The 69,595-nt window shown below is 49.4% G+C and overlaps 3 protein-coding genes and 2 long non-coding RNA genes across 6 annotated transcripts in view; 2 read left to right on the forward strand and 3 right to left on the reverse strand.

Annotated features, from left to right (window-relative positions):
- The window catches only part of PDPK1 (3-phosphoinositide dependent protein kinase 1), a 73,615-nt gene extending 69,957 nt beyond the window's left edge, over positions 1 to 3,658 (reverse strand). The window contains exon 1 of one of the 2 annotated variants that reach the window (XM_039885036.1): positions 3,507 to 3,658. In XM_039885036.1, coding sequence (XP_039740970.1) covers positions 3,507 to 3,530 — 24 coding nt within the window. In that variant the 5' untranslated portion in view covers positions 3,531 to 3,658. The remainder of the gene's footprint in view (positions 1 to 3,506) is intronic. The other variant, XM_039885038.1, reaches the window with a different exon arrangement.
- An 18-nt stretch (positions 3,659 to 3,676) lies between these two features.
- On the forward strand, positions 3,677 to 6,944 carry LOC120620279 (uncharacterized). The gene is made up of 2 exons (XR_005657795.1): positions 3,677 to 4,078; positions 6,657 to 6,944. It is a non-coding gene; the product is annotated as an uncharacterized LOC120620279 (long non-coding RNA).
- A 3,603-nt stretch (positions 6,945 to 10,547) lies between these two features.
- On the forward strand, positions 10,548 to 37,811 carry KCTD5 (potassium channel tetramerization domain containing 5). Its single transcript, XM_039885058.1, has 6 exons — positions 10,548 to 10,833; positions 21,552 to 21,660; positions 23,845 to 23,936; positions 26,035 to 26,130; positions 29,189 to 29,314; positions 36,085 to 37,811. The coding sequence occupies exons 1-6, from the start codon at positions 10,582 to 10,584 to the stop codon at positions 36,112 to 36,114; spliced, it is 705 nt and encodes a 234-aa protein (XP_039740992.1). The 5' UTR covers positions 10,548 to 10,581; the 3' UTR covers positions 36,115 to 37,811.
- LOC120620282 (uncharacterized) lies at positions 15,182 to 18,569 on the reverse strand. The gene is made up of 2 exons (XR_005657796.1): positions 18,385 to 18,569; positions 15,182 to 17,075 (listed from the first exon to the last, which is right to left on the reverse strand). It is a non-coding gene; the product is annotated as an uncharacterized LOC120620282 (long non-coding RNA).
- A 4,511-nt stretch (positions 37,812 to 42,322) lies between the features above and the next one.
- Positions 42,323 to 49,267, reverse strand: PRSS27 (serine protease 27). The gene is made up of 6 exons (XM_039885057.1): positions 49,206 to 49,267; positions 45,744 to 45,770; positions 44,912 to 45,074; positions 43,693 to 43,964; positions 43,153 to 43,322; positions 42,323 to 42,720 (listed from the first exon to the last, which is right to left on the reverse strand). Exons 1-6 carry the CDS (start codon positions 49,252 to 49,254, stop codon positions 42,427 to 42,429), a joined length of 975 nt encoding a protein of 324 aa, XP_039740991.1. The 5' UTR covers positions 49,255 to 49,267; the 3' UTR covers positions 42,323 to 42,426.
- Between the last annotated feature and the right edge of the window lie 20,328 nt (positions 49,268 to 69,595).

Genomic DNA, 69,595 nt, shown 5'->3' on the forward strand with positions numbered 1-69,595 from the left:
ACATTTTCTAGACTAAAAGGATGGGGACAGATTTTGTGCAACATCAAGCACTGAAAACAGATTCCAAGAACCATCGTGAACCCAACAGGCCTTTCTCCTCTAAGACATTAGCATCAGAACTCGTTCACCACAAATTTTGGGGAAATGCACTCTGCCTGTTGATTCAGCTAGACAAGATCCATACCAAGTTCTCAATATTCAAATATCTGTTTCAAGGGCCTGGTGTCACACTGAACAAGTAAAAACTGTGATCCAGTTACAGAAGAATGCACTACTGAAAAGGCTTGAGTGATACTTGTCCAAAACTTAGTTTCCACATGGGCACTTCCTCCCCGGTGATCAGCCCTTTGAACTTGCCTTGAAAACAACTGCGCTCTGCTCCGCACCCCTACGGCCAGCTGTCATCACACGGAAGGCAAAAGCTGGCAAAAACCAGCCCTAGTCCTCGCACCTGCCGAGGATTTCATTTCTGCATCAAGCGTCTTCAGCAGCGGCTCTGAGCTCTAATCAAAGTACATTTCCACAGAAGACACCCCTCAAGACGGGACAAAGTAGAGTGCCAGGGAAGGCTCTCCACACGTCATCAACTCGAAAAGGACGAACCTTTCTAGCTCCTCTCATTTTTACAGCACTTCTCAGTTCATCACGCACTTTCCTCACCCACCCAAACCTCTCATCAGGTGGCTCAGGGAATGAGGACACAAAATCAAGGGGACACACTCAAGAGTCGCCTTTTCCTCCACCCCAAGCTGTGCTAAAGGCAGCCTAGAGGCCCAGATCTGCTTTAACAAACTGCCCCAAGCTTCTTTTCAGGCCCCTCATCTCTAAAGGCTGCTGCTGTGACTGATGCCTCTTAGGAAACATATGGCAGAAGAGCAGAACCTACATTCTCATCTCTCATTAGCATGGGGACCTCACCTCCCATCTCTGGACTCAGCTCAGTAACTGCTGTAGGGGCGTCACGGGGGCAGAACTACATCACACTGCAGAAAGCCACATGAAGAGGAGCTACCCAGAAGAAAGAGTGAAAATCAGAACCCACTTCTTTCCACGTTCTCTGCTTTCCTCACTACCTTCACACACAGATGCAGCCACCTCTGCCAACACAGAGCCACCCTAGAGCTGCAGGGAGCCACTCTCCCTCATGACCAATTTTACCTTTAACACAATGATCGCGTAGTTCTCTTTCCCAAAGGGAGGATTCCAAGCCTCATCCGTTCAGAATATCAGCCTTCAAATGAGGATGAACCAGAGCCTCTTTCCAAACAGCTGCTTTCTGACAGCGTGAGCCTGAAACAGGCTCCAAGGGTCACACAGTTCAGCCATCTGCCCAAGGAAATAAATAAGCAGGCTGTCCTTCCATGTGAAGATGTCCCTCCTGCTTCCAGCACAGTCAGGACATTCAGGCGCAACCCCAGGGAAGACATCATGGGCACTGGCACCGAGGACTTCCTTAGACTGAGTCCTGTGCTGACATGCCCAGAAGACCATCCCTCTGGGCACTCCTCATGCGAGGGCAGAGCTGCACCCAGGCCTCTGCCATCACTCGAATGCACTCTATTTACCAGGCAGGTACTTAACCTCTCTGCACCTCAGTTTCTACACCTGTAAAATGGGAACACCTACCTCACACTAAGTTGACAATAGCCAAGCAACAAGTGAGGGCTATCCAGCCAAGCCTCTGCCTGCCTTTTAAAGGAAGTGCCCAATCAATGGTATTACAGCCTGTAGCCTACCTTACTATGAAGCTAGGCTAGCAAATTTTCAGATTTCACAGCTCACACTGCTCCCCCTGTTGGCTGTACACACTTCAAGAAATGGGAAAATTATCACTGGGACAGGGGATTTTCAAAAAGGGCCACCTTAAAATACTAGACTTGAACTGCAAACTCATTCGAACCCCGCAAACCTGTCTTCAGGTGAAAAATCCAACATTAGGGACGCCTCTGCCATTACTGATGGGAAATGTGGCATATTCTCACATATGTAAACGTGGAGGAATCTAGCTCAAGACCCAAAAACCCCATCCTTCTCACTTCATGACGGGACCACTAGCCTTTATCTGTAATTCATTGTTTTTCATTGGAGCCCAACATTTCTACAGTTAAAAGCTGCCTCATGCAAAGTAAACTCCAGATGTCATATGTCCATCCCATGGAACTACCATGATTATGTTTAGAAAATATGCTCTCTTCCTCTTCCAATGGAATCCATCGAAGTACACACCTTACATTGCAACAGCATCACTGTGCAAAAGTTCATTCTACAAACATCCAGGATCATCATGAGTCTCGGCCTCCACTGAGCTCCATCAAGCCTCCTAATTTGTGTTTTTGTGCGTTAGCCCAGGCAACTCCAGGGTAGTCATACATGTTGCAATAGTCAACGACATCCCTTTTGCCTTTCACCATTTTTCTCAATTGAACTGATCCTCCTTCTCCTAGACTTTGGATTATCACCCATCTCTACAAACTGGAGTTCTTAACCTGAAGTTCAGAGTGAGCCGCAGAACATTCAAGAGCTTCCTGAAGTAATTACAAAATTCAGTGTAGCTGTGCCTTTTTTCAGGAGAGGACTCATACCTCCTATCGGATTCTCAAAGGAGCTCACGACCCCCAAAAGAGATTAAGAATAGCTACCCAAAGCTGTATGCTGGAAAATAAGAGATCAAGTACATTTCATGGATCTTCCATCATAGAAGGGATTTATTTACTTTTTGAACCAAACTTCACAAGCTGTCTAGTTAACCTTCCATCACCCACTTCTACCTTTTTACAAGGTAGAAACCCTAAATCATCTTCCCAAGAATCCAGAACATAAAAACACCAGTGATTCTTTTAGCATAATATTTAACCCAACAAGTGCTTTTTCTTTTTCTCTTCCCTTAAAAATCTCTCCTCCTTGTCATACTCCTTTCCCCACTGCGGTGGGTTCCAGCCCAGCCGCCTAGGCGCTTTCTACAGCACCGATACCAGTGCCCGAGTGGAGTCTCTAGGCAGGAAAAGCAACCGCCGATCCGGGAGAGGACTGTCTCAGGATCCATTTAGAAGGCCCGGAGCATCAGGTGCTCTGAGCAAGAGCTCGCACCTCCTGTTTCTGCTGCGGGCGGAGACACCGGGACCCGGTTACAGGTGAAGGCCCTGGCGGTTTTCTGAAAACAGAACCAAAGGTAACCCCGGAGGCTCCAGGCCGCGCCGCGCCGCGCCGACAACAAACTTTCCAAACACTTCCACCGCGACAGGCCGGTGACACCTCCCCGTCTCCCCCACCTCCGCGCGCCTGTCAGCGCCCCCGCCGGGCCCGCACCCTCCGCACCGGGCCCCCGCTCTCTGGAGGCTTAGTGACGTCCCCACGGCGCCCGCGGTCCTCCGCCTGGCCTCCCGGCCCCAGGTGAGGCACCGCCCGGCCCTCAGAACCCCAGGCCGCCCCGCCTTGCCGAGCCCGGGCGGTAGTCGCGCTCGGAGGAGTGACGGGCCGGCGCGTGTGGGAGGCCGCCTCGTACTCACCAGCTGGCTGGTGGTTCTGGCCATGAGCCCCGCGTCGGTCGGGCGCCTATCCCGCAGCGCCGCGCGGTTCCGCGCCTCCTCAACGTCCTCCTCCCCGAGGCTGAGCCCCAGCAATGGCCGCCCTCACCCTGCGCCCGCCCCGCTGTTCTCAGGCCCCGGCGGCGCCCCGCCCCCGCGCGGTGCTGGGCGGGACTTCCGCCACACTGCCGCCTCCGCCCGCGCCCATTGACAGATCCCTCCGTCGCTCCGCCGCAGTCCTCCTCTGCCCCGCCGGCGCCCCCGATCCGCATTTCCGGGTTGGGGCCCGGCAGGCGGGATCCGCCCGGTCCCGCCTCGGGGCGGGGGGACTTGACTCGAGCCAATCCTAGGGTCGCAGGGCGGGATTGGGGAGAGCTGTCACGCGAAGCTCCCAGACGGGGAAACTGAGGCTAGCAGTGGCCGGGCCGGCCAAGGTCACACCTGAAGCTGAGGCGGGGCTGGGCCCTAACCCGCTGCTTGGACTCCGAAGCCGTGCTCTACGTGAACACCGAGAGACCAAATTTTACAAGTTACAAACCTAAGTAGTGTTCACGGTAAGAAATTTAGGCTATCAAGTCATATTCATGAGGCAGAAAATCTTATCTGATCCAGACTAATAGTCCCAGGGACACCTTCAGAATCTTCCTTTGCTTATAATTTTCGTTTTGTACTTGATGATGATGATGACGATGTTCAATTTTTTTGGTAGTTGTCGATGATGATGATGTTAGTAGAGGTTTTTCTTAGTTGTGGGAAAACACATAAGATTTACCAACTTATCCATTTTAGTGTACAGTTCAGTGGCATTAAGTACATTCCCATTATTGTTCTATAATGATATTCTTTAGATAAAACTAGAATCAACTTTGTTACTTGAAGTTTTGCATATTTTTAAATAATCTTTTTTCCATTTTCAAAAGAAATACCAACTTATTTTTTAAATAATAATTTAGACAATAAAGACGTAACAATAAAATAAATGAACCATTCGTTACTCACTGGCCACAATTAATTATTAGATAGCAGAGAGCCCCTCACATTTACTCAGCACTTACTCTAAGAAATTTTCGTGCCTAATCTCATTTACTCTAAACGAACTTCTCAGCTATTGCCCAACTATTCAGATGAGGAAGTTGAGACCTGGTGCAGTTCTGTAACTTGCCCTAAGTGCCATAGTGGCAGAACCAGCTTCTCTGTATCCACATGCCAGAGGCTATTCTTGGACCATTAGGCTATAGAGCCTCTGTTTGAGCGTCTGGCCTTCCAGTCCTCTGCACATTTACTTACTTTAAAAAACAATAAAAAGGCAGGTGTAACCTGTCCCCCAGAATGGCTCACGCTACTTTGATACTCTCTTTATTCACTTAACACTGTATCGTCCCGTATGCTGTACAGCTCTCCTGACATCTGATTGCGGTCATCCTCAGTTGTAAGGGCCTCAGAGGACTCCACTGGAGGAAGCCTATAGCTTATATATCCAAGTATTGGTCAAGCACTCTCTTAACTAACACTGATGTAGTTTCTGGAATTCTTCCCCAGAAGTCCCTGCACTTAAATCCAGGCATATCCTTAGGATAAATTCTTCACAGGTGAAACTACTCGGTCCAAGTGCAAGTGTCCCTCTCAGGACTTCCATGCTGAGTTACATGCTGCCAATCACCTATTACCGACCCTTCTCCAGACACTCTCACTCTCAGTGAACACAAAGACAAGCTCAAGGTAGATGCTGGCTCTTGTCACCACACCAAGCCACATCCAACATTTGGAACTTTGGGAACATTAACCTACATCATAACCCCTACTATCTATAAAGAGTAGGTGCTATGACCATTTCCATTATTTGCATGAGGAGACTGAGGCTTCGGTGACTTGCCCACCCTTGGTCACAGAGTTACTGGGTCCCAGAACACAGAAACGCAAAGCCCTGCTCTTGGCCTCTAGACTCAACTCCCTCCCACCAACCTTTATCTATTTATTGTAATCCTCAGGGAAGGTGAACCACTTTGTATGACTTATCTTACCTCTCATCACAACCCTATAGTATATTCACTATTTATTACCATCTTACATGTGAAGAAATCTGCCAGACTGTACACTAAATGTGAATATAAATATACACATAGCTATAGAGTCTAAAAATATATAGACTCACAAGCACTTTTTCTCAGAAAGTTCCTGAAGGCTGTTCTCCACCAAATGAGGGAGTAAACCAAGAGAGGAGGCATGAGATCCAAGAAACGGGAAGAAACAGAACGCGCAGGAGGTCAATGAAGGGAAGTATCAGGACTTGTCCATTCCACAAATATATATATCGAACCTTCTCAACGTGCCAGGAACTGTGCTAGACATTGGCGATTCCTTTGTGACAAAACACAAAAATCTCTGCCCTCATGGAACTGCAGCAGCACGGGCTTGTGGTTGGGAGCAGGCGGGACAGTAAGCATAATGGATAAGCAAATCTTATGAGATGTTAGAAGGTAAGAAATGCTGCAGGGGAGAAGGAAAATCAGGTAAATGGGGACTCAGGAGTGCCCAGAGAGAAGGTGCAATTTTAAATGGATAATGAGGAGAAACCCCAGGACAAGAACGAGGAGCGCATAGACCCAAAGGGATCCGGCTTCAGATGGCTCCAGAAAAATACTGAAAATGATAGGTTTTCTGGTGAGTTTCACCACATAAAAAATTGAATTAAGAAGCTGACAGAGAGATGAGGAAAACTCCTAAAAAACAGGCATACCAAAGAGGAAGCACACAGTTCACTAGACATCTCACTCTTCTCAGCTGTGAGTGATATTTACAGTCATAACACGGATGCTCAGATTCAACTGGCAATTATCATACTCCACCTTGACAGGACCCAGAGATAGAAGTGATTATGAGAGACCTGAATCCTTCCCTTTTAACAGAAAGGCAATAGATGACTACAAGTGATGAATCGGCATAGAGTACAAAGATTATTTAGAAAGATGGACATAAGTCAAAGGAAGAACACAAACCAGTACAGCGGGGAATGAGTAGGGAAAGATGAGGCAGGGGCTTGTTGTCTTTCATCACAAACCCCTTGGGAACTATTTGACCTCTTCACCATTGATACAAATAAAAGTTAATAACATGGGTATATCTTTTTTGTAGAAATTCAAAGAAGTTCTCTATCATGAATATAAGGCTGTGCAAGGATCGTCGTGACAGCATGACTTGAATGCAACATGAAAGAAAAAAAGAAAACGTAACCCACCAAAATATTTATCAAGAGAATTGTAAATAAATTATGGTTCATTCATGCTGGAGAACTCTCTGCAGCTACTGAAAAGAACAGGTCACAGCTTGGAGAGGAGATTGAAGGCAAAGCAGCAAGTTGCAGAATATGAACTGGGAGCCTTTAACTTTTTTTTTTTTTTAATTAGAATCTATTATACCATAGCATGGCCATGTAGTTCTTGAGTAACTCAAAGAGAATAGGGAGGGGAAAATACTTGAGGAAAAGGAAACTGCTAGAGCCCGCTGGAACAGCAGATGGAGCCCATCAGGGGAAGAGGTGAAGGGAGCCAGGGAGGCCTTAGCTCTGAAGAAGGCAGCTGAGCAGGTAGCAGAGGCAGGGCGGGGAGGGGCAGCTGAAAGAGGAAGGAAGGGCAGATCTCAATTCTCAGAGGAGTCTCAATGACAGCTAGTGTGCGAATGCCAAGCCAGCCCAAGCCAGGCCACTCTTCTTCCCTGGGGAAGAGTGGGTCCGGTCTGGCTGCCCCTCCCAGGACAGTGGGCAGAAGGGGTGATGGACTCACCCAGCCTAGCGCAGTTCATTGGATCCCTGTCTGGAGGAAGGAGTGGGACAGCCCCCAGCTGTTCTCTGTCCCTTTATTCCTGGAGCCTTTGTCCCTGGCAAAAGGGCAACCTCAGGCCAAGAGTGCAGTGGCTTGGCCTGACATTGTGAGGTCAAGTTCCGCCCAGGGAGGGCCAGGAGGATGATCATAACTGTCCTGGGGTGGGGCTGGAAGGGACAGGGTTGGGAGGCTGCCTTATGTACACGGGCAGTATGAGGGGTACTCACTGCCAACCAGGCTCTGAGCCTGCACCTGCCCTATGCTCATTCGTGTATTATTCAGTCACTTCTATAACCCTCATGGCATGGGAGAAAATGGGGTTTGGAGGCTATGGAACCTAATGTCATACAGCTAGTGTATTAGTTATCCAGCACCGTGTAACAAGTTATCACAAAATTTAAAGGCATAAACAATATATCTCATGTTTCCTTTCGGTCACGAATTCAGGAGCAGTTTGGGTAGTTGTGGTTCAGGGTCTCTCATGAGTTTGCGGTTGAGATATTGGCCAGGACTCAGTAATCTAAAGGTTTGACGGGTTGGGAGATCCACTTCCAAGATCACCCATTTACCTAGCTGTTGGTGGAATCCTCGGTTCCCTACCAGGGTGTCCTCTGCACAGGGCTGGCTGGGTGTTGTTACGTCATGGCGGCTGACTTCTCAGCATGAATGTTTCAAGGGAAAGGGAGCACACCCAAGATGGAAGTCACAGTGACTTTTATAACCTAATCTCAAAAATGATACAGCATCACTTCTGCTACGTTCTATGAGTCACACAGAACATTAGAATTTAACATTCCTTTTTCAACTTGGGCACAGCTACCTCTGTGGATCCCAGCTTCCTGTGCTTGGGCTTCTTTTCTCCCTCCTACTCTAAAGATTATGCAAGACCGAGCTGCACACAGGACCTGACCTAGTGCTGAGTGCTTTGAGAGTGGTCACTGAATTCCTGGTGTGATTATTCCTGGGGGAGAGAGAATAGAGTCTACAAGGATAGAGCAGGATTTCTCTACCAGGAATTCTGGACACTAGTGTTTAATCTTCCTTTGTTGTGGGGGCTGTCCTGTTCATTGCAGGATGTTATAGCACCCCTGCTCGTACCCTGTATACGCCAGTAACACACTCTCTCTCCCAGTTATGGCAACTCAAAATGTCTCCAGACATTGCCAAGGGTCCCGTTTGGGGGCAGAATCGCTCCAGTTGAGAGCCACTGGAACATAATATGCATCAGAGCCCAAAACTTCTTAAGACTGGGACCACATGGTGGTGGACTCTTTCCATGAAGATTGCACTTTAGTGTAGCCCTGGCAGTTCCCAGGATGAACCTCATGTTTTGTCAGCCACAGGTCCGAGCCCGTTACATGTTCTAAGGCTCACTGCTCATGGCCTGGACACAGGTGTTCACCTGGGGAAGTACCCTGAGGGTACATCTGGGCCGATCATGTTTTTTAAGGGCTGGGTTGTCATGTGTCATACTTGGAGTCCTCTACATCCAAATGGAGTGGCATATGTGATGTATAAATTCTGCAGAGAGAAGCACAGCTCTGCAGAGTCATTTCTGTGGCTATTGTGTTTAAGTCTAGACTACCCAAATTTGGTTTCATTCATAATTTTTTCACTTTAGTTTGGGGCCCATTTATTCTGACAGGAAAAATGCACAGAAGATTTTTCTAGGTGCTGTGCTATGTGCCACTTGACTCTGCTAGAGATGACAGTTGAAATGTGCAGAATTAGGTCTCTAGCCCTCCTATGACACTCCAAGCGCCCCCTTCCTTGGCCAGTCCAGAGCCTGAGCGTGTTCCATGCCCAGACTGCAGAGGCTGCAGCCACTGGGAGAGTTTGGCAATGATACTATTCTTGGAGATGTTGCCATATACGTTTTTCCATATTGTTTCTTTTTCACATCCAAACCTAATGGGAACTGATGGTGACTCAAGTGGGTGTGGCCCTGGCCTCTGAGGCAGCCTACATGGCAAGTGCTTTCAAATCAGGGCAGGAGTCACTCCCAGAGCCTCTGAGGGGCACAGGCTATTGCCCAAGGTTGCGGGATTGTAAATCAGGCAGCCTGTGGAAGACTGGTCTGGAGAGGAGGTTGTTCTAGCAAAGAGCAGTTTTATCTCCGGCTCAGACAGCCGTGGTGGGCCACTAAACAAGCCTATGTGAATACCTGAATTTTCCCCATAACTCATTTCTTCGATATGAAGAAACACCAAACTTCATGTACAGAGAATTTTTTATGAAAGGCAAACTTTTTTAAACTGTGTGATCCACCGTAGTCTAACCCGTCTAGCTGAATGACTATGAATAAGGGTCATTCTGCTAGTGAAAAGCCTCTATCTCCATCATAAATTTGACTGGATGTTGGCAAATTTAAATTTTGCAGTAATTACAGCTGCTGTATCTGTTTCTTAATACAAAATGGGATGAATCAATAGTAAGTTAGCTGTCTTTCAGGTTGGTGGCAGTCAGAACATGTGTAATATTCTATACCTGGTCTGTAGCTGTAACTGTGGTGTACAGGCAAAGCCAGAATTAAAAAAAAACAAAAACCTTATGAAAACAATGCAATGACATTAGGATATACAATTTTGTATTTTTATTCTTACGTAAAGTTATTTACTGGCTATTGGCCTCTAGTTCAGTCTGTGTTATTTAAAACCTAACACATGAATTATTTGGATTGAATTCATGTTCAAGGACCATGTTGTTTTTGTACAGCTTTGAATGTGAATAATTAATGTAAACTATATTTTACAAGTCTTTTCTAGATTTATCATATAAATTTTGTTTAGCCCATGATTTAATCATTTCATAATTTAACGAATCTATTTCTCTTTTCAAAAGCTTGTGATTTAGATGTAGTTAACGGATGATGAAATTTACATGTATGCGCGGTTGTCTTGTAATTTAAAAAGCATGTAAAGTGCAAACACTCGCTAGCGTAGCTCTTCCTTTGGCGTGGGACTGGGCGTGGTCGCAACTAGGAGCGAGCCCTTCTGGACCCGGCGTTTTCCCCCTCTGCCGCCCTCCCGCGTCAGCGTTCCGGAATCACGCTGCGCACGACTTCGGCCGGAAGGGGGCATGACCGGCCACTTTTCCGCGCCGGAACTTTCGCCTCCCTCGTGACGCCGGTGCGGGCGCTTTACGAGGGCGTACCCGTGGGCGGGACAGAGCTCGGAGGACGCTATTAAAGGCCGGACGCTTCCGGTTGTGGGGAGCTGTGGTGGGGCTTGGTGGGAGTCATGGCGGAGAATCACTGCGAGCTGTTGCAGCCGGCCCCAAGCGGCCACGGGGTGGGGTTGGGGGTTGGCTTGTGCCGCCGCTGCAGCGCAGGACTCGGCGCTCTAGTCCAGCGCCCCGGCAGCGTGTCCAAGTGGGTTCGGCTCAACGTCGGCGGCACCTACTTCCTCACTACCCGGCAGACGCTGTGCCGGGACCCGAAATCTTTCCTGTACCGTTTGTGCCAGGCCGACCCCGACCTGGACTCGGACAAGGTGAGGTCCGCGCGGGCCGGCCAGCCGGGTCCGGGCCGACCTGGCCCGCGCTGAGAAGACACGCCCCGGGCTCTCAGCCCTATGCTCCCCTCGTCACTAGCTCGACCCGAGCCTCCATCTCCCTGTCTGGGGCTCGGGAGAGACAATGGCGCCCTAGCGCCCACCACCCTTGAGGATCCCAGCTACTCCACTTCGGAGCGTGTTTTTCTCGCCCTCACTGCTCTTCCGCGGAGGAGGTTTCCCACAACCCGGACTTTGCTCTGGATCTACTTTCTTTTTCTCCCTAGATCCTTTTGCCGGTGGTGTGTGAATACCTTTTTTTTCTCCGTCCCAGTGTACTAACTGGCTCTGGAATCGGAGAACTCTTGCGTTCTTTTCACCTTTTCACATTCCAGAGGTTTGACTTAAGGGTGACGCGGAGGGGGGTGGTGTGTGTGTGTGTGGGGGTGGACACAGTGGCCTGCCTTTCCCAGTGACTTGCATTTAGAGAGTTGGCGCTCCATCGTTTTCGGCTACAACACGCACCCCATTCAGCATACTAAGAAGGCGCTGTCCATAGAGTGATATTTTAAAAAGAATGTTGCTCATATTAAGGGATGTCTTAGGAGTGTCAAGGAAGGGCCAAGTAGGAAATCATTTTATCTGCTTTCTAATTATACTAATTTTCCTACTGCCCTCGCAAAAGAATAGGAATTTCTAGGTTGGTTTGCCGCTTGTCTTTTATCAAATTTAATGCTCATACTGTTGTCCAGATGTTAATAGAAATTATTTTGTTGATTATCTTTACTTTGAAAGACTTCTGTGGCAGAGGAAGGGTGTCCTGGAAGCTGTACAAACTGTACAGTACTGAAACTCATGAAAGGCTGTTAAAAAAGTAGTTTTTACCTATATTTATCCTAGGGCGTTCACAAGCTTTATTCTTACTTTCCTGAATCTTTCAGTTGGGCCTGCATAATTACACTTGGCTTTGTGTCTTGCCCATCATTTGCCAAAGATAAGGCTTCCCAGAAAGATTCGGATAGTTAAAGTTCGAGAAGCCTGACAGAGACCATCCTCAGAGTGGCATGACCTTATGACCAGAAAATGAGAACTCTTGAGTTACCACAAAACCACCCATCATGGATAGAAATCAGAGTTTGAGATGCTAGCCCTCTGGTCCTCTCCTTCCCCACCCCACACCCTCAGCTATTTTCATTGCTTATTTGACAACTCTCTAAGAGAATTGGTCTCCCAGAAAATGACAGTCATCTCCAGGATAGAAATAGGCTTTTGTTAGCTGTGATTTTCCTTTTATAGCATGGGTGTATGTTTTACTGTTTTGTTTTTCTTTTTAAACAGTGGGTCTTAGTGGTCATTCACTAGCATTTCTACTCAGGCTGTTCTTGTTTTGTATATTGAGTCAGATTTTAAATTGCTCATGTCCATTGGGTTGTTTTGAGGCAATGGCTGTCTATTCAGGCCTGAAATAGTTGATTCAAGGACAACTGACTATAGCTTGCACAGTTAAGTAAATTCATCCCTTTATTTTACTGTTTCGAGACTACTTAAAAAATTATGCTTTACTGTAATAGGAGCCCTTTGGGGGAGGGTACTGTATTAGAATTTATCTACATTGTCATTGCTTTTTTATTTCATCTTCCACTTAACTACATTTGTTATCCAAAATGTAAAACTGAAATTTAGAACAAGAAGATAATGCTGCAGATACAGTTTCTGTCCCAAAAAAGAATTGATAGTAAATAGAGTTTTAGTCACAGATAATGTGAATTTGCCAGAAAGAGTAATGCTAATTCATATTAGTCATAGTAGTAGAGTGTTTTACTTCAAATGAGAAAATGTATAAGACACTTGGTGTCCTCAGTTTTTTCCTCCCTTGGTTCTGATGAAAGAATGTCCCAGAGATTCATTCTTAGATAATTAAACCCTGAGTGAGGAGGAATCTCAGGGCGGGGTGGGGGCAGTGATTGGAAGAGTGGGACACTAGTAATTACACGATGAAAGAAACAGGATGTTGATTGACACTAAAAAATCTCAAGCCCTGACCTCCTAGTTAAGATTAATGAAAGCATACTTGGCAGATAATCGTAGGGCTGAACATAAGCAATGGCCTAGTGGAAGATTTCCTGCTGGGCATTTACTAGTGTTTATTGAGCACCTGGGCTTGCAGAGGCAGCAGCACTAGGGCAGAGGGTTAGGTGGAGAGATTTAAGGAGGAGGAGTTCGAAGAAACAAAAGACCTGGAGCCTCTCAGGAACCTGATGGGTTTGCAGTTCACTGGGAGAGTGCCTGTGGTCTCTTGCTGATAAATGCAGACTGTCTGGTGGGGAGTTCAGTCTCTGAAGCCATGTGGGAGCAGTGCTTTTTAAGATGTGGACAGACAGGTTCTTAGGGAAGCTGGGGAACTGGGCTACGACTGGTCCTTCCCCCTAAGTCTTCACATTCCCTGTGTCAGGACTGAGCCTGGGACCCACTGCTCACCGAGCCCCAAGCCCTCAAACCCTGACCTTTTTGTCTCAAATTCTGACTCTAGGCCCATTGCTGCCATGACGTTCTCTTTATACAGCCCAAGTGTGAATTCTCATTTCCTCCCGGGGCTTCCTTCAGTGGGGCTGTGTCTGCATTATTCGTTTCAACTGTCCTGGGTTATTTTTCTCTTCTGCGTTCCCTTATGGACAGGCTAGATATAATACGCCTTCTCAGAAGTGCTTTGTAAACACCTGAGGTGTGAATCATTTGGGTTATGCCTCTTTGTATTCCATGGTGACTGGCCCATAGGCATTGCTGAACAGGTCAGACTTTGTTTAGAGCTGAATCCGTTGGAGATGCTTTAGGAGTTAAAGGGCAACGGGAAATACAACTGCTGGCGGTGGGACACCAGTCAGATGAAGAGGGGTTTCAGGGGGGTTTGGTCTCCAGCTGAGCCAGGCCTAGAGAAAACTCCGGGTTGTCCTCTGACAGGGCCATTGTCCCGGCTTCGGGGTTGCAGATTCTGTGGTGTCAGATAGGTCCTTGAGGGGCGGGACCATCAGTGTGCTTCTGATGACATGCCCCTTGCAGATCTTTACTTGTGTTCGGTCTGGGCGTACTTGATGTTGGCAAGAGTCTCAGGACTGGTGATAGTGAAAGAACTATTACAGACGGCTAAGTGACAGGGGTGTGGTCGAAAGTCCGATCTTTTCAGCTGCTTGGCAAGAGAAGTGGGGATAACTAGAGTGGAAAGGTCAATTTCTGCTCAGTGTAACTAAGAGGTGAAAGGTTAGCTTGCCAAATTCCTACGAGCATCCTCTGCACTGACGAAAGCAGCACCGGCCTGTCGGAGGCTGTGAGTGGGTGTCCCGAGACACCGGTTCATGTCATTTTACACTTTGCTTGGGGATGTGGCACTAGGCGTGTTCTTACCCTGACCAGGTGCTGTGGTTTGTTCAGGACCTCAGGGAACGGTCTCCTTGCATGCTAGGAGCAGTCCCTCCCCAGTACAGCAGGTGCGGGATCCCAGGGAATGCTGCGGTCACCTCTTCACAAGGTGTCTAACTTAAAGGCCCCTCAGACCTGAGCCTCCCTGGGCCTGCCTGGGTGTCAGTGCTGGAAAGTCCTGAGAAGGAGTGAGAAGAGCTTGCATCAGGGCATCGTCTCCAGGCCATCAGCTGTCCCACCATCAGCTATCTGTGGGTGGCTTGGGAGGAAGTGGTGTCAGCTGCACAGCAGTTCCTCTTTCTGTCAACTGTACATGCAGCCTTCAGTAGCTGTCCTCCAGCAGGACGGTGACTGCGTTTAGAGCAGTGGTCAGAAAATAATGGCCCAGCTGCCTGATTTTGCAAATAGTTTTAGGGGAACACAGAGATGCCCATGCCCACTCGTTGCCGGGTTGTCTGTGGCTGCTTTTACCTGTGAGTGAGAGCTCATTGCTCCTTTGCAGGGATGCTCCAGGTCAGCAGTCACTGGGCCAGCAGTCTTTAATGTCCTTTAAGGAGCTGACTGCTTGGCACCAAGGCAAGGTGGCCAGGATGCCAGCGACACCGCCCCCCCCTGCCCCCAGCACTGGTACTCTCACCAGGCCTTAATTGGGCAGCTCTCCCCAGACTCTGCAGAGCATCCAGCACATTCCATTCTGGAGTTGGTGGGATACGGGTAATGGAGGGTCGGAGCGTTTCCGTGGTGACAGTGAGACTAGGGACTCAGGCCTGACTTTGACTCCACTCACAACTTCGCCTACTGTGTGTGGCTTAGGGTAAGTTATCTCCTCCTCTGTGTCTGGAGGAGTTGTGAGCATTAAGGAAGATGATGAATGGAACACCTGCCCCGCCTGGTGCCTGGTCATTGCAGTCAATAGAGAAGGCTTTTAGCAGTCTTCATTTTACTTTTGTACTTTATTTTTAGGAACAGTGTACCAAGAATGCTTTCATCTCCCCCCTCAGAATGTTTTTTGGCACTGTCTGTCTATCTTATGTACCCGCTCAGACCTCTCAGAGCCAGCAGGGAGCCCCGTGTGTGGGAACCAGTCTTCCTGTCTCCCTTGTTCCCTGTGCTGCCTCTTCATGCTCCACCCAAAGCCCCTGGCCTGTCTTAGGACAGGCGCTGGAATGCGGGGTCCGACTCCAGGCACTGGAGCATGTCCAGGGAGGGGCACAGCTTCCTGGGCAGACACTGACATTTCTTCCGAGAAACTAGATGTCTTTGAGCCTGGAGAACACCGCTCCTGAGTTCACGTGCCATCGTGGTGTGTGTTGCTGGCATGGGCTCTCAGCATCCGGCGGCATCCGAGTCAGGTGCTCCAAGCGTCTCTCCTGGCCTTGTGTTCTGGTGGGTTCTGGCTTCCTAAGCAGTTGAGCTTCCAGGATCTTGGGTTTGCAAGTCAGGCTCGGGTGGGTGAGGATGGTTCTGAGTGGATGAGCTGGTCCAGCCCCTCACTGCTGAGAGGCCGAGGTTGGTTTTTCAGACCTGGAGAAGCAGGCAGTGCTGGGCGCCAGGCAGTCCTCAGGATGGAGCGGGTGAAGGAACAGAGGAGCCTCGGGCCTGCCCTTTGACCTCAGCTCAAAGGAAGGGCGGACTCTGCCCTGGATCCACTAGCAGGACCGAGTGCAGGAGGAGAGCAGAGGCCACCTGGGAGCTGGCAAAGCGGTGGCTGTCGGGACAGCTGGTTGCGGGGGGACTCAGGTGCCTCATGGGAGCAGCGGGCCAGGTGTGAACCCTTGGCTGGTGTCCTGTCTGCAGTGTCTGGCATGTGGGCACTGAGCGCCTGGTGCCCAGGGGACTGGAGACTCTGGCCCTGAGAAGGTTTTGCCCCCAGGCTGCCAGAGCCACCACAGGACATTTACAGCCAGGGACCCCGGGTCTTTCCGACTGGTGCTTCTGCCCCAGGGGTCATGGTGTCTGCCTGTTTTCATCTCTAGTTGATTTCCCAATGCCAGAAATGTGATGACAAACATGGACACTCACACCTCCAAAATAAGTAATGTGGCACCTGTAGGGGATTTATGTGCAGGTGTTCTGTACCTGGAATGTCTCTAGGGAAGGAAGTACCTGAGAAATCCGGGCAGGTGGATGTTTCCTTGCCTTGTGACATACGTGTTCATAGCAGTGTTCCCTAGGGAGGTGGCACTAGGTCGGGCAGGTCAACCATAACGTCCTGCTTACGACTGTCCTTCCTCTTGCAATGGCCTTCTCTAAGTGGGCCCAGTCATGCCAACTTGAACAGGGTTCTGTGAACCATCTCCACTATTCATGAAGGTTGGTGGGACTCCCCCTGCCCCCACACCTCCTCAGTTGAACCTGAGGCGTATTTGTTGCATTGAAGTCTCAGGAGCCTCACGGGTGGGGGCCTTTGCTTCTGATGAGCCTCATTTGAGTCCTGTGTGTCATCCTAAATTCTGTTTTTAAGCACCATTGAAGGGCGGCCCTCAGGCTAAGAAGGCAGCCTGTGGGTCAGGGCCCTGGGGGCTGAGGGGGTTTGTTTCCAGGGGAGGCGGGCAGAGGCAGCACTGAGAGTCAAGGCCTGACATGTCCACCCCCCTCTCCACCCAGAGCCCTCACCTTTCCTTTATTGCCTGTGTGTGCTGGAGGGTTTCAGATTTCTGGGTGCACAGAGGGCATTGTGGGGTCTCGTGTAAAGAAAACTGTCAGAACCAGGTGGTGCATCAGTTTAGTGCTGTTTGAGGTCCAGCCCTGTTCAGTGAGTCTGGTGCCTCCAAGAAGTCCGTTTCCTTGTTTATAATTGATGTCCTCTGGGTCAAGGCTTTGAGAAACTATAAGAAACAAAGCAGAAAAGAATGCAGAAGTGAAGGTTTTATGTGTCAATTTGAAACAGTTAAAATAGTTAACTTCAGAGTAAAATCTAAGTATTTTGAATTAGGTTGATTGCAAATGTTTGTGCACAGAAAATTCTATGCTTTTGCATTTCATTTAGATGGGGGAAATTTGACAGAGAATATATCTCGCATTTAGTTCAGGACACTCGGCCCTCTTAATTTCAGTTCTCCAGCGGCCATTCGTTTTCTGTTGCAACAAAGTAGTGTCTGTGTCCACTTCCTAGTGTGTTTCTGGAAATGCAGATGACTGAAAGGAGCCAAGTGCAGATGCTCTGTAAAGAACTCATGGAGCCGGAGTGAGACATGTCCACAGAATTATTTTCCATTTAGAATCTCACACAAGAGCCTGGCATTCTCGACCCTTGTTCCTAATTGTCGCTTTCAAGGCCACAAGGTTGCATCAAGGGAGTAGTGCCCTTAGGGACAAGGGGCTCCAGTGTACCCGCGCATTCTGCCTTTAACTTGAGGGCTGGGTTTTACTTCTAGGCACAGTGTTGGCTGGGAGACCCTTGGTCTCGGGGGCTGTTTATTGAGTGGCCCGGGTGCCTTACTGGTCATCCCAGAGCACGTGGGCTGAAGATGCTAGGCGGGATTAGAGGAGTGTGGTGTGGGGCCCACTTGGTTGTTCCCAGTCAGGGTTGTCTTCTCTGCCTCCATTTTGGGACCACAGGTCAGGGGTTTCCTAGGAGTTCAAAGGCCCTGCCCTTGCCCACTGGCTCCTCCTGATAGACTGTGGGCATCATGCTCCCCCTGGTTGTGGCCAGGGCATCATCTCTGTGACCTGGCAGCTCCCTCCCCACACCCCACAGCCCTTAGGTCCAGGAACAGGGCTGGATACCAGTGGCTTTGCCTGGGTGTTGTGCCCACTTGGAGTGGGATTCAGCCAGCCTGGGCATCAGTGAGCCTCCCCTCACTCCCAACTCCCCAGTGTGTGGACTGGAGGGAGGGGCGGGTGTGCTCACTCCCATTAAATATTCAAGAGCCACCTCCAGCATTTTCCTTTAGGGTAGCTGTATATTTTTAAAGCCAGCACTTCACAAGTAGGTCAAACGCTAATTCAGTGAGAAGTGGGGAAGGTCAATAGAGGGAAACGGTTAGTCGAGAAAGCAGTCTTAATTCTGGCTGTTTTATAAAACAAGAAACCCAACCTCACCACTCTATAAATGTAGTACACGCTTGTTATATAAGTCGAGACAAGGACAGAGAGAGAGAGAGGAGAAAGAAGAGAGATCATGAGTTTTGCTACCCGGCCGGTGTTAAGTCTTAGTCCGGTTCCTTGCTGCAAGTGTGGCCTCCCCAAGTGTGCATCATCGGGGTCTCCTTCGTTGCTGGTGCCGACCTGTGAAGTGACGTGAAGTGACGTTAGTGCAGCGTGCCGGCAGCTGCGTCTCAGTCACGCCCAGCTGCTAGCGTAGATACCACTGAGAAGGTTCTCTTTTTGCTTATGAGACTAAGACTTCTGAATTTGTTTTATTCTGTATTTTCTGTATCTCTGTTTTGTATTTTTTTAATTTCCTCATTAGCAACACAAGCACATGAGGTGCCAAGGCCTCTGATCCCCTCTCTCTCTAGAGGTGCTCTTGGCCCAAGCTTTCTAACATTTGGTGTGTTTGATCAAGTATCTCGGAGTGGCCTCTGTGAGGTTTTTGGGAAAACATTTTTGTACTAAAAATAGGACAAGGATTCAAGTGTTAAATTCATATGGGCTTTTAAGGTAAGCCATGAACTGTAGGTGCCGGGGAGGAGTCACTCAATCACTGCTTTAACTAACTCAGGCCTGTCGATCCCCAGAGAGGGACATGCAGTGTGTGTCTCGAGAGTGCCTCCCCCTTCCTCCAGTTCTCCAGATCAGCTTCGCATTTTGAGACCCAGCACAGTGCCAGTTCCCCTGTGCCCTGTCCGGGATCTCCATCTATGTTGCCTCTGTGCCCAGTAGCTGTCCCTTCCCCTGACGCCTGGCATGGGTGCCACAGTTCCATCTGGCTTCCCCTCCCTTCCCTCCTCGTCTCATCCCCTCATCCCAGGCTTTGTAGGCTTGGGCCACTTTTGTGTATTTTGTGCTGCTCAGCATTCTGTTGGCACTCAATAAACATCCTTTTCTTCTCCTGCTGAGTCCCAGCTCTGAGTGCAATTCCCAGCTTTTGGGTTGTGTGGCCTTGAGCCTGCCATCTGACCTGAGGCCCCTGGGAGGCGGACATGAGCCCTCTCTCATCTGATCTTTCCTATTTGACCTTCTGCCAGCTGAGTGTGAGGTAACAGTGAGCTGACGAATAATTTCTGAGCTTGGTCATGTGCAAATGTCATGATTTGGCTGTTTTCATACATTTGGGGGGCTAGGGAAAAGCCCCTTGATTCAATGTCATGGAAGCTCCATCTCTTTCTTTCTAGACCTTGGCCTCTTTGTAGGACATGTGGCTGTTTCACCAGTAACTGAAGGAACATTTTTCTGGAAGTTGGTCCATGGAGTCCTTTGGCTTTGCCTGGAGAACAGTAGGGGGCCCGGAGTCAGGGGGTCATGGGACAGTGTCTCACTAATGCTTCCTTAGATGGGGATTGGGTCCCAAGGAAGAATTTGGGAGGTCTTTGCAGTTGGAACAGTGCTCTGGAGAACAGGAATCTCATGGTGGTGGGAGAGGCAGTTCAGGCCCTGATGGGAGACTAGGCTGAGTGCCTGGGCCTACATGAGTGAGGACAGAGGCACTCTGGGCTGAGTGGGGCCTGTACACAGACCACCCAGGCTTCAAGGCCAAGTGCCTCCATGTCCGGAGCCCTAATTGAGATAAGAAGAGCAGGTTTTTATAGCTTTATGATCATGGACTTAGAGAAGAAACCCTTGAAACTACCAGGTTTTATTTACCTCACAAAACTGAGAATTTGAGGCTCCGGAATGAGAAATAGGGTCCTAACGTAGAGTATTGCTTTGTGGTCAAGAAGCCTCCTGCCTTCCTGTGTCTCTGGCCTCTGTTGCCTATGGGCATGGCACATCTAAGAGGTTCAGGTGTTTTTACCTTGCCACCTACCTTGCAGAGACAGCAGATGCTGTCCTGGAGCCAGGGTCAGCTAGTTGCTCCCCTTTTCTTTGTGGCCCTTGCCTGCTGAAGATCTCTCTTGAGCTCTGGGAGCTGTTTTCTGGACAGGGAGGCCACTTCTACTCTCAGACTGTTTTGTAGAATCACCTTCTTGTTTCAGGGTGGAGGCCTCAGTACCCACTACCTTCCCTGGGGCTGTTGGTCCAGGTTCTAAGCTCTGCCTGAGGAGGGCAGGTGAGCCTGTAGGAGAGAACAGGATTCTCAGTGGGCTGCAGGCGCTAGTGTGGAGGGGAGCTATTCCGTCTCTCATCCACCTAGCAGTTCCACTGGTAGGCAGCCGGGGTGGGGTCATACTCATTGACCCAAGTCAGATTACAGCTGACAAGTCTGCATCAAGTCCCTTGCCTTTGTTAGATCCCAGGCGCCATTACTCCACTAGACCACTGTGGCTCCTTTGCCATAGACTCCCCCTACCCGCTTTCTGTGCCTGTTACTCTGTGTGACCTCTATGGTGTCCACTCTGATGGTGTCATGTAGGGTTTGCCCTCACCCTAGTGTCCACCCTCCCTGGCCACAGCTGCAATGGCCACTGAGAGGCTGTGGTTGGAGCTGACTCTGAAGACATGCCAGTGGGTGGCAAGCATCCCTGACCCTCAGAAAGGCCCTGGCCCTAGGTGTAGAACCAGGGCTGGCCCAGATGCAGGAGGGGCACCCTCTGGTGGTCTGTTTTATAGACAGCTCAGAGCTCACTGGGTGAGGCTCCCTTGATGGTCAGCAGTCACTGGGAAGCACTGGGGCTACCTTGCAGTGGAAAACGAGGCTTTGTTCCATGTGCCTTTGACTGAGGACTGTTGTCGCTGACCTCAGTCCTGCTCACCTGCCCAGGGAAGAGCCCCAAAATGAGAAGGGTAGGCGCTGGCTGCAGAGGCACATGTCTCAGTGTTTTTCAGAAGTGGAACTGTCAGCGTCAGCCCTGCCTTTAAGAGGGTTCCGTGGAGGAGAGTCTGTTAGTCATGCTTGTGGGACGGTGTCTAAAATGAGAAAAGGATCAGCTTCAGAAATCTTTGGAGCTGTGAGGAAAGAGGCCCCTTTATTCACTTGCCTCTCAGTGAATAAAGGGAGATAACCTTGTTACAAAACAGAACTTAAACTTGGTTTAGCCCTGAAATGGTGACAGATCAGGGTTGGAGGCTGCAGATGGCAGGAGGCATGCAACATCTCTTTGGGGTTCCCTAAAGTGCCATGAACGCTGATCTGGTTGTTTGTTAGAGACACATAAAACCTGCATGCCTCAAAAAAACCTTTAAATGTGGCCTGGCTTGGGATTATCTGCGGGACACTGCTTTCTGGTCCAGGATTCACATTGGTGCTTTGTTCTTTGTAGGATGAAACAGGTGCCTATTTAATCGACAGGGACCCCACCTATTTTGGGCCTGTGCTGAACTACCTGAGACACGGAAAGCTGGTCATTAACAAAGACCTTGCAGAGGAAGGTGAGTTGAGGGCAGGATCTGGTGAAGGTGCCAGCTGGACCTCTCTGAGCCTGAGCCACCCTCAAGGAGCAGGCCCTGTGTGCCGGGGGCCAGGTTGGGATCCATGTGCCCCTGCCTCCTGCAGAAGTCCTAGGTGCCCGAGTCCCCTTACTTGCTCCTCAGCTTCCTTGCAAATGTGTCCTATGAAGCAGCAGACACTGGCCTCAGAGAGGTGAGGGGGCTGCTTGGCTCAGTTTCTTCCCCTTCAGGAAGCAAAGGTTCTTCAGAGCTGGGCTGGCCATCAGGACCACTGTAGCAGAAGGGCCTGGGGACTTCAGCCCAGGCCTCTGCGACCCCACTATGGGGTTCCCCCAGCTATGGGCCGATCCATGGACCCCCTCCTTGAAGTGTCCAGTTAGTGATGTGTGAAGGTCGGGTCTCCTGCTTTGGGAGACTGCCCATTCTTTGGCTATAACAGTCTGAGAGCCATGTATTAGGAATGTGCCTGCCATGTGAGTTTCCCAAGTGTCCTTCAGCATCTCAGTCACCCTGAGTCTGCTCTCCTTTCAGGACAGCACTGTGCCATTATCTCTGAGTTCTGTTTGTTCTCAAGTGTTATGCTAAGTTCAGACTTTGGTCACAAGGAGCAGGGACACCAGGTACAGCTCTGTGGGCACCACACCCGAGGCTGATGCATCTTCATGCTCTGGTGTGGGCTTGGCTCCAGACACTAGGGAGGTCCAGAGAGGTTCAGGGCACTGTTGCTCAAGAGTGGGCTCCGGCTCCTTGCTCTGCTCACATCCCCGAACGACTGCTGGTACTGAACTGTGTCTTCCTTCAGCTCTTGGCACATCTTAATCCATGCCTTCTGCACCTCTGGATCCCCTTTTTCATGCACATATACTTGTGTATTTGAAGCACCCTTCCTTTGAGTGTGCACAACTGTATAATTCTAGGCTAAACTTCACAGCCTGTTCCCAATGTGATTTGCTTGGAAAGGGGTACTTGATGTGACCGAACCTCACTGCCTGGCCTTACTCACCTGCCTTCCTACTGCCTCAGAGGAAGTGCTTTCAGGAGAAACACCCCAGTGGACACCATTTCTTGGTTCTGCCCTTCATCAGAATGTGGTGCTTGGAGTGTCCAGGTGGAAGGAAGATGTGCTCTTCAGGCCCATGCACTTGTCCTAAAGCTTCTGGTGCTCATTTGCAATGCCCCTCAGTCTTCACCTACACAAATCTGAGGATGGGATGATGGTCACCAAGAGTCATCTCGAGAAGTGACATTCTAGATGTGGCCTCCCTTTGGGTAGCCCCGAAGAGAGACATCCTGCTGGGAGGCTGCTGTCCGCCCCCACTCTCATCCTCTGTTGCCTTGCCTGGGGACCTTGTTAGGAGGCAGCCTGAGCAGATCTGGCAGGCAGAGTCCATGGCTCCAAGCTCCTAGTGCTGCCGGTGGAGGGACCATGCCATGGAGAGCAAGGGCTGGCCGGGATGACCAGTCATGGTGGCAGAAGACATACTTTGAAACTTCTGGAATACCCATGAGGAATCCCTGAAGCAGAGCCTTTCCAATTTATTCTTTAGAATTCCTAGAGATTTTAAGTCCCTAAGTGTGGTACATTTCAAACAACCATCTTTGAGAGGAAAGGAGTTCCTAAACTGGCAAGAGTCCTGGAACAAGGAGGCACCCCCTCCACCTGCAAGTCTAATGATTGAATAGGGAAACTGAGATGCCGAATGACTGACTCAAGAGACCTGCACACAGCTGCCTGGCCTGGCCTGAACCTCTTATGAAGAGGGTGGGAAGTCAGCCAGCCTAAGGCAGATGGCTGCGGGCTATGGAGGGAAGACGCCTGCGTTCCATCCTTCGTGCCCAGCGTGGAGCTCTGAGTCCTCACCTGCCTGACTTGGGTGCGAACCAGCTGTTATGCACCTGAGCTCTGCTCCCAGAAGGTCACCTGGAGAGATTTGTACAGGAGTGTGTTCAGTAAATGTGCTATTTGTTGATCTGAACCCTCTGCCCCTAGTCCTGGGGAATCCCTCTGAGAGCCAAGAGTGTCTGCACCGACTCTTTTGGGGTGTTAGGATGGGGGCTGAGGAGCCTTCAGTGGGCCAGGCACAGGCTGCAGGTCCACAGCAAGGCTGAGTTGAAATGTTCATTCTTTGATCTGCTGAAAATTATAGTTATTTTTCTCTATTTCAGGAGTGTTAGAGGAAGCAGAATTTTACAATATCACCTCACTAATAAAACTTGTAAAGGACAAAATTAGAGAACGAGACAGCAAAACATCACAGGTAAGACCAGTGACCAATGTGCTGGAAGCTTCCAAGGCCTAGTGTGTATGCACGACTCTCACCCTTCCCTCCTCACTGACCAAGGACCTTGTAAGGCTTTAAGATTGGGCTGTCCTGTTTTGATGTCTGTCTTCCTCTGTCATCATCCTAGTGCCCAATGGCCTACTCTCTAGCCGCCTCCTGTGGTGCTGCCAGCTGGCACTGTGGCAGGCATGCAGGGCACATTCCAGCCTTGGCCAGCCTACCTTCAGGGAGCTCCACCCCAGTGGGATGGGGCAGGGGCAGACAGCTACTGGGGAGGAAAAGAAAGTCCGTGAGAGCAAGAGAGTGGCAGGGAACGGGGTCCTCCAAGGGGGAGTGAGTGTGTGTGTTTGGGGAGGGCATTGCAGGCAGGGCGCACAAGTGCAAAGGGCTTACGGGCCATGTGCTTGCCCATTCAGAGGGCCAGTGTGGGGCGGAGAGCAAGGGGAAGAGCTGGTCATGAGCTGGGGGCAGGTGGTGGAGGCAGGGGTCTTGCAGGCCTCTGTTGGTGAGTTGAGGAGTCGGCCTTACTGAAAAAGAAGAGCTCACTCGGTTCTCTTTGTGCCACCTGTGTGCTTGGCAGTGATGGAGCCTGCACAACCACTCTGCTTCCCATTAGGCCAGTGTTTAAAGTGCTGTGTCCAGCCCCTCAATGAAGGGATGTGCCAAAGGGTCTAAGGTATTATTAGTCTTTGTCTCTGCGCTAGCTCTACCCCTGAGCAGAGTGATAAGTCCTTGCCCAGTGAGTTCTGCTCCTCTAGGAGGATGCTATGAAGTGGACGGTTCCTTAGAGCTGTTGTTATCTGGAGAATCTCAGTTTACTTAAAACCTTTCCCCCCACCACACACACCACCACCATGGGCTTTCCCACTGGGTGCTTCTAGTCCCTGACCAGCCAGAGCTCTTAACCTTTGTTTTCTGAGCTTCCATCTGGCGGCTAGCTTAGCCAGAGTGGCTGGTCAGGGGCCAGGCCAGGGAGCAGGGCATGCCTAAGTGACACCTGGGAGACCAGGACCAGCCACACACCCAGCACCCAGTCTTCCTGTGGGAGATAGTGGGCACCAGGGCAGTTGGGAGGAGACATTTCCACTGGCTTCCTGATCATCTCCAGCCAATTTGCCTCCCCACCACCCCCAAGATGCCCCACTTACGAGCCATGTGACCTGGGCCAACACTGAACCTGCTGAACCTGTGTGCCTCAGTCTCCTCTTGCATAGGGGATGTAGAGGAGCCCCTTGTCACAGGACCTATGTGAGGATTAGAGGGCTCAGGCTGGGTAGCATACCAATGTTGTCTCATAGATGAAAGAATTGTACTTCAGGCTGTGACCCTGTCATTCAAGTGTCACTGGAGTGAGTCACTACCTTAACATCAAAATACAACCTGGAGCTTCTTCAGCCCCTTCCCCCTGGTTACAGGTGTGTTATATTTAGTGGCCACCTCCTCCTGCTGGAGTAACAGCTCTTTGAGGGCAGATCTCCCCAGGGACTCCCATCACCAGACACCATGCCTGGAATGGAACTCAGGGAAGGTCAGGTGGGTGGCTAGGTCAGAAGGTAGATCAATCTTTTGGAAGCCAGTTCAGCCCAAGGGAAGGCTTGTGTCTGAGCTGTGCATATCTGAAAGCTTTGCTAGGAGCAGGGGTGGGGTTGGTCTTGCATTGCTCTCAGGCCTCCTTGTCAATCCCTCCCCAGCTGATGGATTCAGGGACTTAGTGTGGTTCCTCTGAGGAAGAGAGATGGACGTCCTCGTCCATTCACATCTAGGCATAAGTGCTCTTGGCATTTTAGGAAATGACTCAGTTTATTTTGGAATTTAGAAATTAAAATATTTTTGGAGGTGGATGAGGAAGCAGAAAATGGCAGCTGTTCCAGCCTGTTTGTTTTGTTTTGGTAGATGCATTTGGGGCTTCTTTGGGCATTATGACCTGAGCCCCAGAGGTGGAAGGAAACGTTAGCCTCATCAGATCCCCTGTTGGGCTATCCCTGGAATCTGTACCTGGGGCAGGCTTGCTGGGACAGGGAGGGAGCAGCAGGTTGTGTGGGGCCTGTCTCACCTGTGGCCCTTGTTCTTGCAGGTGCCGGTGAAGCACGTGTACCGTGTGCTTCAGTGTCAGGAGGAGGAGCTCACGCAGATGGTGTCCACCATGTCCGATGGCTGGAAGTTTGAGCAGGTGAAGGGCCCCCTGGACTGAGTTGATGTGAGCCTGTGGAGCAGTGAAACTTTTAATAACAGAGGGCCCCACCTGAGTCCTCAGAGCTACTGGCCCCAGGGACCAGTAATGAAGCATTGGACACCTGTGGTTCCTAGAAATGGGTCACTGGCACATCTCACAAACAGCAGCCTGCACCTTGATGTTTTTGTGGGGAGGGTGGATTTGTTCATAGAGAACCCCCCTGGGGCCTCCACCCACTGCTTCCTTCCCATTCTTCTCTCTGCAATTCTTCTTCTTACTCTACCCCATTCTTTCGGGGGATCTGTTTTCTGAGCTTCCATCTGGCGGCTAGTGTGTATGTGGTTGACATCCTGAGTGGATCCTGGCCTGGCCCCACCTCCCTGTCCCACCCTTTGTCTGCCCAGCCCCTCCTGTGCTCGATGAGCAGATGGTGCCTTGGGCTCCTTTGTGCTGCAGGTGCCATGAATGCTGTTCGTGATGGGGCTGCTCTGTAGCCCTCTAGCCCCTTTTCTGCCCTTGATTAGAAAGATGCCGCTGATGCTGGTCCGCCTGTACTCCATCACTTTATTAGCTCTGCTGTTGCCTCAGGCTGAAACTGATGTGACAGTGTGTAAGTGCTGGGTCCTCTTCCCTGCTCTCTTTCCCTCTGTGCAGCTCTGCATACTGTTCTCGTCCTGTGCGCCTGTGCTCAGTACTTGTGGTCTCAGAACACGTCAAGGGTGTTCTCTGAATGGCCAGCACCTTTCCCACCAGCTTGGAGTCACTATTCCACTTTCTTAGGCAGAGACTCTGAGGTTCAGCCTTGTGACTGTGTCTAGCACCCAGCCCAAGGCCTGGTTGTGAAAGGTGGACACTGGATCTGTGACCTCAGCCCCAGGTAGTGACCGCCCTGCTCACTGGGTCCCCTCTGGTCTCTGGGAGTTTCCTTTGTTGCTAGCTTCCATCTGTGGCATGTTCTGTCCATGGCAAGTGGTCCTGCCGAGAGAGATTGTGAGAAATAACAGGGTCACCCCAGTGCCCCTTCTAATTAAGTCTGCCCCTTTTCTTTAGGTCTTTTGAAATAATGGATTGCATTGTAGAGTGCTTGGAGTCCCTTTAAAATGTCACTAAAGACAGGTGCAGTCAGCATTTGTGTCCCTCTCTCTACCTTTGGACCAGCCACCAGGGCTACTCTGTGTCCTGTTCTGATGATGTAGCTTGCCTCGCCCTTGCACCAGGGAGTCCAAGTGGGGTCCTGTGGTCTGCATGTGTGTTTCTCGTGCTCTGACCCCATCAGAATCCTGCCAGAGACTCACTTAGGACCAGCAGCCTCTCACTGCCCCTCCTGTTGTCCCTCAGTGCACAGCTTGGACAAGGGCTGCGGAAGTGGGAGAGGCTGTCACCTGTGATCTATGAACCAGGTCACCTTTGAGTGGAGCTAAGCACCTCTGTGGCTCCTGCTGAGAGGGAGAGGGCACCTCCTGCCTCCTGCACGGGCGTCTTCCTCCCTGTGACCAGCTTAGGGACTTTGTCCTTAGTTCCTCTGAGTGGATCCCAAATCTATCAAAAAGAGCATGGTCCTCTCTTAAGCACTTTGCCTCATTTGTCCTTCAGGGACATCCTTCTGCCATTTGATGCCCATGAAAGCCCAGAACCACATTCATGTTTGTTTAATGAGAAATCTACTCGCAGAAGCAAGAACTGGACCTGCTTGCTGCAGGGCACATGGAGCGAGAGCCTGGGCCCAGCAAGGTGGCAGAACCTAACCCAGGGTCACCCAGTGGTCAGTGGTGAGGCCAGAACAAAGTTCTGAGCGAGGTTTTGAAGAGGCTTGGGTGCCTCGTGAAAACATGGCCTCTGGGTGGACCTAATTATAAGTGGCTGCACACCTACTGCCTGATCCGCATCCAGGGCCACCTACCCCTGCAGTCCATAGGTGCAGGGCCTGTCTCCTGAGGGATGATTGTGAACCTCGAATAGACTTTGCAGAGACACAGGGAGAGCATGTCTGCCCCTTCTCTGTGGGCCCCCTGTGATATTTTCTCCTCTGGCCATGCTGGCCTCACTCACCACTCCACATATGTTCCTTGTTTGGCTGCACCTGCCTCCCCACCGTGTCCTTTTCATGTCCCTGCATGCAGAGCTCCCACCCCTGGCCTCTCCTATGTGTGCAGATTCATCTGTAGAGAGGCTGGAGAGTGAGAAGTCTTCCAGGTATTTGCTTGTTCATTAATTATGTCGTTCATGGCCTTAATACAATTTCAGTGGTTTTCTTTTGATTCATTTTACATTTAAAGATACAAAAGTCTTTGGCTCTGAGGTAGGCTAGAGCAAGAAAGTCAGCCCTCAGCCCCAACATGGCCATGGTGGTGACCTGAAGGCCCATGGGGATGTAGATTCACACAGACTGAGACTGAAACATGCAGAAGCCACAGCTTCTTAGCATCTGTATTTGAAATTCAGGCAGGTCTACCATCAGCAGCCTCTGCCTGCTTTCCCTTCCACCACCTTCTTGGTTAGTAGCCGTAGGGCAGGAGGGTCCATCTTGGCTTTTCCTGGGAAGGCCTGGTGACCACAGTGAGAACAGACAGAATGTCTGGGAGCTTTTCCTTGTGTGATGACACATGCGTGTGCTCTGGGCCTGTGCAAAGAGAGCACCTGGTGTGCCAAACTGCGATTCTGCTGTGTGCTCCAAGAGGTCCAGCTCTGAGCACACCACCCCGGCCCTGCCTCCCTCTGCACCCTGCCTAGATCTGTGCTCCCCTCTCCCTGTGGCCAGTCAGCATCTCCTGTGGGCCCAGAAACCCTAAAAAGAGCCAACTATCTTACAAAGAAGGCCTGTCCCACATGAAATGTGCACATGTGGTAGTGTTTAGGTGTGGGTGCGTATGTGCCAAGTATGGAAGTTTCAGTACTTTATTTTCCATGAGTTTATTAAAAACCTCTTGGCTGAAATCTGTCCCTCGTCTCCCTGAATGTCAGCTGTCTTTGCAGTGGGTTTTCACAGGCTGGAGCTTCCCTCCTGGTGTGTGGGCTGGTCCTATGCTTACATCACACCTTCCTTCTCTCCTCCCAGCTGGTCAGCATCGGCTCTTCGTACAACTATGGGAGTGAAGACCAGGCCGAGTTCCTTTGTGTGGTCTCCAAGGAGTTGCACAACTCCCCATATGGCATGACCAGCGAGCCCAGTGAGAAAGCCAAGGTAGGTGACTGTGGGCTGGCAGGTAAGCGACAGCCACAGATGCTCTGGCCTCCTGCCAGCAGAGCAGGCTTGTGAGGGCAGAAGATGTCCTTTGCAGGGTTCTTTTTCCTCCTCAGAGCTTTATCTTCTCTTGTTCTCATCGCATTACCAGCTGTGCAGGCTTCCTGGCAGTTTGCTCACCTGTGTTTCTTGTTTGTCATCACATAATTCTCGCCTCATGTGTCAGAAGGAGAGTCCTATAACCAAGGATACATAATTTACTCAGGATGTGGGTGATGCAGTGAGAGTTCTTTGGACACTGGCTCTCCTACAGGGCGATCCCCTGTGGCTTCAGCAGCCCATGCCCTCCAGCAACCCCTTTTCTCATGGACAGAGTTGCTCCTGGAAGTGTTGTGGTTGTGCTTTTAAGTGATGCCACCACTGTGGGCTGTTTTCCTGGGCTTTGGGGCATGGAGGCTGCTGGACAGGTCCCCTGGGTGGTACCTGTCTCAGCCACACTCATCCTGTATTGGGAGTCGAGTTTGGTCTGTAAAAGGAGTGGATCCTGCAGGTGCTATCATTTTAGACTCATGGAGCATTTCCTCGGCCAGTCCCTTTGTAAACTGGCAGTGTTCCTTGGTGGGCACTGGCTCTTCTGTCTCCTGGAGAGGACAGTGCAACCAGGGCGAAAGCAGAACTGCTGTGTCATTTGCTTTTGGGTTAGCCCTGTGGCAGGGAGCAGTGGCTGGCTCTCTCCAGAGGTGAAAGATTCTGGTGGCATCTCCCCTGGGTTTGTTCCTGAGGTCGGGGATTCCAGGACAGACAGAACTCAGCATTGGCCTAGGTTGGCTCCATCTGGCAGGACTTTCAGAACTTTGAGCCAAATAGTAGCCAGACAGCCTTACAGCCAACTCTGAGGGGGACATGGGGGGTCTGCACGGCCTTAGCAGAGCTGGGAAGGTTGGGGCAGGGCTCTCTGGCAGCCCTGGTGAAGGCTTGGGGTGCTGCCTGCCGAAGGGTATTTTGGGTGTGTGTAGGAAAAGGCCAGAACCAGAAGGATTTTAACTGACGACATTAAACTAGGGCTTCCTGGGGCTTCCACAGACTCGGCTGGGGTGGCCTCTAAGCTGGCTACCAACTGCCCAGAACTGCCCCTGGGCTTGAGAACTGATGATAGAGTCACTATGCCCACCGGCCTTCCCAGAGTGGCTGTCCTCCACCTGCTCAAGGCAGCTTTTTCACCACAGAGTGAAGTCTTGTGTCTTTACACCTGTGATTATCCATGTCCCAGGGCCTCCAGAGTCCTCACATGGGGATCAGGGCTGTTCTGCCACTGTTCAGGACAGGACAGCATGGAGATCAGTGCAGGTCCCTAGGTGCTTGGCAGCAGATGGGCACTCTGGGGATGAACGAGTCCCATGGCCAGCCTGGGAATGTGCTGGTTGTAGCATCTGAAGTGGAAGGTGACCATACCTCCCTGCAAGCCCCCAGCCTCTTGACGAGGTACATCTCTCTCCAAGCAATTACAGGGCTTTTGTGTAAGCTGTTTATTTTTAGAAGCTTTTATTTCTGAACTTAAAAAGTTTTCATAGCTGAGCTTACCAGGGCAGCTAACCGAGCTCATTTCTCTCAGGTGGCTTTTTAGCTACAGAAAAGATGTGTTTGTGCTATGAGGGAGCTCTAGGTGTGACCCCATATCTCTTTGCTGTTGAAAATGCAGCCCTATTTCTCTCTCTAAAAATACTTGTCTCTGAAGCGTGGTGGCCACAGCAACTTCTAAATGGGGGCAGAGCATGGTTGGGGCCATTGGAAAGCCGTAGAAAACCATTGGGGCAGGATTGGGCATGGTGATTTGGGATACCTGTGTGCAGCCTGATTGGAGCAGTACTTCACGTCCTGAGGGCAACAAGTGTCACTGCCATGGAACTGCTCACCAGGTGCCCTGCCACATGCAATAGCCTCCTGGCACTGACAGGCCAGCCTCCCATCTCAAGGTGGAAGTGGCAGGAGAGAATGGCTGGGGCTGGAATAACTCAGCAAGGGGAACAGTCCACACAAGAGCTGCTATGTCCACCATCAACTGCAAGTTCAGGGGCTTTCCAAACTGCTTTCTGATTTTATGGTTTGCTGGAAGGACTTGCAGAACTCACCACTGTTGGGCTCATGGTTACGGTTTATTATAGGAAATACGGAAATGGAGGGTTCATATATGTCAGGGGAGAGCACATAGAGTGGAGGACAGGGAACCAGCCAGACTCGGGGCTCCTTTGTTTGTGCTCCTCATGGAGTCAGAATGAGTGGCAGCATGAAACATTGCCCACCAGGATGCTCCCCCAGCCTCCATGTCCAGAGATTTTACTAAGCTCGGTCTTTTAGACATGACTGACTGATTGATCGATGATTGATCTCTCACATGCCTGATTGCAGTGTCCAGCCCCTCTGGCCAACTGACCCCGCCCCCTCCCGTTGTTAGACTGTCCACTGTGGCCTGGAGGTTATGACCTCCCAGGAGCTAGGGGCAAAGGTCAGACCTGTGTTTGGGCAAGGTTCAGTTCTTTTCTGCACAGAAGGAAGGGAAACTCTGACACTTTGGGAGTGCTAGGACCCAGAGATGGGGCAAGGTAGATGCCTGAGACCTGTGTTCCTCCATGGTGTGATCTGGGCGTGTGGGTTTGGGGCCTAGGCCCCAAGATGAGGTTGGTCTGTGCTTTGCTGCACAGCACAGCAGGAGTTCCTGGCCCCATGTGCCCATGGTTGCTGAGGCCTTTCTGGGTAGGCTTCCCTCCGCTGCCTCCCAGCCTCGCTCTGCACTGATGGTGTCCTCTCTTCTTCTCCTCCCTTGCTGCATGCTGTATGCCGAGCCAGAGTGACGACGAGGAGACGGGTCACGATGGGAATGACTCAGATTAAGTGTAAATGTCCTGGTGAGCTCTGCCGCCCTTGCAATGGACCCCGTACCTTGACCCAGCTCCTTCTCCGCCATGTGTGTCCTGTGCCTGTAGTTGACAGAGAACTGTGTAGATCTGCAGTGGAGCCAGCCTGTCTGGGAATGGGCTGTCTGTCTGTCCTCTTTAGATCCTTATGTGGGTGGGATTGGGACCATGCCTCGAGTACCTGAAAACCCTGTATGTCAGACCTCCTTGCCATAGATGTTAGTGGGCAAGGACATGGGCCTGCACTTACTTGGAGCCAGGCTACTCCCAGCCCTACAGGCTTCCCATCCTGTCACTGGGCCATGGGCTCAGGGCTGCAGAGGCTGGACCTCGATCCTGAGGCCAAAGCCTGCAGTGCCCCTGCTCGTGGCGCCCTGGACGAGAGATGCTGGTGGAGAGTCTATGTGGGCCCTTCTTCTTTTTGCCCTGTGATGGGAGGGAGACTCTGTCAATGCCCCCTGCTACTTCTCACAGCTGCCACTTATCGGCCTCTTCTCATAGGCCAGTTGGGTTGCAGAACCCAACTGTGTTTTCCATTAGCAGGAACCACTTGGCTTTCTCTCTCATCTTGCACTGGGCAAGTCGCGGCCCAGAGAGGCAAGTTGCAGGCAGATGAGCCAGGCATCATCCCAGGGTCCTCCACTCCCACCAGGGCCCTCAAATGTAAACAAGACCTACAGTTGAGACCCTCAGCCTCCACCCTGGGAGGAGCTCAGAAGGCATGAGGCCAGCTGAGCACTGAAGGGCCAACCATTCGGCAACAAGCAGTCTAGATGGGGAACTTTTACACTTTAAGTAGTTGTTTTTTTTTTTGTTCTGTTTGTTTTGTTTTGTTGATTATATAAATACATAACACCCTCAGTTTTGCCTTTTGATCCACAAACCCTAAAATAATATTTACTATCTGGCCCTTTAAGGACATGTTTGCTGAGTGCAGGTCTGGACCAGCTGTCAGGGCCCAGGGGACATAGCACAAGCTCCATCTGTCCTTTTAAACTTTGTAGTAGCCATATTAAGAAGAAATTTATGCTAATACTGTTAATTCAGTGTAGGCAAAATGTCATTTCAATCTAGCCCAGCTTTCTCTGCAAACGGTAAAAATCATTGACATACTTTACTATTCTCACTTTAAAGTCTGTGAAATCAGGTGTGTAGTTTACATTTGTGGGAGCCACATCTTAGTGGCTCAGCAGCATGTGGGCAGCAGGCAGCAGGCAGCAGGCCCTGGACTTTGGCCTGGCCCAGTGGTGACTCGTGATAGGAACCCAACTTGGTGCTAGGGGAGCCCACATGAACTTAGAGGAGCCGCACCTACTGGTGGTCTGTTGGGTGCTGGCACTGGGCCAACATCCAGTAGGGACAAAGGGGCTTCTTTCAGTCCCCGTCCCAAGTTATTGATTTTGCATCTGCCAGCTAGAGCTGCTGTGGTGGCCCTCACACGGGTCTGAGCTGTGGGCGGCGCAGGCATGGGCTAATCACAGAGTAGCTCTGGAGCTACAGTGGCCACCGGACCCGCCTGAGCCTGCCCATGGGGTGCTGCTCATGGTGTGTGACCTGCCCTGGTCCCTGCGGGAGGTAGCCCAGATGAGAACTCTGTCCAGGGCAGACGGGGCTGTGACTTTCACAGGTCCTGGGAGGGGGTCTTCTGTCTAGAGAGGGCAGGTTGCCCTCATTAGGAGATAGTTCTCGTGGCATCTGCCCTGGGGGGGGCACCCTTCCTGCGCTATTACCGTGCTCCTAGGCAGATTTCGGTTGTGTGGGCCTCATTTCCACCATTTAGTCCTTTGAACTCAGATACTCCCTCTGCTCTGCTGGACTCTCACAAAGTGAGGAGCTCTGAGCTTTATGGGCCCCCACAGGCCCCAGCTTTCCCTGCAGACAGCAAGGATAAGGGGCCAGCAGACCCTCCTGGGGCTGAGACTAGCACCTTGGCAGAAAGGCCCTGCAGGGGCTGAACAAGGATGCACTGTCACCCCAAGTCACCTCTTTAGACCATGTCCCTCTGACAGGGCCTCCTGGGTTTTCCCAGCAAATTCTACTAAACCTAGGGGCTTGCCCTGGTCTGGTCTGAGTTGGGGCACACAGTCTGGGGTACTGCTTTCCTAGCACCGCAGAAGGTGCACCTTGCAGGGGCTGCAGCGTGGGCCATCTGAGCATCCCCAGAGCTCTCAGAGACTCAGGGTCCAGGCTTGGGGACCAGCAGAGAGAGGTATGAAGGGACAGCTAGAGCGACTCCCGAGAACTTGCACCTTCTCTTGAGTCACTCATACGCGTCCTGGGTGACCATGAGAGACTGGCCACTCTGCTGTGGGCAGCCACCCTCGCTGGTGAGCAGGAGTTTGTGGGGCATGCAGGGCACTCACCGCGAGCCTGAGAACTTCACCTGCCGGACCTCTCTGGGAAGCAGTGAACCTCACTCTGGCCAGAGAGTCCATGTGGGCCTGGGCCTGGCATGGGTAGGGCTGGCTTGCTTCTGGGGCACATCCCCCTGTTGCACTGGGCTGGGGGCTCAGAAATACACAGTGTCCTAGGAGCCCTATCTTTCTCAGCTCTGAAATTCAAGCAGAAAATGCCCCTAGGCAGCTCACTCTTAGATCGCTGATGAGATCAGGATGGTCATCTTACAGCACTGGGTGGCTGTGGTTATGACTTGTGGCCTTTCTGTCCTGGTTACCTGGTGCTTAGCAGCCATACTTGATATAGTGAAACAGCAATATTTGCCAGTTCCAAAGCCCCCACTGGGAACATAGAGTGGTCCCTCCCCCTCTACCTGGCCTCTGTAGGGTTTGACTGGTAGATTTTACCAATGTGCAGGCCTGTCCCCAGGTGGCTTCAGCCCTTGAAGAGCTCCCAGCCCAATTTGGAGGTGGGTGGGATCCACAGATGATTCCAGTGGTGAGAGGGGCTGGGGCCGGGGAGCTACTCTGGCCCTGAGATGCCAAGGAGGAGTATGAAGGAGAGGGGCGGTGGACTCTGCAGGGCTGGCAGTGGGGTCAGGTGCATGTTCCATAGAGTCCTGTCTGGCTGCAGCAAGGAGGGGGCAGGCACCTTTGAGGTGGTCAGTCCAGTCACAGGGAGGCCATGCACCGTGCAAGATTTGAGCCCAGCCAGGCGTTGTGCAGAACAAGCTGATGGGTGTGGGCACTGGGTGACAGGCCTGGGGGCCCAGGCTTCAGGGTTGTATGTCTGGATGCAGGGTGGAGGAGATGTGGTTTGCAACGGGGCATGGAAGAAGGAAGAGGGGAAGATTGGAGTGGGAGCCTCTGGGATCCCAGAGGCCCTGGTTGTACGTTTGTCTGTACGTTTGTGTCTGTGTACGTTTGTCTCTTCAGCTAGCTGGAGAGAAAGACTCAGGAGTTGGTGCCTGGCAGGTGGGCAGTTAAGCCCCTAGGTAGGCTCTGGCACCCTCAGGAGGGGAGCAGGAGGTGGCCATTGGGGGAGATACTGCCAGGGGTCCCTGAGGTCTGGTAAGGAGCTGTACCTCCTTAGGCCATGCGTGCATGTCTCAGCCTCCTGGAGGAAGCCCAGGAAGGGGCTGGGTGGAGGCGAGGGTGTGTCTCTCTGACTTCAGGCTGGGCTAGAGAGTGGGGAAAGTTGGAGGGGCTGTCCCCTTGCATGGGACCTGGAGGTGCTCAAGACAGCCCACCACAGCAAGGGTCAGCTGGGCCGGTCCGCAGCCTATTCTCAGACCCTGGCCAGTGGTGCTGGCTCCTCAGGCCCCTGAGCCGAGATATCTGTAGGCCCACGAAGGTGTCTGGGCTCTGCTCCTTGGAGCAGTGTACTTGGCTCCAGGGCTGCATAGTTCCCACCTCGCTGTCCAAGGCTCATGTCCTCATTCTCTGCATTTGGCATTTTCAGATTTTACAAGAACGGGGTTCAAGGATGTGAGGAGCACAGTTTTGACAGCCGAAGAAACATTTTACTTTTCCCAAGATGCAACGAACTGCCATGTCGAGGAAGCTTGGCCATGAGAAGAAACCTGCTTTTGACAATTTCTCTAGAGATCTGGGTGTGAATCCTTTTTTGCCTCTGAGGTGGGTGGTGAGAGACAGAACCAGCTGTCTAAGACCGGGTGTCCCCACTAGGAGTTGGTGTGCTGGCTGGGTGGGCGTTCCTCTGGGAGCCTCCACTAGGTTTTCCAAGTGCCACACAGGCCTGAGTGCTCCTGACTGACACCTTTAATCACCGAAGATCATTTAAAGGACAGCGTTCTTGGTGCTACATAAACAGCCTGGAAAAGAGCCCGGGCCTCACTGGTAGCAAGTGGCTGCCGTGCTGCTCTGGGCTCTAGATATCCGATGGTCACCCACACTCCATCTGGCCCTGGTCCTCCGGTCAGGGAGTCACTCCTGGGTGTGATTGGCGGTTTCTCATAGCCTTGGGCAGCTTTTGACAGAGGTGGCCTCCTCCCCAAGGCTGGGCCTCCTTCAGAGCCGTGCTCTCCCATCCTGACCCAGCCTGGAACAGTTAAGGCTTCTCCATTTGTATTTTCCAGGCGAGAGACCTTTGCACCCCTTCTTTGCCTGTGTGGATAGACTTCTAATGTTTTTACTTTTTAGAAATGCCTAAAAGTGTTGCTGCATTTTGGATTGATCTATTAAGTCATTTAAAGGGAGGTAGAAATTTTGTCACGTCCATATCGAACCCACGGGCTTATAGGGGAGCTGGCGCCCGTCAGTCAGTGCCTTTGTCTCATCTGGGATGGAGGTCAGGGTGGGAGGCCTGTCCACCTGGCTTCTGGAGCTGAAACTCCGGGTCATGTTGAAAATTGGATGTTTACAGCGCATCACAAATATTTCTCTTTCTTGCCAGCTTTTTCATTTTTTTTGTATAACTATGCAGTTCTCTCTGAAACTTCTGGGATGTTTGAGACTTCACTCACAACCTACACGGGCTTTGCCCACCTGACATGACATTGGAGCTACTAGAATTTCTTTAAAACCCGCTGTCTGCATGCTTTGAGAACAGACTTTTCTGAACTGGTTGTGGGGACTGTCAGAGTCTTGAGGACCTGGCTCAAATCAGCAGCTTTCTGCTTCCTGACCTCGGGCCTCCGGGGGAGCTGTGCACACTGACACCGGGACTGCTGACACGTTGGGCGGAGGCTCTGACACGTCTAGTTTCAGATGCCGCCAGAGCCCTTTTCTTTTTTGCCAATAACCTGATTAACCGAGTTCTCCAGCACCTAGGACTTACCTCCTCCTTTTTGTAAGGTCTGTTGTATGTTGTTAAATGTTTGGCTTTAACCGTTTATAGCAACCTTTCTATAGGGCACATTTAGCCCCTGGTGACTTGTTCTCCCTGCCGAGCCCTGGGAAGAGGGCGGCCCTTGCTGGCCTTGAGGTGTACTTGTGGGGCACTGCTGGCTGCTTAGCGTCGTTAAATTTGTGACCTTGACATCATAGATAGGCTTGTGGTGTTTTTTTAATTTAAAGATATTAAGACTTAATTCACTAAAATTTATTCTAAAGGGATATTTATACTTTTATACTTTTTTAGGTATCTGTATTTTATCAGCTTACAGTTTAATGCCTAAGTTTCCCCTGAAAATAGCAAATAAAATTGTGTATTTATGAATGAGCAGAGCAACTGTTAGTGTCTTAAAGTGCATGAAAAAGCTCTTGGTGACCCCGGGCACAGTCAGTGGCCAGGGTGGAGCCGGCTGTCCACTTGTCTGTTGCTGTCCAGCCTGGGGACTGGTGAGGGCTGGGGCTGGGGGATTAGTGCAACACATGCCCATCTCCCACCTTGGCCAGGCCTGGCCTGGCCACCTCACCTACCTCTTACTGTCTCATCCCTGGGACAAGAAGATCATTTTTGAGTGACTTTTTTAAAAGTACTTATGCCTCATCAAGTTAAGCATGTCCACCTGTCTTGTCTCTCACTCTGGCCAGAAGTGCTAGCTTCACATTCCTCCAAATCCTAACTCCCCCCGTCCCCATAGCCTCTCTGGCTTTCCCTGGTGGATGGATGCTTTGTGAAAGCTCCTGGGATGCCCTCCACACTTTGGGGAAATTCATGTTCCTGTGTCCCCTGGAGAGCTCTGGCTCCGAGGCTGGCTAGAATGTCCTTGACCCCAAAATGCTGGAGTCTCAGGCTTCTCAAACTTCCAGCCTTGTCAGAGTGTCCATCCTGTTTCCAAGCGTGCAGCCAGCTTGACCAGGGGTCCCAGGGTCCTGGGGAGACTGCTGTCCTGCCTGCCCAGGCTGAGGATGGCAACTCCCTGCTTGGAAGCTAGCTGGGCTCTTGGGTGCTCAGGGTACAGCTCGGGGCACATGGAAAAGGACTCCAAGTTCTCCAAGGAGTTTGCTTTCAGAACAGACTAAATTTGGCATCTCCCAGCTTCCTGACGCCAACAACAAACCTGGAACTTCCTCTAGTTCCCTCTGCCAGGCAAGTACTTGGGAGAGGCCCCAGAGCATCTCAGGTGTCCCCATTAAAGCCTTGAGCTTGTCTCCTGTCCAAGCAAAGGACTGGAAAGGAGAGAGCTATCCAGTCTGGGTCCTGAAGCTAAGGAGGGAGCCCTGTCCCTTGGACATCGTGGCATAGCCTGCCCACTGTGGAGGGTTCTGGGGAGGGGCAAGGGACACAGTTCTTGGGGCAGCCTCAGGGCCACCAGCCCTGTAGCCCCAGGAAGCCAGGGAGCAGGACAGGAGAGGGAGGCGGGTCCTTGGCGTGTGCAAGCTCCCTGTGTAAGTCCCTAGCTGCTGAACCTCCCCCAGAGCCTATGACCAGAACCTTCCAGGGACTTGCACAAGGGCAGGCACTGCCCCACCTCACCTTGACTCTCTCCCTTGCATTTACTTGTGTCCACCCAACAGGTGCTTCTGGTATCTTCCATCCTTTCCAGAGCTAGTGGCAGTGGCTGGCTGACACCTTACTGCTGAGGCAATAAAGGGCTGAACCCATAGTGCAGCTGTGCGTCTGTTCTACAGAGCCTGTGTGGTTGGCACCCTTCAGCAGGAGTAGCGCCACCCCAGCACCTGGAGTGAGCCACACTTTCCTAAGACAGACCAAATCTGGACACTGGTGCATAGTTCCCAGGTTGGGAAGGGGGGTCTCTGGTTTGGGAACTTTGATTTGTATCCCCTCTTTGCCTTTCCTTCCTCCATGCCTTCTGAGCACCTGAGCCCTGGGTGGTGACATCAGGCCTGGGGCTCAGTGCCTGTCCTGTGACATCAGAGCCATGACTGACCTCTGCTCCTTGAGGCCAGAAGGGGTCTAGGGTCCTGGTCTAGCAGTTTTCCTTCCTGGGGCTGATCATGCTTATGTGTGCATGTGTATGGTGTGTGGGCATGTGTGTGGATTTTCAGGCTCGGTTGTGGCTCCCAGGAAGGGTTCTGGTTACCTCCTCTTGCTTCACCTATAGGCTATTCTGATTGCTACAAGGTTATGATTGCTACAAGGTGGGTGGGGGCCCACTGCCCTCCACCCACCTTTGGGGCATCAGTCTCTGTATTCTTCCTGCAGCTGGCGGGGCCCTGGTACTAACCTCCCACCCACCTGGCAGATGGCTCTAAGGTGCTGTGTGGTGGTGGTTTGGAAACTTGTGTCTGAGCTGCATCCCCACGCAGGTGGGAGAGGGCACCCGTGACAGCTGGGAGCACGTCTCTCCTTAACCTACTTTCACAACACTAAGCCTGCTGCAAACTGTGAATGGCATGAAATAAATCTGCTTTCCCTTTTAATCCCATGGTCTCTGCATGAGTGTTTGCCCTGTCTCTCCACAGCCATTGGGTTGAGCATCTGCCCTGGGTCTGGGCAGGGACAGTGTTGGAGTAGGGGAATGTGTGGGACAGGGCAGCTTGCAGCAGCCCAGTGGCTGCATCAGGGGCCACACCCAGGACCCCAGACTCACTTTCCCAGTCCATCTGGGTGGGGTGTCACTGGCGGCTAGGCTGCCCCGGCGGTGTCTGTGATCCTCCGTTAGCCTCTCAACCTGACCAGACCCCTGTCCTGCAGTAGGAGGATCGGGGGGTGATAGCAGACCCCGGGGCACTCAGAAAGCAAGGACAGCAGGTAGGAGGAGGCAGAGATAGGATGGCTAGTCCTCCTAGTGGAGTCTGGTGTTTGGCCATCTCCGAGCAGTCAGGTTTTGTTCTGGCTTCCCCACAGAGGCTGCAGAGAGGCCTCCCTCCAGGGACCACCTAACCTCTACCCCACCACCACCATGGAACTGAGGCTTTTTATACCCCCAGAGCCAGGTCGAGGGTTTGCCCAGGCCTCTCTCTAAGGCTGCAGGACCCAAGCCAGCTTCTGCTCCCAGCCAGGATGACCGAGAACTTGCCCTCAGGACACCCACAGCTTGGTTCCACACCCAGCCCCCCTGCCTAAGCCTTGGTTCACCTGCTGCCCCCTGAGGGACTTGGAACCCATCTCTGGTCTAGAGGAGAGCGATAAACAGCACAGTCAGTCCCTGGAGGGCCACAGAGCAGCCAGCTGGGAAGTGGGGCCCCTGTGAGCCTCTACCAGTTGCTGCACCTCCTGGTCCTTCCTATCTGGAGTCAGGGATGCACCTGGCAAAGGAGCACAGAAGGGAATTCAGAATTTGTTCCCACTCTGTCCCCAAGGCCAGTCCATAGCAGGGGCTTGCTAAGTGCTTATTGATTCATTCCATAAATATCCAGGCCTACTTTCTTCCTGGCATCGGGCGGGCAAGCTGTGGCTGTGTGTACATAAGCAGGTGCGTGCATGCACTTGCATATGTGTGTGTTTCTATGTGCATAGGTGTGCATGGGTATGAACATGTGAGTGGAGGCATGGATGTGTACAGGCAGCAGTAGAAGAATCCCTGCCCTCCTAGGAGTCTCATCCAGTCCGTGTTTGCTGAGCATGGCAGGTGAACCCAGGTACCCTTTGAGAATTGGCCCACTTGGGGAGCTTACCACCTGGCTGCAGAAGAGGTCTGCTGTGGCCAGCCTGTGAAGCTAAGGCTGCCCTATGGGCATCTGCACCATCACAGCAGGGCTGTGAACACACTGGGGCCTGAGCTCCAGAGACCTGTTTATGCTGGATTCCTGGTGGTGACAGGCTGAAACAGGGCACACTGGGAAGGAGGGGTGGGTTTAGGGAGATTGTGTGTGGTTGCTGATGACAGGTCAAGGCCTGAGAGGGTGGGGCCCCAGAGCTGGGATCAAGCCGGGCAGCAGGCCTGGGGTGGGGCCTCTATGCAGGATTCCGGCTCATTTCTGAATTCTGCGGGGCAAGAGGGTTCTTGCACAAACCATTAAAGTCACCAAGTCTGACCTGGACCCTGAACCCTGTGGAAGGAGGAAAGAAGGGATCCCAGCCCAGGGAGCTGCCAGAGCCTCAGCCTTCACAGCCCAAGTGGCCTGGGTCTTGCCTTTGTGTGACACCTGTCACAGCTCTGCCCATGCAGTGTGTGGATTTGATAAGGCCACTATGATCCTTGCATCCCCAAGCTCTGGGGAGGTCCAGCCTTCTGGGGCACTGGGTCTGCAGGGCGCCAGTGGAGCTGTCCCCAGGCAGTTTCCTGGGTGGGGTTGGAGCCTAGGAAGGAGGCGGGCAGGCACAGGAGCCCACAGCAGGATCCGCATCACTGCCTTGCCCTGCTGCACCCTCTGGTACATTCACCATCTACTGAGTCACCCCGAGAGGCAGGTGGGGGCGCCGTCCTGGGTTATAGGAGAAAAACCAGCTCAGAGAGGGCAGTGAGTCCTCCATACCCCATAAAGCCCTCCTCTTCCAGGACCCTCTGCCAGGCCCCCACTTTTTGTGGGGGGCCTATCACTGCCCCCAGGGCCCAGTCCAGGTGCCCCTCGGCAACATGGTGAGAGTTGCATTAGCAAGGACAATGAGCAGGGAAGCCGCCTATGAGTTCTGGGGACAGGTGTCATGGGACACCAAGGCCCTGGAATCTAGTGACATCCAGCTTCCAGTGTGCCTGCCGCAGCTCTCTTCCCACTGTGAGCCTCACCCTCCATGTGCTCCAACCCTCCACATGTCCCCATTTAGCACTGTCCCCAACTCACAGCTCAGTACCCCACCCCCATCTGGTGCCTCTCCACTCCCCTCCCCCTCAGGGTCCACACCCAGGCAGCTGGCACGGAGGTCGGGTTTTTATTAGAGGGTGAACATAAATAAAAATAACTGGGCATTTGAAAGAAGGGAGAATCAGAGCTATTTACAAATGTACACGTAGGCCCTGAGGCTGTGCTCACCCACCTGCCTGAGTGGGGCTCAGAGGCAGGTGAGCAGGGTGGTGAGGACCAGGAGGATGGTGTGGGCTGCCAGGCAGGGCGCAAAATTCTGATCAAGGGGCTGCTGGACCCGGGGTTCCCGCTTCTGGCCACCTGACCTGGCCTGCTGGAACTGCAGTTCTGGGATAATCTGATGGATCCAGTTATGGTGGGAAGTGACCCGGATGTAGACACCTGGACGGTTCCGGCGGGCACAGCCCTCACCCCAGCTGATCACCCCAGCCTGAAGCCATGACTGGTTCACAAGGCATACCAGAGGGCCCCCTGAGTCACCCTGTGGAGGAAGTAGAGGAACTGTCAGCCCACAGGGACCCAAGAGCCAGCAGGTACACAGGCACACATAGCTGTCTTCCTCCTTTTGTTCCTCTCCTCAACTCTCAGCCCTAGGAATGTCCCTGCCCAGCTCTCCTCACACTACTGGCTGGTCCTTCCTTTTCTGGCCTGGGGTGCCCATTTCTTTAGCACTCTCAGACCATCTGCTCAGAGTGGTATGTTGAAAGTATATTTTCTCAACCCCCACTGCACACCTACTGACTCCCCTGGGTGGGGTCCAGGGATCTGCCTTTCCCATCTGACTGAATGCACAGCTCTGGTCTGGACTGTGAGCCCACCTACTGGGGCCTCAACCAGGCTGGGCTAGTTCCCACCTTGACCTGGGCCTAGGGAGCAGGGCTCAGCCTCTGGCGCAGCCTATCCCAGCCCGTACCTTGCAGGCATCTTTCTTGCCCTCAGCGAAGCCGGCACACAGCATGTCGTCCTTGATGGTTTTCAGCTGCAAGTCAGAGTCAGTATCTTTGCTGTAGAGTAGGTTGCACTTGGGTGTGTCAATGATGGGCACAGCAAGTTTCTGCAGGATTCGAGGGTTGGGCAGGCGGTCTGTGGAGGAGTGAAACACCCTGCATCTTAGCAGACAGTCTTACCAAGGACCCCGTGGCCCTGGGTTCTCGAGAATCACAGCTCTGTTGCTCCCCATTTCTTGCTTGGTTTTAGACCTTTTGGCTCAGGGCTTTGTGGGACAATTCCTCCTTCCCTCCTTCCGTGCACCAGGCTGAGCTCCTGGCCTCTCTCCACTTCTCTATGGCTCCTCCTTCTGAGTTTGCTGCCTCTTTCCCATACTCACTCCACCCATTTCAGTAGACATCATGTGTACCCATATCAACAAAAAGATTGTTGGTTCAAAGTGGCCCCCAACTTTCCTGGGATCATCTCTAGGTATGTCCCCCATTTTCTGCCTCTGCCCCATTACCTTGTTCACTGGGGCTGCCCCAGCCGGTGACCCAGCATTTCGTGCCCGTTTCAAAAGTGACTGAGGGGTCAGGCAGGCACACAGGGAGGATATAGTTGGTGAAGGTCACAGGTGTATCCAGTTCCACCAGGGCCACATCGGCACTGGAGGCCATGCCCTGGTACAGGGGGTTGCTCTCTACCCGCTTCACCCGAGCATACATGGCATGCGGCCCTGGCTTCACCAGCTGCCGTGCCCCCAGCAGGACCCGGTACAAGGATGTTTCAGAGGTGCTGGTGGGAAAGAGCAGAGAGCTGGTGTGAGGCAGCCCCTCTGGGGCTTCAAAGGGGATGTTGCTGGAGGTTAGATGGGGAAAGGAAAGAGTAAGGAGTTGGTGGTGTTTCTCCGCTGCCACATACCTCCCTCCTGTTTTCCAGGTTTACTGCCTGACATCTCTCTTTGTATAGTATCTTCAAAAAAATCTCCAGGAGGACACACATTAGGGTGGGGTGGTTAAGGGTGCATAAGCTAAAGTGGCTTTAATCTCTGACTTTAATTTCCAGCTTCACCCCTGGCCAGCTGGGTGACCTTGGGCAAGTCACCTGTCAAGTTCTGTGACTCAGTTTCCTCAGCTGTGAAGTGGGGACAGTAACAGCCCCTACTTGAAAGTCTTGCTGTGAGGGGTGAAGATAAACACCCATGGCGGTGCAGCTGGGGGCCAGCCGACTCGGGATTGGCCCAGAGAACTACTCCCTCTGAGCCTGCATTGCTAAATTTAAGATGTGAGATTTTAAAGGAATTGCAGAGCTGTGGTGAGGCAAGAGCTGAGGTTCTTGGGAAACCTTGAAGGTCAGGGGTCGGGAGGTTTGCAGTGTGGTAGCAGGGATGGTTGGCCTGGCCCTTTGGTCAGGGATGGCATGGTGAGGAGGAGGAAGGGACATTCTACTCCAGTCCTTGGGCTCATCTGTAACCAGAGTCCCAGCTGGAAAAGGGAGTGTCCTGAATTTGAGGTGTGGGAGGAGGGATCAGGGCCAGGGCTAGGGTGTGGGAGGAGCCTGCCAGCCTTTGCAGGCACAGGGCCCCAGGCTTGGCCAGGCACCTCTCTGGTGAGACAAGTAGTGGACCTCTCTGCTGGGCTTCGGGGAGCAAGGGCTGACTGGGAAGCAGCAATTGCAGCTGGAAGGCGGAGCAGACAAGGGAGATCAGTGGTGAGGGAGGGAGCGGGGTTTGGCCAACTCACTTGGAGAAGCAGTGCGCTGCAGTGAGGACCCACCGCTCTGTGATGAGGCTGCCCCCACAGAAGTGGCTTCCGTTTCGCTGGATGCTGACTTGCCATGGCCACTCACCCTCCAAGGCATCCTGCCCGCCTACCATCCGGTTCAGCATCCTGGGGTGCCCGCAGACTAGGGTAACACAAGGCAATGCTCGCTGGGGGTTGGTTCCATGGCTGATTCTCTGCCCCAGCCCCACATTCCCGCTTCTTTCTGCTCAATTCAGGGCTCTCCCTGCCCCTGACCTGCTTGAGATTGGGGGGCGGGGAGGGGGGCAGGTCAGAGGCCTGAGCATCAGGTCAGCCTCTGACACAGGGAGACACTTCCCAATTGTGGGAAAGACCACCCCACCCCCACCCCAATGTGCCTCATGCCTGTCACCTGTAAAATATTGTAGTGAGGGTTGAGAGAACACATGTAGAGGTCTTACCCCAGGGCCTGACAAATGGGCTCCTGGAAGGACAGTGGATATTGGGAGGGTCCCACACAGGGTAAGTAATCCCAAGGGAGTCTGTTATTATTACAGCAGAATAATCAACAGGTACCATCCTTAGCTTCCTGTCACTTTTTCCTGCCCCCATCTCCATGCTTCATGCCTCAGTGGTCCTCTTGGGCTATCAGACATCCTCCTGTCTGGGCTCCAGTTCTACTGAGCCACAGCTTTTCCTTACTTTGGAATTCCCCGCGCCTTGCCCATTTATTCTGGGTCGCCTCCCAGGTGTGTTTGAGAGCTTCTGGCCAGTCTCACAGCTCTCAGATAAGCCCGCTTCTGTCCCCCAACCCAAGGGCCTTGTTGCTTACCGCTCGATGCCTTGGCCCCCTGAGTCCCTGGAAGGGAGAAAAGAGAGCGGTCAGTCAACTTTGCCACAGCCAGGGTCTGCTCCTCCTGTCCCCAACGCTGGTCGACTTGGCCCTCCTCTACTCCATACCCAGCCCCCTAAGGACTCAGGACAGTCCACAGAGGGACTCCACAGGCCCTCCCTTCGAGGTCTACAGGCCCAGGCCTATGGGCCAGAGCTTATCTGCAAGGACAGACTCCTTGCCATACAAGGAGGCAATCAGAAGACGCCAGTGATGGGACCCCCGTCATGGCTTGACTCCTGCTTGGGACAGGATGGTTCCTCTCATCCCTGCAGGGGTCTCTTCCTCCAAACACCACACCTATCCTTGTCTGGAAGCTCTGGGGAGAACCCAGCCTTCAGCCCTGGTGCTGTGGGGTCTGCATTCTACCCTTTGGACAGCCTGGAGTTGAGCTAAAGGGAGAGGCCCTGGAACTGCCTCTGCATTTCAGAGCTCTGAATCTTCTCACAGTCTGTTCTGAGGAGTAAGTCTCCAATCTAACTTCAGTCCTGAGGCTATGGCTCAGCCCCACAGGTCTCAGGGGAAGGAGAGACAAGCCAGCCAGTGGTCTTAATGAGTCAGTCTTCCCAAGATTCCAGATTCCCAAGAGCCGACCCCTTCTCAGGCATTTCAGTATGCTCTACCAGTGGAGCCCAAGACACCCTGCTGGGCCATAATGCCCTGGGGTTGGGGAGGTGAGGGGACAGGCAGAGTGATGGGGATAGGGCTGTTTTTGAGGCTGCATCTCCCCAGGATCCATTGCCTCACATCGTGTCTCTGGACAAGGCATGGGACCTGCTATTAGGCCTTTGCAGGAACCTCTGCCCCAGCCTTGAGACCACAGCCAGGGCAACAATCCCCAGTGCAGTGCCAGCTATACTCTGGAAATACCTGCCCCTCAAGAGAGGTACCCCCATTCAGCATATTCACTGGGGACAGATATGATCAGAACTAGGGTGTGGGGATCAAGACAGCCTCTCTCACCTCAGCCCTTAGCATTTCTGTACCCCAACCCTTTTTTAGGCCCAGAGGGTGGGGCAGCTGTTTTTGAAACCATCTTTACTCTGACCAGCCCCATGGAGGTTAGAGGCCCCGGGTTGCAAGCACAGGGCTGAGCCATGCATCTTCATGGGTGCCCGAGGACCCTGAGGTTTTTTATGGGACCCCTGTTCTTCTAGCCAGACTCCTAGTCCAAGGGGTGTACTCCCCAATGCTGAGGGGTCGGGGTTGGGGGGTAGGGGGGAGCTGTAGATGTGGCAGGAGGAGGAAGTGGACGCTGGGAAGCTCAGAAGGCACAGGCAGGACTGGTCACTCTTCAAAGTAGGAGTGCCAAGCAGAAGTGTGGGGACAAGGGTGGGATAAGCCCAGGCAAGTGATGAGAACAGGAAGTCTGCCCTGGACTTACTGCTCCCGGATTTGTGTTCACAAGGCGTCCTTTAAAAATGCAAATGTTCCCCAGGAAGGCTGCTCATCTTAAAGCAATATAATTTAGTTAGATTGCTAGCACCTGACCCCCTGCTCTTTCCAAGGCCTGATGTTTCTGCTTGCACACGATGCTCCGTTCACCTGTCTGTACTCACTGGCACTAAGGTACTTACAGGTTCGTCCTCTTCCTATGGGAATTTTCCTGAGCATTGTCCTGGTTCTCCCCACATTCATTCCCCATTCCATACACGCAGATGGATCCAGGGTCCACTCCCAGGATCAAGTGCATATGCCTGCAGCCTGGCAGATGCCCCTTGAGGCTTTGCAGGCTTCCTCACCCCAGCCTCTGAGGAACTCTACTTCTCATTCCTGCTGAGTCCTCTGGCCTCTGAGGGTTTGCTCACAACACCCCTCTGTCTAGAGGCCCTTTACTCCTCCTAGTTACTACATGTCCAGATCCTACAGGTCCTAATCCAGATTGAGGCCTAACAAATGCAGCTTCCTCTGGGCAGCTCTCTTTGCTCACACTGTCTGGAAAGCCTGGCCCCTTCTCCTGAGTTCTTGGTCCTTCTGCTGGGCCTCATAGAGCTCTGCCCACCTCATTCACCCTGGAGGTAGAATTGCTTATCTCACCTATTGGCCCAGGAGCTCCTTGAAGGCAGAGCCCACATCCAGGGGGCTGAGCCAAGGGGACATAGATGGACAGAAGGAGAGCAGCCGGAGGGGGCTGGTCTGACCAAGAAGGGGTGATGCAGAGACCTGGGCTCTGCACAGTGGGCGTCTTGTCGGGGGATGGATAAGCCGGCCAGGGGGTCAGGCCCTTCCTTTGGGCCATGGGCCTGTAGCTGGTGGAGGCTTGGGTGGTGGGAATGGGAGAAGCCTAAGCCTTCAAGAGGGAAGAGCTAGAGGTGGGACTGAGAATGGCATTGAAGGAGTCAGGCCTCCGGTCACAGCTGTTTGTAAGTCAAATGCAGGCTGCTGTTTCCACTTTGGCAATGACCTTGGTTACTTAACCTATTGGGAGTGATCATGGTGTTACAGCCTCTAGCAGAGATGGGCTCCCTCAAAGAGCGTTGTTATCCTTGTGCCAGGATGCCAGGAGGGGAACCCAGGGAGGCTGGCCCTCTCCACAGAGATGCCCCCCTGGTGCCCTCCAACCCCTGGTAGGAAGCCTGGAGCCATGGCCGAGTTGGAGCCTGAGGTGACCCAGCTTGGCCCTGGGAGGTGACTTGAGGACAAGGAAGTGAGGTGGTAGCCGAGCTGGCCAGGCTGGCCCAGGAATGTGGGAAGGTTTCCCTGGCAGAGGGCAGCCCGCCTGGCCGGGAGGGGCCTGGCAGGTGTGGTTCCCTGGCTGGCACCTGCTGACCCTGACCCAGGATTGGAAGACAGACAGGACAGGGGTGCAGGGCCTGCTCCTCCCCATATCCTCCCTCTCTAGTGGAAACAAGAGCCTTCACCCCTGGCCCCGACCTTCACCCTCACTTCCCATTGAGTCTCCCCGGCCAGTCTCCTGGGGCTCACTGGCTCAGGCAGCAGCTCTGCCACCCCCCTTCAGAGACCTAGCTGATGGCAGTCCTGGGATTTGGAGCCCAGTGGCTCTTGAATTCAGATCCTGCATACATGCAGCCTGTGTCTTCATCTGGGAGATGGGGAGTGGCCAGATGAGAAGAAGCAGAGGCAGCAAGCCCAGTGCTTGGCCAATGAACTTCAAAGCAAGGTGGAGGGAAGGAGCAAAGCCCCTGCCCATGTCACTGCCTCAGGGGTCTTCTTGGGCCTGCACCCACATCCCCGTCCTGCCTTTCCCACTTCACTCTCCCAGGTAGGACATCTGGACCTTCCCACCCACCTGGGAGGCCACACCACTGGAGCGGGGAGGGGAGGCCTATGCCACAGCCCCAAGCCTGGCCAGGGAGTTGGAGGCTTAGCTAGAGCTCCAGGCAGGGCAGAGGGGCCCCTCTGGGAGGAGCGGACTGACTTCCTACAACATCCAAAACTCACCAAACCGCAGCAGCAGCAGGAGCAGGGCCATGGCCGGCAGCCGCCTCATGATCTTGAGCCTGGCTGGGGTGCCAGGTGGGGGACAGTGGTGGTGGGAGCTCCTGGAGCGCTAGAGTGAGGTGCCAGCCTCCATGAAGTGGGGTTTTATGCTGGAGGTGAGTGTCAGCTTGACTATGCTGCCCAACCTGTTGGCCTGGCCCGCCCAGGTCTGTTGGAAGGAAGGAGGCACCCCAGAACTCCGACTCCTCCATAACCTGGCCCTGAACCCCTGAACCCCAAGGGGCCAGACCCCTCACCCTAATATACCTTAGGGTCTTGGGGCCAGGGTGCACCTCTCCCATTTGGGTGCTTATGGCCTGGGGTTCTGTCTGTCACCATGAACTGACCACAACCCTCCCTACTGACCACAGGCCTCACATAAGTTGGTTGCAGTCCACCCACTAGACTGTGGGTGTTTCATTCATTCATTTGTTCATTCATATTTATTGAACACCTGCTATGTACCAAACATCAGTGAGCCAGAGTTTTGGCTGTGGCTTACACTAGCGGGGGGCAGACAGGGAAAAGTCCAGGTCACCGGTGCTTATGGAATAAACAAGAGCAGAAGGAATCAGGACGTGTGTGTTTGGTGGGGTCCCTAGCTGACCCCAGTGCCCCTCACGGGCATTCGCCCCAGGAAACTAGGTCCTAGAAGCCCCCACCCAAACGTGCGGTGCCAGGACCAACCTCAAGATGGCCCCAGTCCCGTTCCTGGGGCTACACCCTTCTCCCCGGGACCGGGGGCGGTGTGGTGGAGGGGGCTTCCCAGAACCTGCGGGCCGGGGCGGGCGGGGCGGAAGCTGGTTCTGGGAAGGCCGGTCCGGGGTGACCGTCGCTGGAGTGCCTGCCCTGGGCGCGGCCTTTCAGGATCCTAGACGTGCGGCCGCAGCGGCGGAAGCTTCTCGGGGAGGAAGTTATTTGGGACACTGGGCTACGTCAGAGCAGGAGTCGGGGCTCTGGCGGCCACACCCCGCTCAGGCCGCGGGGTCAGGGTCCGGGCGAAGCCCTGGATGAGGTCTGGAGATTCCTGGATGAGGTCTGGGGTGGAGGGCTCTGGATGGCAGGCAGAGCCCTGCCTCAATTTCCCCGCCTGCGCAATGGCTGCGTATGTGGATAAGGTGTGCTGCGGGGCGCCGAGGGACGTGGGGGCCGGGGTCGCTGGCCTTTGGGCCGGGCTGGGTTCCGGCAGCCCCCTGCCCTCTGGTCCTCGGTCCTGGCAGGAGCTCCTGGTCAGTGCAGCCCAGCCCTCTAGTGGCCGCTGGCAGAAGCGTCGCGCGGGCTCGGCGGGATACGTGCCCCCGGGTCTCTCCAGCCTGTCACTCCACTTCTCTTGTCCCTTGCCTTCCCTGTCCTTCCTACGCACCCCACTCGCGTTGTCTGGGCGAGCTGGGCCACCTGTGGGGGTTGCAAGGAGTGTAGGGAGCCCAGATTGTGGTAGAAAGAGAGATTTCAGACTCTTTCGTTCGCTCATTAGTTTTTCCGTAAGTATTTTTTGAGCACATTTGGTGTCCAGCACTGTTCCAGGGTGAACAAAACTGTCCTCAACTTATGGTGTGGAAGAGACGGTAACACACTTTAAAGGGGAGAATATCTAATCACGAACTATGGAAAGTGTTTCAAAACGTCTGGGGGCGTGGGGTGGGAACGACACATTTCTCCAGGCCCCTGAAGATCAGTTCTTCTATTTCAGAGGGGGTTCAGACTCTAGCCAACTGCTTCCTCTCAGGCGCCTTTTTCAGTTTTTTCTGCCCTTTTTTTTTTTTTGGTCAATTCTAAGGGCAGCTCTGCCTTAAAATCAAGTAAGCAACAAAAGTTAAGATGTGATCAGAAAGTTAGGATGCCAGAGAAAGTTGGGCTCTGAGGAAGTCACAGTGGATATCACAAAATAAAAGAGGCGGCCCATAAACTAAAAATTATAAGCAAAATTGGTTACAAAATCAAAATGCAAACAACAGGAAAAATATTTATGGGCAATGTGGCAAAATATCAACACTGTAATTGTCCAAAGTGCTCAAGAAATTGATCAGAAAAACACTGAGACCCTTAAGATGAAATGAACTAAGGACACAGACAAGTCACCAAAGAGGAAAACAATTTGGTTAATAGACTTACTGAGAAGGGTTCAGCCTCAGTAATTAAATGAATGCAAATCAAAGCCAAGGCAAAGAGATGCTAGTTCTCCTGTATGAAGTTAGCACAGCACTGGAAGAATGCTATTAGTCAAGGCTGTCGGGAAATGGGCCAGTTGGTGGGCATGTAACTGGCCCAGCCCTTTTGTAAATCAGTTTGCTGGTCTGTGGCTTCAGCTTTTTTAAATAGTTATTCCCCTCGATTCAATGACTTCACCACAGGAAGTCTAGCCTAAGAGGGATAATATAGAAAAAAGCATTATGATAAAAGGCATTAGTGGCCAGGTTATTTATATTTGCAAAACAAAAAACCCAAAACACACAAGAATAAAACACTAGTTGGGTAATGGTAAATAAAACATTTTCTAAATAGAATTCATAAAAATGACATAAAAATGAAGATTGGGTAACTCTGGAGAATGCTCATGATATAAAGGGAAATGAAAAAGGACAGATATGAAAATTTGTAGAAAGTATGAAAAAATTTTTTAATTTCAAAGGAGCAGCAGCAACATCCAAAAGAAAAGGTGGCTGCCATGATCAGCTAGGAGTGGTTCTATAGTCATGTGGATTTCTTTCAAAAGCAGGTGACAGGAACTTAAGACTCATGAAACATAAAGGATGTTCATGGGACCTTTGCTCCTGGTTGGTGGAACCCAGTTGGTTGGACCTTCCTGCAATGCTCCAGTTGAAGGAAAAGCTAGCTGCAGGACCCAGGATAGTGCTGACAACCCCCAGGACACTCTTCTCTCTGGTGGTGACTGCATTCTCTAAACCCTAAGATGACTACCTGAGCTGGGAAAGTGGCCACCAGCTAAAGTCTCTTCCTTAAGGAATGCCAGCTAAGAAGACTAGAGCTCCTCCTCTGCCTCTGTAGAAAGATTGTTCATTCAGTATGAACAGTCCCAGGGAAGGAGATTAAGTGGACCAGCTTGACTCCTGGCCCAAGCTGGTCAAATGGCCCACCATGTGGCCACAGGACAGAATTTGTTAGCAGAAAGGACGAGGAAAGAAAGATGTTGGTCAGTGAGAAGCAATAATCACCCACACTCTCAGTCAAGTGTGAGAGTGAAATAAAGACATTTTCAGACATGAAGTCTCAAAAAATTTAGCCTCCATGCACCATTCTTGAGAAGCCACTAGAGGAGAATGTTCTCCTACTAAAGAAGGAATAAACCAAGAAAGTATTAAATGTGGGCTGTAGAAAACAAAGATCTAACACAGAAGAGAAGTGAAGGGACTCTTCAAGATACTAACGAAGACTCTGGAATGACAGCTGTGCCGTAAACATAGAGAACAATGAGTCCTCGTTTGAACACTGTGACACAAAAAACAGGAATGCTGACATTGTCATCATCATGCCCTCTGCCATTGTGCTATCTTTCAATCTGAATGATGTGCTCCACCAAAACAAGATGTAAATGAAGAAAGAGGAAGACATGAGACCAAGAACATAGAAAAGCAAAACCAGGAGAAAGGCAAATGGAATTCTAAGGATGACACCTAAAGGGACATCTCAAAGATAAGGAAAATGGGATCTCAAGGAGGGATGCAGCAGAGAAGAAAAAGGAAGTGATACAGTTCCCTAATGGGATTGACCTTGTGGGGAATTGGAAAGTCTGGGTAGGTACAAAAGAAATGAACAGCAATAAAAAGGCAATTATTAACTTCAGGAAAAAAATTAAGGAGAGGAAATAAACATAGTTTATTATAAGTCTTGGCCAGCACTCCAAAAGTCTCATCCCATTATGGCATCAGCCAGACTCGAGGTCCAGGATGTTGTCAACTAAATCAGATTCAGGAGCAGATGAGGCTTTTTCAGCATGGTCTCTCTCAATCTGAAGCACTGTGAACCGAAGAGTTCGCTCTGTCCACTCTACATACAATGGTGGGGAAGGGACTGATAACCACAATAGATAACCCCACATAGAAATCACTAGTCCATAGCATTTCTGAAATCCAGCTAGGCACATGCTGCTACTTCTTCCTACTCTGGGAGCAAGGAATGTGTGTTGTGTAGAGTCACAAAGAGTGGTTCTTCATGATTCTTAGCTCTACCCTCTAGGTTTTTGGCTCTGGCTTCTGAATCATCCATCCTTTTCCTTAAGAAATGGTTCATATCTGTAGCTGAATAGCTTTCTCTGCCAATCTACTTTCTTGTCTATAGAAAGTTGGGAATCTAAGGAACTGTTCTTTTCAGTTCAAGCTCATATAATTTAATGACTTCTCATCAGAAATAATGGAGGCCAGAAGACAATAAAACATCTTTAAAGTGCTGAAATGATGATGATGATGATGATGATAATGATGATAATGATGATGCTACCTGTCAACCCATAATTCTATATTCAATGAAAATATTTTTTAAGTACTAAGGGAAGTAGACAATTTCAGATAATTGAAAGCTAAGAATCTATTGCTGGTAGTCCCATAGTACAAGAGAAGTTAAAGGACGATTTCAGGTAAAGGTAAATGATCCCAGATGAAATTGTAGATTTTCAGAAAGGAATGAGGAGCACTAGACATGGAATATATATAGGTAAAAGTAAAATTGTTTTTGTTTTTTTCCTCTTAATTTCTTTAAATTAACATATGAGTGTTTAAAGCAAAACCTATTTTGTGGGGTCTATACCATATATAGATATAATGCATTTGACACCTATGTATAAAGTATGAGATGAGGTACATGGGCCCATATAATTGCAAATTTCATACATTTTACATGAATGGTACAATATTAACTTTAAGTAGACTGTGAAAAGTTAATCATTTCTACCTTTTACATTTGTTATTGGGGCATCCCATGTATTCAAATTAAACTCCCAGTAACTGATATCCTATTAGGAGCCTGATGTGTTAACTTCTCAGAAGACACCCAACACTCTGGATTTCACTGGTTTCTACAAGAATTTTCACCCTGGTTAAAAATTATTTTAAAAGTGCGTGCCTGTAATTTATTTTTGACTTGACTCAAATAAGAGATAAAACAATCCATCAATTTTTTTTTAGGAGGAGGGAGTCAAATGGAAAATTCATTAGAAATAGGGTAACACTCCACAGACAGATATGGTCTCCTCTGAGACAGAGAGTGAGAAGGACCAAGAGAGGCTTGAAAAGATGGTGAGCGTGTGTGTAGGGCAGTGGGGGTGGGGGTGGGGCGGCGAATGTCCATCAGTTTTTAAAAACTACTTGATAAATTAAAGTTGGCTAATCTGATCCTTCATACTTATTTTCCTAATCAGGCTGAGCTGGTTAAAAAATTGAATACAAAATATGTTCTACCTATTTTTCACAATAGTTGTGATCATTCTCGGACCATTCTGCCCTTCTCCACTGTTTGATATTCGGGTGCTTACATACTGACTCAGGACCATTATTCTAAACTCGTATCCAACTAACCCTACCTCATGGTCAAACGTGGTACTGTAGGGGCTTGTTCTGAAGGAGGTGGTCAAGAAATTCTAATGAGGAAAATGATGCACACCTGGATGAACTGAGAAGGAGCTGATGGAAGAACAAGAGCAGACATCACATGGGTGTGACCTGTCACCTACTGGTTTAATGAAAATTGGTTTTGTTATATGTCATTCCACCTAAAATTACAGAACCTATCAACAATGTTAAGTGAGGACTGTGCTGATTTCATTCCCTTTGGAGCTATACTCAGAAGTGGGATCACTATATCATATGGTAGTATTATTTTAATGTTATTGTGAATGTTTTTAGAAACATCCATTCTATTTCCCATGTCTCTACCAATTTACATGCCCACCAACATTGTACAAGGATTCACTTTTCTCCATGCCTTCAGCAACACCTGTTAGCTCTTGTCTTCTTGATAATAGCCATCGTAACAGGTGTGAGGTAATATCTCATTGTGGTTTTGATTTGTATTTCCCTGATGATTAGTGATGTTGAACCCTTTTTCATATACCTGTTGGCCATTGTATGTCTTCTTTGGAAAAATGTCTATTCAGGTCCTTTTCCCATTTTTAATTGAATTATTATTATTATTACTACTATTACTACTACTACTACTACTACTACTACTACTACCACTACTACTACTACTGAGTTATGTGAGTTTCTTTTATTTTTTTGATATTATCTCATTATGCATATGGTTTGCAAATATTTTATTTCATTCCTTGCCTTTTTTATTTTGATCATTTCCTTTGCCATGCAGAAGTTTTTAAACTATATATTGTTTCATTTGTTTATTTTCGCTTTTGTTGCCAGTGCTTTTAGTATCAAATCCAAAAAACAGTCACTGCCAAGACTAATGTTAAGGAGCTTTGCCCCTATGTTTTCTTCTAGGAGTTTTATGGTTTCAGGTCTTACATTTAAGTCTTAATCCATTTGGAGTTAATTTTTGTGTATCGTGTGTATTATTCTTTTCCATGTGGATATCCCAGCACTATTCATTGAAGAAACTATCCTTTCCCCATTGTGTATTTTCGGCACACTTGTCAGAGATTAGTTGATTGTATATATATATATATATATATATGAGTTTATTTCTAGGCTCTCTATTCTGTTCCATTGGTCTGTGTATGTGTTTTTATGCCAGTACTATACTGTTTTAATTACTATAGCTTTGTAATATAGTTTGAAATCAGGAAGTGTGATGATTTCAGCTACTTCTTCTTCCTCAAGATTGCTTTGTCTATCTTGGGTCTTTTGTGGTTTTGTATGAATTTTAGGATTTTTTTTTCTATTTATGTGAAAAATGCCATTGGAATTTTGATAGGGATGGCACTGAATATGTACATCACTTTGGATAGTGGGGGCATTTTAACAACATAAATTTTTCCAATCTATGAACCAGGGTTATCTTTACATATATTTGTGTCTTTTTCAGTTTCTTTCATCAATTTGACATGGTTTTCAATGTATAGACCTTCACTTTCTTGGTTAAATTTATTGCTAAGTATTTTCTTCTTTTTGATGCTATTGTAAATATGATTGTTTTCTTAATTTCTTTTTTGGTTAGTTCATTGTTAGTATATAGAAATGCAACTGATTTTTATATGTTGATTTTATATCCTGCAACTTGACTGAATTCATTTATTAGTTCTAATGGGGTGTGTGTGTGTGTGTGTGTGTGTGTGTGTGTGTGTGTGTGTGGAGTCTTTAGGGTTTTCTATATACAGGCATACCTTAAAGATGTTATGGGTTCAGTTCCAGACTACCACAACAAGGTGATCATAGTAATAAAGCAAGTCATTAATATTTTTGCTGGTGGAAGGTCTTGCCTTCAACTTGTAAAAAACACAACATCTGTGAAGTACAAAAAAGTTAAGTGAAATAAAAGGTTTGCCTGTATATCATGTCACCTGCATGTAGAGACAGTTTTATTTCTTCCTTTCTGATTTGAATGCCTTTTGTTTATTTTTCTTGTCTGATTGCTCTGCCTAGTACTCCAGTACTATGCTGGACAGGAGTGGTGAGAGTGGATACCCTTGTCTTCTGCCTGATCTTAGAGGAACAGCTTTTTTACTGTTGAAGATGACATTAGCCATGGGCTTATTATATATGGCCTTTATTATATTGAGATACAATCCTCCTATACCTCATTTATTGAGAGTTTTTATCATGAAAAAATGTTGAATTTTGTCAAATGCCTTTTCTGCATCTAGTGAGATGATCATATAATTCTTATCCTTCATTCTATTAATGTAGTGTATCATGTTTACTGATTTGCATATATTTAATCATCCTTGCGTCTCAGGGATAAATTTCACTTGGTCATAATGTATGATTCATTTAATGTGCTGTTGAATTCAGTTTACCGGTATAGGGTTTTTGCATCTATAATCATCAGGGATATTAGACTGTAATTTCCTTTTCTTATAGTGTCCTTATCTGGCTCTGGTGTGAGAATAATGCTAGCCTTGTACAATGAGTTTGGATGTGTTCCTTTCTCTTCAATTTTTTTGGAGGAATTTGAGACAGATTTGTTAATTCTTCTTTAAATGTTTGGTATAATTCACCTGTGAAGCCTGGTACTGGGTTTTTCTTTGTTGGGAGCTTGTTTTTGTTGTTGTTTTTGTTTTTTACTGCTTCAATCTCCTCACCTGTTATGGTCAGATTTTCATTTCTTTATGATTCAATGTTGGTAGGTTTATATTTTTAGGAACTTATCCCTTTCTTTTAGGTTATACAATTTTTAGTAGTTTCTTATGATTCTTTATATTTTTGTAGTATCAGTAGTAATGTCTCCTTTTATAATTTGATTTATTCAAGTTTCTTTTTTCTTTATTAGTCTAGGTAAAGGTTTGTCAATTTTATCTTTTCAATGAAATGAAAAAAATTTTATTTGAAATGAGAAAAGGTTTATTTTTTTCTATTGTCTTTCTAGTCTCTATTCATTTCTACTCTGTTCCCTTCTATTAACTTTAGATTTAGTTTTTTCTTCTTTTACCTAATTTCTTTTACCTAATTTCAAAAAAGGTAGGTAAAGGTTTGTCAATTTTATCTTTTCAATGAAATGAAAAAAATTTTATTTGAAATGAGAAAAGGTTTATTTTTTTCTATTGTCTTTCTAGTCTCTATTCATTTCTACTCTGTTCCCTTCTATTAACTTTAGATTTAGTTTTTTCTTCTTTTACCTAATTTCTTTTACCTAATTTCAAAAAAGGTAGGTAATTTATTTGAGATCTTTCTTTTGTATTAATGCGGGTGTTTAATGCTCTCAGCTTTCCTCTTAGAATTGTTTTTACTGCATCCCATAAGTTTTGGTACGTGTGTTTCCATTTTTGTTGGTCTCAAGACACTTTGATTTCCCTCTTTTGTTCTTCAATTCATTGGTTGTTCACAAGTATAATGTTTAGTTTCTACATATTTATAATATTTTCTCCTATTATTGATTTCTTGACCACAGTTTCATACCATTGTGGTCAGAGAAGATACTTGATATGGTTTCAAGCTTGTTAAATTTGTTAAGATTTGTTTTGTGGGATAAAATGTAATCTATCCTAGAGAATGATCCATGTGCATTGAAAAGAATGACTATTCTGCTGCTTTTGGATGGCATGCTCTGTATACGTGTTAGGTCTATTTGCTCTACAGTGTTACTCAAATCTAATGTTTCCTTACTGATTTTTCTGTATGGATGACCTAGTCATTGTTGAAGGCAGGATACTGAAGTCTCATAAATGTATTGCTGTCTATTTCTCCCCAGTTGTTAATATTTGCTTTATATATTTAGGTGCTCCAATATTGGGTTCATACATATTTACAGTTGTTATATCCTCTTGAGGCATTGACTCTTTTATCATTATATAATGGCCTTCTTTGTCTCATATGCAGATTTTGACTGAAAGTCTATTCTCTCTGCAATGAAGAAATCCTGCAATAAAGGAACAAAATGTAAACATCATAATGATTGAAAATTTTAAATTTAAAAGTTGTTCAAAGGCAGCTTTATTTATTTGTCCTATAGATGGTTTCAAAAAAAAAAAAACCCTCAGGAAACTGATTTTGAGTCAAGACATCCAGCTAGATGATAAAGTTGGGGAAAATTTCCAAAATGGAGTGTGGAGGGTGTGAAGAAGAGAGAGAATATGTGTATTTGAGGAGAGCTTTGGGCACAAGAGCAATGTGTGCCAGGTATGGAGTCACGAGCCCTCAGCCACACTGGGGAATCAGTTTTCCTTTCTGGCTGGACTGCAGAAGGAAGGTAGGAGATACAGCTGAAAAGTTCCAGTGTAGCTGCAGACATGGAGCTCGTAATGGACAATAATGAAGAACATCCCCTAACCCCATTCTGTCAGGACTCGTTCTTTGCCCCCACAGCTGACCATCCTGGCTCAGCCTCAACAATTACAACACCAGCCCTTTTCTAAACCCATCTCCCCCATCACCCTCCCCTTAGACTTTCCCTTCCAACCCAACCTCTTAGGCCCTCTACAAACCCAGGCCTTTGCCTAGGAAGTGCTGTCAGCCTGGGATCACCACACGTCTTTTTTAATAACTTCTCTCTGCCTACAAACCCCACTCGTCTGGGCTGAACCACAGTTTCCTTGACTCCTCCAGAAAGAATGACTCACCCTTTGGCACTTTGACCTGGCTTTTTCAATGCACGTATCACACTCATAGTAATTATTTACTATCTCTTGCCCCATAAAATTGAACTCCCTGGGGCCATGGATTGTAGCTTACACTCATCTCTGCAGCCCCATCCCTACACAGGTCTGACACACAGTGAGTGCTGAACAATGTCTTGAATGAACAGGCTGGTCTGTTTTTATTTGTTCCTCTCTTCAACCTGTCCTGCATACGGAACTGATTCTCATCCTAAAGCAAAGTTTGGATTATGTCACCCCTGACTCAAACTCCTTCCCTCGCTGACATTCACCAAGAAAACTCTTTCAATTATTGGCATTCAAGGCCTTGCAATTAGGGCTGTTAGGAGAGTTAGAAAAAAGTCAGGTAATAGTCACAATCAAGGTCAGGGTTAGGCAAGCCCATCTTAAGTAAACTTACAAAGAGCCCAGTTTAGCACATAATTTCCTCCCTCCCTCCATTCCCTTCCTCAAATGTTCCCTGAGCACCATGGTCAGGACCTGTGCAAGGGCCTTAATGATGAGGAAACTGATTAGATTTCTGTGCTGGCCCAAAGCCTTATTTTCCTGTCCGTCCACCCTGGCCATTGTCTGGCTCAAATGGTATGCTGGTGAAAGTTTTAATAACCAAATCTAGGGGGCAGGGAAGAGTTTTCCAATTTCTATGGTGTAAATATTCCCATCATGGCCCAATGTCAAGCTACTAACTTGGCCACTGAATGTGGGGTCGGAAATAAATGTACAATAGCACAGCATTATATAGCATTTCTACCATACAGATGTAAAATTTTGAGACACAATTATCTCAAGAACATGTCATAGTAAAATGTAGCAAAATGATTTTGCGTATTTGCTATTTTTGCCTGTAATATAACTGTAGGTTTATATAATTGTTTTTAACAATGGCTTTAAAAAGGTAATGTATTTAACATCCAGTTTGCAAAATTCTGAAAATTGAACCATGAGTTCTAGCGACTCAGTACAAGCTGGCTGCAGCACACCATTGTCTCCTTCCATTTCTTATGGTTCATACTTCACTTCCTGAACGGGGCTTTTTAAGTGCTGGGAACTTCAGGCCAGGAGGAGGAAAGGAACTCACTGGGGAGCAAAGGCCGGCTTTAGTTCCCCACAATGGCCACCGGGAGGCGACAGACACAGACCAATACGTAGCCCTGGGCCTAAGGTGAAGCCCCCTGGGCCATGCAACCCTTCCTGCTCCTTGACCGTGTAGACGCCTCTCCTATTTCCGAGACGTTCCAGCTCAGGGGCAGTGTGGCAAGAGTCTGGGGGCGTCGATGGGTCGCCCCGCGGCGAGTACCGCACTCGCAGTCAGGCCCTCGTCAGGAAAACCTTGCTGTCACTCCGCCGCTGCCCTACGTAGCCCTAGCAGCCCCAAGCCGTTAGCCCCTACCCGACAGCCTCTGCGGCTAGAAATCGGCCCGCCCCCTCGCCTTCCCGGCATTCCTCACGCAGTGACCACACTTCCGCTGGCTAGGGTTTCCGAGCGAGTCGAGGTTTTCGATTGGGTTAATCATTTACTGCTCAGGTTGTGTTTTCCCCGATACTGAGCCAGGCTGGATGACTGCAGAGGGACTAGGGACAGGAGCTTCCTCTTGAGTCACCCTCAGGCAGCAGCGCGCGGGAGATCAGGGAAGGAGGCTACCCAGGCTTCCAGTGCGGGTGTGGATGTGGGAGAGGGTGAATCTCCGCGCCGCAGAAAAGCCAAGGAATTGGGTGCGAAAACCTGCATTCTCCTCACAGGTCCTCTGCCAGCTGTTTGAGTGACCTGGGACAAGGCATTTAACCCTGCTGGAACTTGGTTTCTGTAACAGACATTGTTGGCTGCCTACCTGACATCTGTACACTTTTCTTCCTTGTTGGAGATAGTGCCCACCCATCCAGAGAGATCTACTCCAGCGCTACATCCAGCCTGATTGGACTCTGCCCACCGTTTTGGTCCTGTCCCTCTTGTCAAATGCTGGCTCCCTGAGTACCATCAAAACAACCTGTTGCTAAGATAAAATTGAGTTTGTTGCTTCCCTTGTTCAGGGAAGGCATTATCTTGAAAGAGTTCTTAGTCAAGTGGAGGTAGAAAGGGCAATGTCGAGGTATTGAGGTTTTGGGGTCTGGTTTAAGGGGAGCTTTTTGATGCAGGACTTAATTAGTATTGAGTTAGGATTGCATTAAATAGTTTAGGGTTGTGGGTTACAGTAGTTTAGGATTCGCGGCCATGGTGAGGTAGAAGTTTCAGTCTTGGAGGTTCAATAATTATGTGGGGCAACCTGCTGAAAACTTGTGTGGTTTTTAATGGGTTTTTCTGAAGTAAAGGTGTAGGATTATTTGCACCTTTTGTCTTCCTGGGTAGGTGTTTCCGGGAATAATAAAGTCACAATAATACAGTCATGTTATTTTGTTTCAGCCAGTGTGAGTCATAGTCCTCTGTTATTTGCACCCAGAGGATTCCCGTATGTAGTTTTCTTGTGTGTAAAATGGGGATCATATGCAGGGGAAGAGGAGGTCATGTATGAGAAGAGCATGGTTTCAGCCTGTTTTAGCCTTCAGTAGTACAGCACAGTAGGACTTACAAAAGTATCTGGGTTCTGAAAAATAATTCTTACTTTCAAATAGGAAAAGGGAGCTGCCAAGTTAAAATGAATAGATGTTTATTAAATGTCTCCAAAACATAACTATGTTCACTAGCCAACTGCAACTCAAAGCATATGATTACCAGTCCATTGCATTTACTTTGTAGAGAGGGAGAGAGGGGTGCCTATTCCTTTTTGATTCCTGGTGGTGAGGAATCCAAAGCTAAGAATGCCCTAGGTTTATCAAGATCTTAAAATGGCCCCGGGGCATTTGACTCCAGGCTTGCCTACTTGCCTGTGAATTGGGGTGAGCTTCTCCCTTCTCTGAGCTTATTTCTTCATGTGTACAGTGAGAAGACTATGCTTTGGGCAGAAGGAGGAGGATGAAGTGAGGTTATGTGTTGAGAATGGCAGCCTGCAGTTGCTGGAACTGAGGCCCAGTTGATTCCGGAGCAGTGTTAGACCTTACCAGTGTCGACTGCTTTACAAATTGTGGATCTAGAACAACAAACTATGGGAGACTGTGGGCCCATAGGAAGTAAGTTGGGAAGGACTCAGGGTTAAACTGGTTGGGGTTAAACAGCAGGAGAAATGAAGATGATATTAGCCGCTCTCCCAGCTCAGGGAGTCTGAGACTTGTTCAGGTCAGTTCCTGCACTGCTCCCTACCCTTGCTTCCCAGAACAGCTGCAGAGATGGTATTAAAAATATTTAACTAGTTCTTTACAGGCAAGAAACCATTAGAACAGGCTTGCTGGAACCCTTGGAGGCCCCCTGTCTCAACAGGCCTTAACTCATTGCTCGATTTTGGGGGTGGTCCAGGGGAGGGTTGGAGCAGCTGGGCATTAAAGGACAATTCAGGGTTTTGGGGAGTGGCTGTTTACCAACCTATAGTCCACATTCAGTTTGTCCCTATCAGAGTATCCTGGCTGAAAATATGCTTGCTTAGGGGAGTGTGGGGGCACCAAGTGTGGGGGACAAGTGGAGGCTGGCAGTACAGCCCTGTGTGAGGCAGGCATGGGGGCAGATTCTGATCAGGCGAGTCCCCTCTGGGCACTTCCAGGCCCTGGCACTGGAAGGCTGGAGTCTCCTGATGAAGCCTCGGCTCTCTGGGGCCCCTGAACATTTGAACAGTGACCTCAAGTGGAACTTTGCTAGGTTTTCAGGTCCTCCCATCTTTTAGACTTGGGGAAATTCTTCCACCTTCCTGTTCCTAGCTGAGGCATTTCCTGTCTCCTCACTTTCCAAACCTGTGCCCTCCTCTTTCACAACAGACACTGATGGCATATTAAGTCTTGAGACCAAGTCATTAGCAACTGGAAAACTAGTTCTTCTTTCCTCAAGGGCAAGAAAGACTGAATCTTCAAACCTTGTCTGGATATGAGGGAAAATGTTTGCATTCTGTTTTTCTATGGTAAAGAAAGAGAAGAAAAATAAATCATACAACTTTAGAAAAGTATTATTTTTTTCTGGAAAAGAGAGCAATTTTACAGTACATATCAAAAACTGTAAATAAGTTTATGACCTCAGACCTAACAATGTCCCTACTAGGAATGTAATGAGGAAATAATCATGTTTTTCAAAGATTTATGAACAAGATTGTTTATTGAAGCATTATGTACAACAGTAAAAATAATGAATGTCCAGTATCAGAGGGCATATAGCCTTGGGTAAATTATATAATAGCATATTATAATATATAATTAATAATATTAATAACTGTGAGTGAATCATTCACTGACCTGGGAAGATACCAAAATATATTACATTTAAATAAAAGATGAAAATAATATAGTAGTGTGATTCCAATATTATAACAATATATATATATATAATCTGTAGCCTATTTTATTAATTAAAAATTTATAAACTGCATTTAATTAATCTATTCAACAAAATTGGGGGGCAATTACATGCAAAGCACTAAGGATATAATAGTAAGCTGTTAAAAGTGTAATTTCTGAAAAGATAAAAGCATGACTTTCAAATAAGTATAAAATGAGCATGTGTCAAAGATTTTAACTCATTAATGAATGAGGAAGCCAGTAAGATGTTAAACTGATTTAAAAGGCAATCTAAAGAAAAGACATATATATGGGAAATCAGAAATGCTGAAATCAATTTGCTAATGGATGGAAAACTGATCGGTATCCTACAGAGCAAGGAAATGTAATGTTTGGAGTCATCTTTTCTGCAAAACTGAGGGGGAAAATGTATTTGTAAAAGAGCCAAGTTGAAGACAAAAACACAAACACCCCCATAGAATCATATAACCCAAAGGATCTAGACGATGCTCGGTGTCCTATTGAAAGGACATGAAATTACCTTCTTTGCTCATTTCAAAGTCTTCCACAGTTATTCCTAACAAGTAAAAAAGGTTCCTATCCTCATTGAACATATAGTTTAGTAAGCCAGTTTATAAACAACAACAACAAAAATCTCCACATAACGTTAATGAGAGAAATATACAGGCTGCCATGAAAGGATAATTTTCACAAGAAGGTGAAATTATGACTTTCTAAGATCATCTCAAAGATTTGATTTAATTTACCAATTAAGGAGAAAACTAGCAGGTAATCACAACTTGTTTAAAAGGGGACTGACTCAAAGTACCACACATCTATAGTCAGATAAGGCACATTGAAATGAGTTTTACCAATGCAAACTGGCGAAGTTGTTATTCCCCACTGGGTAAAAATCAGTTGCATTGATGGGATGTGATTTTCTTTCCTAGGAAAGGAATTATTTGCATCACTATCAGGTTTCTGCCAATTAACTTCTGTCTCTATAGAGTTATGAAATAGCCTAGAGATAAAGACAAATCAGAGACAAAGCGCACTTCCCTATGGGATCACATAACCCCTGGAGGCTCCAGCATTCCATTGGAAGGATACCCAGTAATCTTATTTGCCCATTTCACATCTTCCACATTGTTTTCTACAGGGCTGAGAAAAATAACAGAGGGTGTCACTTAAACTAAGACCTAAGAGAAGGTGCCAACTCTGAAGATGGGGTTAAGAAAGATGGAACATCAAGTACAAAAGGCCCTTAGAGGAAAAAGGATTTAGAGGAAATAGAGGATCAGCAGGGCTGGACAGGAATGAGCTAGGGAGAGAGATCAGCATGGGAGCAAATAATGCAAAGCCTGAAAGGAGATGAGGAGTTTGGATCTCCTTCTAAGTGCAGAGGTCACCTTTAGAGCTTTAAACTGGGAAGTGCCATGATCTGATATGTGTCTTTTTAAAAACATTCCTGGTTACTGTGGGAGAGCAGACTGGAAGAAGAGCAGAGGACCTGAGAGGATGCTGTTGCAGTTTCTAGGGCAGAGCTGATGGACTTGTGAAGATGGGGTGAAGGGCCTGGATCTTCTGGCTTGTTCTAGGCTAGAAACAGCATGTTTTGTTGATGGATTGGTGTGAAATAATAAATATTGGTGCATCAGTCTTAGCCTATCAATAGTAATAATTTTGGCTAGGGATGCCTAAGGCACTCATCTATACTACTTGTGGGGTCCCCCACGGACATGCAGTGGCTGGACTGGCCTTTGTGGTTCTTATTGTGATTGTAAGATCTACCTCGGCAACAACCACCTGAAGTGGGAGCAGTCTCGTGGAACTGAGTCCCTAACCTGTGGCATCTGCACAAACTCCAGTTCATGTCTGAATTAAGCTACAGGACACCTGGTGTCCACTGGGAATTAGAGAATTGCTTGTTGTGAAAAACCACACACATCTGGTGTTAAAAGTATTCTGCATATAGAGTTTTTCTTTTTTGGTTGGATATGGATGGAGAGGAAAAGGGTGAATGAAGGTGACTCTCGGCCTTCTGACTTGAGCACCTGGGTGAATGTGGTCCCATTTCCCGAGATCAGGAGCCTGGGGGAGTGTCTGGATTCAATGAAATCTCAAAGATCCCTGTTTGAGATGCCTATTGGAATCTTCAAGTCCCCAGCACTTAGACGATGGCTTGAAGGAACAGCTATGGGGTGGAAGTGGGTGTCTTGTATCTCCTTCAGGTTCTCTGGGCCTCATCATCCCCAGGCATCTAGCACAGAGAGGCGTCCCAATCCCAGCTTGTGCTGACTGACTTCCCATGCACGTATACCTCTCACCCCAGAACTGTCTTTCTGGCTGGAGAAACCTCCACACTCTGACTTACCCAGAAGCCATTCATTAGTAGTCATTAACACCATCACTCATTTCTCTGGAGGGATGAGTAGAGAGGAAGAACGAGGTTGGAAATGGCTCTCCGCCCTGTAGGGGAGGCTGGAACTGGTTTCTCTATGCTTCCTCTCTGCAGTCAACATGATGTGGCTTCCTAGGTCACGTGATGGGTAGGTTTCCCTGGCTCCCCCAAGGCAGGGCCAGGAGGACCTGCAGATCCCAGCTCTGAGTTCAGCTCACCTCTGTAACTGAACTGGGTCCCTTCTTTCTGCATCTACCCTTAGATGTGGCTAATCTGGTACAGTCAGTCACTTCCTTTCCATGAGCCCTTGGACATGACCTTTGATCTCACCACTCTGAGATCCTGCCCTCTCTCTTCAGTCTTCGAGTCACTGATGTGTCACCAGGAGTGCTGGAAGCTGCTCATCCCTGAAATTGGGTACCCAGTAAGTTAGCTCATCCAGTTTGCCTCTGTCCTTCCCAGCTCACCTCTTCCCACCAGCAGTCTGACCTGAGCCCTTCTGCACCTGGAGCTCCCTTCTCTGCTTCCTGGTCAGGAAGGAAGCACAGTTCTTCCGGACTGATTTCTCAATGTTGTGGTAAGAGATGGTTCTGGATAGTCCTAGGTAGAAAGGAGAAAAGTATGTGTGACTGTTTAAAAGTCTGGCTTTAGAACATCCTGTTCACATGATGGATAATACTCAGGGGCATAATGGATAATACAGTGGGCCAACCTGGGAGAGGGGGGAAACTTGTGTTGTAGCATTTGCTGATTTCCACAGTATAAATTGTCCCATTAGGCATGGCTGATTTCAAGATGCTAATGTGATGTCAACCACTTGCAAAATTCCTGAAAACTTAACAATCAACTCTTGCTAGCTGGTAGGAGCCCTCATTAACACATCCCCTTAATAAACATTTTATTTTAGAGGTAAACAAACAGATACAGCAAAGGGGGTTTCAAGCTCACCTGTGATTAATTGAATTAGCCAGAAAACAAAGAGAAAATTCTTGTGGAGGTGGTGGTGGAGGGGAGGGCAGTAGAAAGAGTTTTTCATCAACCAAAGGAAGCAGCGTGTAGACTGAAAGGTTGGGAGTGGGGATGAGGGGTTCTGACCCCCTAGAGTGGACAGTCCAGTGATATTTCTGTAGGAGGACTAAGCACCTTCTTCTAAGGCCAGGCTGATGGGCTTATTTTTCTATGAGAACAATAGGAGTCAGCGGGGAAAATGAGATTAAAGCTAAGAATTCCAATGTACAGCCGTTTTCTGAAAGAGGAAAAGTTTGTGAACTAAACCTAGGAGAGTGCTCTAAGCCATGGAAGGAAAACTGGAGGAAGCTAACATAGAAACCTGTCATAGAGAAAGAAACAGAATAACTAGTAAGGGATGGAGGAGCAGGTATAAGTGCAGCTAAAAAAATAAATAAATAAATAAATAAAAAATGCCTGAGGTCTTAGTGGACCGCAAGAACTAACAGTGCTCTATATTCCAAGAAGACATTAGCCAGAACGAAGATACATGGTGTCATGTAATTAACACCCAGACCCTAGAGGTCCACCTTTGAAGAGTCAGACAGTCAGGGGCTCTGTATTTAGAAAGTTTGGGGTTGAGGAAGATACTGGGGAGGAAGGATCCTTAAAACTAGAGAAAGGAATGCTGGCAAGGAGGGGATGCTCAACTTCTAAAAAAATGTCAAGAGGATAGGCAATGCTGTTATAAGATGGAGAAAATGTTATTCTCCAGAATTTTAGGTAGAGATGTGGGGGTGGGGAATGCCTTACCTCACAGCCCAGAGGTGCAGATGGGGAAAGAATTTCGTGTGCATGCAGTGTGAGGTTGGCCTTCTTGTGGAAGGGAGAAGGGACAGAGCTTCGGGGCCAGGCTGGGATGGGCAAAACTGAGAAGACCTTGAGGAGCCTGGGCGAAGGTGGAGGAAAATGTGAGATGCAGGGCATGGGAGCTGTGGAAGTGGGACCTGGGACCTGGTATGTGGTTGGAGCCAAGTTCAACCCAAGTCTCCAAGAGGCCAGGAGCCCTGAGTGACATCTGATTCCAAGGACAGTTCAGGAGTGTGGTTAGACGGGAAGAAGGACATCCCTATGGGAAGGTGATGGAATGCCGGCCGGTGAACAATGTCCTCCAGTGTCCCTGGCACCAGCCAAAGCAGGCTCCTCAAAACCATTAGTGAGTGTCCTGGAAGATGATCACAGCCTAACATGTTGCTTAATCAGTACTCAGTCCTGCAAGGTTGCCTGCCAGCCCTTCACACCTGAGTGGTCCTTCATGTGATCATCACAGGCATGGCAGTGCTGACTGATCCTCTTCGCAGATGGATAAACTGAGGCCCAGGTTGGAGGAGGGAGCTACTGTTTACCTGGCTCCTTTGGAGGGCTCTGCTTACTCTGGGAGCTTAACTTGAGTCATCTCAAGGGGAGGGGGTGGAAAATTGATTCTGTCCTGGGTCCCCTCGCCCCAAGAGCAGGAAATGCCCGAAGACCCAGGACACTGGCTAGTGTTGCAGAGTAGGGGTGCGTATGTGGGGCTGTGCTCCAATCAAAGCTACCCAGCCAGTGGAGCCCACTGTTGCCACAGCTTCCAGTATTCATAAAAAGGTGGACAATCAGATTTTTTTAAACATTATTTTAGTTTTAGTAAAATGTACGTAAGATTGACCATTTTAACCATTTTTAAGTGTACAATTCAGTGGCATCAAGTACATTCAGGATGTGCAACATCACTACCATCATCTCCCCAGGACTTTTTCATCTTCCCAAACCAAAACTCTGTCCCCATTAAACACTAACTCCCCCATCTCCACCAGCCCCTGGGAGCCTCTAATCTCCTTTCTGTCTTTATGAGTTTGACAACTTTGGGGACCTCATATAAATGGAATCGTTTCTTTCACTGAGCATAATGTTTTTGAGGTTCATCCACAAATGTAGCATGTGTCAGTGCTTCATTCCTTTTTATGGCTTAATAATATTTCATTGTGTAATGGACCACATTTTGTTTATCCATTCATCCATCAATGGACACTTGAGTTGTTTCCACTTTTTGGCTATTATGAATAATGCTGCTATGAACATGGGTGTACAAATATCTGTTTGAGCAGGGACTCAGACAGAAACTTGTACATTCATGTTCACAGTAGCATTAGTCAAAATTCAGATTTTTAAAAAAATAGGGTTTGCCCAATTAAAAAAGCAAACAACATTGAGAGTCTAACAAAACCCACTGGAGAACTGGATTCCACACCCGTTTGCAGCTCTGGTCTCAGAATGCACCACTAGAACCAAGAGGAAAGGGGTTCCTTGAGGCCAAGTGACTCACCTGGAGTTTAGGGTGGGCTCGCATGTCATGGAGGACTCACCTTCCCCATCCCCAGCTTGGAGAGACCCGGCCTCTCC

The sequence above is a fragment of the Pteropus medius genome, unplaced genomic scaffold (genome assembly GCF_902729225.1).
Source record: "Pteropus medius unplaced genomic scaffold, Ma_sr-lr_union100, whole genome shotgun sequence".
NCBI lineage: Eukaryota > Metazoa > Chordata > Mammalia > Chiroptera > Pteropodidae > Pteropus > Pteropus medius.

Bases quoted from the DNA above. Each gene is read 5' to 3' on its own strand.
- KCTD5 (XM_039885058.1), top strand. From the start codon at position 10,582: ATGGCGGAGAATCACTGCGAGCTGTTGCAGCCGGCCCCAAGCGGCCAC. The intron at 21,661-23,844 runs GTGAGTTGAGGG...TCTCTATTTCAG, and splicing joins CAAAGACCTTGCAGAGGAAG to GAGTGTTAGAGGAAGCAGAA. The intron at 26,131-29,188 runs GTGAAGGGCCCC...CTCTCCTCCCAG, and splicing joins ATGGCTGGAAGTTTGAGCAG to CTGGTCAGCATCGGCTCTTC.
- PRSS27 (XM_039885057.1), bottom strand. From the start codon at position 49,254: ATGAGGCGGCTGCCGGCCATGGCCCTGCTCCTGCTGCTGCTGCGGTTT. The intron at 43,965-44,911 runs GTGAGTTGGCCA...CTTTCCCACCAG, and splicing joins GCAGCGCACTGCTTCTCCAA to CACCTCTGAAACATCCTTGT. The intron at 43,323-43,692 runs GTAATGGGGCAG...ACTCCTCCACAG, and splicing joins GGGCAGCCCCAGTGAACAAG to ACCGCCTGCCCAACCCTCGA.